Raw genomic sequence first — 63,204 nt, forward strand, 5'->3', positions numbered from 1 at the left:
ATCCCACTAACCTGGGCTGCAGAAACTTTCCATTTATTCCATATTGTATTTAAATTCTAGGTCCTTCCTTGTTATGTCGTCTGTTTTCCATCCCTGTTCCTAAGTTTGGTGTGTCAGAGTTGGTGCTATTCAAATATTATCGTCTCCAGTCCTCCACCAAAAACCATGACACGGGAAGACCAGCTCCTGGTTTTGTAGTGGTTGGTCACAATTAAAACTAACATTTTAACAGCTAATTTAAAATAATATACAGTTTGCCTAAAATTGCTGCTCAAAGCCCATTATTTACCTCTGTAAATGCTTCAAACAAAACACAGATTACAATAAGATAAAGTTCGTCATCATATTTATTTTTAATCTGACACATACATGGTGATAAAAATTTAAATTTTTCTGCATGAAACTAAGACTTGATTGCCACCAAGGACAGATTTTTTTTAAAATCACCTCTTAAATGTTTTCAGAAAAACCCATTAAGTTAAAAATAAATCTTTTTTCACAAGCTGCAAAAATGTTTAATTCTTCACAAGACACCAACTTCTTTTCTAATGTGTAGAGGAACCAAGAGGACAATCATGCAATACTTCAGGAATAAGACTGTGTCATACGTCAGATTTCATTCATACATAACTGATTTTGGCATCAACAATAAATCCCCGATTGCAGGTTTTATTCATCCAGAAAGCGACTCGCTTTTAATCTCATGGAATCATCGCCGTACTGGACGATGTGTTTCAGGGCACTCAGAATCAGAGAGTCGACACGTGGGATCAGGTCGATTTCCTCGTGATAGTTCCTGACAGGGAACATGCAGTTCAATGGGATGCCCACATCAGCAGACACCTTCTGCATCTATAAGAGAGAAAAAAAACATGTTTTTACAAACCACAGCTCAGGAATGTGGTTTCCATAAGTGTTCAACAGTCAGACACCGTCAAGACAGAGGCTTTAAATCACTGCCAAATGTCAAAAGTGATAAACATTAATGTGTCTCTGGGATGTGGCGGGGCCATGGTAACTTTAACAGAAATCTATAACAGATATTCTCTGGGTGTCAATGGAAAAATATGGGAAAGATTAGGGCCATTATTAATCAAGTAAGTAAATGTGCACAAAATATGTTGGAAAATGGATATCAGTCCCAATTGGAAGTTTTTGTTTTAAAGCACATGACAGATAAACAGCTATCAGGCCAAACAGCAAGTATTAAAAGTGAGAGACAATTTCTTTTTCTGATAATGAAACATTACCTCTGTCCTCCATGTATTATGTAAAAATACACATGAATATCTTTTAACAGCTGTTTTACAGAAAAATGTTAGTTAAAAAACGAGCAGCTGGATTATGGGCTGGCTGAAAGTGATTTAGGCCCGATTGGAAAACATCAACAGAGAGATTCCACTCCACGGATGATGTACCAAAAATGTACCAAATCATTAATAAAACAAACCTTTTCCTTTATATCAGGAATCCTGTAGACATTTCTTTCATCAGCTTGTATCTCAGGACAGAGCTGGTCAATTCTGGTGAGAACGCTCACCTGGGCAATATCTGTTGGCACAAAGGCAGGAAAATTTATGAAAACATTATATCTTGAGAAATGTAGCAAACCATGGTGGCTTTTCTGTATCTATTAGGAATTTAAATACATTTTTAAAAATGTTTGGCAGTGGTTGTGGAGGATGCAACATGTCCTGAGGAATAGGGATGTTATTCCTTTCAACCATTGCTACATAAAAAGGGACTAAAACTTCAGTCGTTGTGGATCAGAGCACGGTAACTTCTGGAGGTCCTTCGGCCTGCAAACATGAACCCACTGGCTAAATCACCTCAACAAATTGCAGCCTATTTCATTATTTGATTCCAGCTAATTGAAAGTTGTAAAACTTGCAGGACACTGTTCATAAAAGACTGGAATGAGTTGTTCTTGTCTTTTGTGTTAGAAAACAAGATTTATACACAATTGATTTTATTTATGTAACCCTCTGGGTTCCCAGAAATGTGTGTGTGTTATTGTTGTTTTAAAAAATGACAAGGTTAACACATTTAATGTATGTAAAGTAATATCTCAAAGTAAGATATAATAATTCCCAAGACTTATGGTGGGAGAAAAATAAATTAAAAAGTCAAAGTAAAAGACTGGTTAATATGTGTTGTTAAAATGTGGTGTTCTGTTTCTTTAAGAGAGAACGATATGGTATAGTTTATATGGAAAGTACATATCAACATGAGGTGTGACAGACAAGGGTGCTGTGTGTGCATTTGCTATTGGACGATTGCTATTCTCCTGAAATCTGATTGGCTGGGGGCAGGACAACAGGAGAGCGAAAAAAAAAACCCAGAGAGAGAAGAGAGGAGAATTTGGGAGAGAGAGGAGGAGAAGACATCGACGAGAAGACTCGGTGGAGTGTCGCTGGGACTTTGGGGAGAGTTGTGCAAGAAAAGCTTGCTCACCTGTGCCACCACCAAGTGATTTGGCAACCGTCTAAGGTCAAGGAGACGGTGGACCCGGAGGGACATGCTGCACCTGCGTTGGGTCGTGGTTTGGATTTTCCTCGCCTTTGTGGATGAAGTAGTGTGGGGTTCGACTGCTGCCAGGAGACAGGAGTCGTCGGGAACTTACCTTCGTCCGTCGCTGTAGGGTTGAGGACCATGAGTGAGTGGAGTCAATAACATGCCTGCAACGGGGGTTTTTGATGACTATTTTGCCAGCATTTATTTGTTTTCTTTTGTTTGGTGGGCCCACCAAATAAACAGTGCTAGTTCTGGAATGCACATTATTATAATTAAGAACTCTTATGTGTTCGGCATGTTATAAATAAGTTACCTCTGAATTATCGAGGTGTTTAATACAGAAGGAGAGTCACTATTTATCCACCCGTAGGTGGATAAAGTCTTTTGTACTTTTATTTGTTATTTTTGTTAATATTTGTAAGGGTAACAAACACACATTTTGGTCTAAATATGGTTCCCACAGTGATACCTGTGGTATAGTTTAATTTCCATTCTTGAGTTAGTAAATAAATTCTTTATCCTTATCAAGTGTCCTTATTTCTGGGTCAGACATACTCAGTTTCACTGGCCGGGCCATGGGGTGTTACAGTTAGCTTCACGAACCCGGAGTGTTAAATCTAGCATAGATGACAGAAAGTGCTACATAAATGGAGGCACCGCTAGGATTCAAACACAAAAAACAATAAAAATAAATAAGTAAACAATAAAATAAACTTGTATGTGAAAGCTAGACCCGAAGGTTTCTTTAGTTAAGCTGTTTTTTTGTTACTGGCTGACCCAGATTACTATCTTGGTTAAGTTGAACCTGTAGTTTCAAAAGGGAAAGTAAGAACTACATAAAACTTCCCAAAACAGAAATAAGTTAGTCAAACACTAACTACAAAATGTCTTTGTTGGAAAATTGGTGTACAGGGGAGGGCTTAGATGCATCCCATGCACTTGTAGTGAAACGTGTCCATGTTGAGACCACAGTTAAGCACATTGAAGAAACTTTGATGACTATCAAAGTCCTAGGACGAGTTAGGGTGAGAGGGCGTATGTTTAACCCTCAATTACAGTCCTTGATGGTTTTATGCGAGTGTAGTGAAAGAGTTAACACTAAAACTATACCTCTGGATGTGCCACCTATTGAAGGAGGGGAACTGTGGACATTGCATGGGCCTGCAGATGAAGAAAAGGTCAACCCTGAAAAAAGAGACAAACAGATCCTCTCTCACAAGATGGTTCTACATCTACTGAAGAAGCAGCTGCACCAGATAGGCTGTCATCAGAAGCTATGCCAGGAAACTCGGCAGAATCGATCATCAGAGCGGTTGGTGATCTGCTAGCAAAGACAATGAAGCCTGCCCAAGAAAGTAATGTCTTCAGGCGTCTCTGAACATATTCTGGCGCAAGTCCCACACCTCCAGGAGAGGAGAGTTTAGAGACATGGATGGAGCAAGCACAGCTAATGGTGGATGAGAGTGACTGTTCCATTCGAGAGAAAAGGAAAAGGATTGTAGAAAGCCTGAAAGGACCCACTTTGGAGATTGCTCAAGCCGTAAGAGTTAATGTTTCAGATGCATCCCCAGAGGAATATATTGAAGCTCTAGAATATATTGAAGCATTTGGCTCACCAGAGAGTCCTGAAGATCTCTACTTCTCCTTCAGAGCCTTACGCCAAAGCTCAGGTGAAAGACTTTCTGATTTCTTACGGAGAGTGGAACGAAAGCTAACAAAAGTTATTCAGCGAGGAGGAATTACTCCCAATATGAGAGACAGTGCACGTGTGGACCAGCTCCTTCGTGGAACCACAGAGTCCGAAATAATGCTACTACAGTTACGCCTAAGAGAAAGAAAGCGTGATCCTCCTCCCTTCCTGACATTGTTAAATGAAATCAGAGAAGAAGAATTTCAACAAGTGATACGGAAGAAAAATATTGCTACTTCTGCTAGACCATTTATCAGGCAAGTGAGGGTGGAAGATGAAAATAAGTCAGAATCTGAAATTCAGGAGCTGCAGGCTCAAGTCAAAATGCTGCAGTCCCAAGTGTCTGAACTCACAACTGGTCAGTTAAAAGCGACCTCGGATGCTCAAAAAGTATTCCACGCAGATGACATGAAATCCAGAAAAAATTATGAAGTTCAGGCTTTAAGAAAACAAGTTGAGGATGTGCAACATCATCTGAACATGATGACTGTGACACCCACAAATCCTCCTCAGACTAAAGGTGCAAGATGGAGACCAGAAAACCAAGAGAATAAATCTTCTCCACACCTTAGTAGCCAAAGCACAACTCACACCAAACATGACGAAGAGGATTTCTTCCGTTATAGGTGTGGGGAAGGAGGACATATGTCTACTCATTGTACAGCTCCCGAAGACCATGGCAAAGTCATTCAGAAACTGATCCGTTCTCTAAGACAAAAAGAAATGAGACAAACAAACAAGAGAAAGAGACCTCAAGAACCAACTGCTCTGTCAAAAGGAATGCAGTTGATGCCCAACATGCTACAGGCATCCCTAAGGGACTAGTAGGAGAGGCCTCCCTCAGTAAAGTAATCATTGAAGATCAACCAACCAACACCCTGATGGACAGTGGTTCTAGTGTTACCATAATATTTGAAAGCTGGTACACAGACCATTTGTCCCACTTACCTCTCCATCCTATTTCCAGCTTGGCAATAGACCCTGGATTGTTTGATTTTGGCGACTCTCCAATTCCTAGTGCCTGGAAGGAGAGGCTTACACATAAGCTATCAGAGAAAGCAGGAGTGTTCTCCCTTGAGGAATGACATGTTGGAATGGCCAGAGGAGTCGAACATACCATCCGCCTCAGTGACTCACGATCTTTTCGAGAAAGATCAAGACGTCTTGCCCCTGCAGATATTGAAGGCGTGCGAAACCATCTGCAGAAACTGCTGGCAGCAGGAATAATAAAGGAGTCACGTAGTCCTTATGCTTCGCCCATTGTGGGTGCAAGAAAAAAAGAATGGCTCGATCAGGATGTGTATTGATTACCACACCCTGAATGCACGATCAATCCCTGATCAATACACAGTTGCTAGGATTGATGAAGCCTTGGATTGTATGACAGGAAGCCACTGGTTTTCTGTATTGGACCTTCGAAATGGCTATTACCAGATTGGCATGGGTGAGCAAGACAAGGAGAAAACAGCCTTTATCTGCCCTCTAGGGTTCTTTCAGTTTGAGCAAATGCCCCAAAGCATAACAGGAGCCCTGGCTACCTTTCAACGGTTAATGGAAAAGGCTGTCAGAGACACGAACCTCCTGCAATGTTTAGTATACCTGGATGACCTAATAGTGTTCGGCCGGACACTAGAGGAACATGAGGAACGTCTCCTCAAGGTATTGGACTGACTACAAGAATATGGTCTGAAGGTGTCTATTAATAAGTGTCAGTTTTGTCAATCTCAGGTCAAGTATGTCGGCCACGTTGTGTCTGCCTCAGGAATTTCTACTGACCCAGAAAAATGAAAGCAGTCCTTAACTGGGAGCAGCCTACAGATCTTAAGAGCCTTCAGTCGTTTTTGGGTTTCTGTGGCTACTACAGACAATTCATTGCCAACTACTCATCCATTGTGAGACCCCTAACAGACTTAACCAAAGGCTACCCTCTGGTTAAAAAAGGACAGAAAGCAGTTAACTCCAACTCGGTCTACCTTAAAAAATCTGAACCCTTTGGGGACAGGTGGACTTTGGCCTGTACTACTGCTTTTAAGAAAATAATAGTGTCTTACAACTGCGCCGGTCCTGGCATTTGCAGATCCAACTAAGCCCTACATATTGCATGTAGACGCCAGCTTTGACGGGCTAGGTGCTGTGCTCAACCAGGAACATCCAGAAGGCTTGCATCCTGTAGCCTTTGCCAGTCGAAAGCTGAGAAACTCTGAGAGAAATTATCCGGTCCATCAACTTGAGTTCCTCGCACTCAAGTGGGCTGTGGTCGATAAGTTGCACGATTACTTGTACGGAGCCAAGTTCATTGTGAGAACCGACAACAACCCACTGACCTATGTCCTTAAGACGGCCAAACTTAGTGCCGCAGGTCATAGATGGTTGGCTGCCCTGTCCACCTATGATTTTGGCATACAGTACCGACCAGGCAGGGAGAATAGTGATGCCGACCTGCTGTCCAGAAATGCAAACTCTGAAGAGGAAGGGTGGATACCTCCATCTGGAGTGAAGGCTCTGTGCAAAACTGTAAGTGTTACTGGGTTCTCTGGAAACTTGCGGTGTGTGGATCAACTGGGTGTGTCCCCATCTGCCATTCCTGATGTTCCCATCTCTCTTGGTGAGAACCCAGTACAACAGTTCAGCGTGACAGACCTACAAAACGAACAAGACTCAGACGAAGCTATTGGAAAGAATAAAAATGAGATCAAATCTGGAAATTGGCCCTGTAGCTTTCAGACTGGGCATCAGGAGGCCATTCTGCTCCAGCGAGAGAAAGAAAAGTTGCAGATAAAGAATGGACTGATGTACAGGAGGATTATAAGGCCCACCGGAAAGGAAGTGTTCCAGTTGGTGCTTCCTCTGAAACATCGTATGCAAGTATTAAAGCAGTTGCATGATGATTTTGGGCACATCTGTATTGAAAAAACAACCGAGTTTGTGCGGGATCGGTTCTATTGGCCGAAAATGGCACATGACATTGAGCATTATGTCAAGACTTGTGGGGTTTGTGTGGCTCACAAGACCTTGCCTTGCAAAACGAGTCCCCTGCACCAGATCACAAGTCGAGGCCCATTAGACTTGGTCTGTATTGACTTCTTGTCTATCGAACCAGATTCTCGTGGGGTGGCCAATGTTCTCGTTATTACCGACCATTTTACTCGGTATACTCAGGCCATACCCACTAGCAACCAAAGAGCTACTACAGTTGCTAAAGGGCTGCTAGAAAAGCTCTTTGTGCACTATGGCTTACCACGCCAAATCCACTCTGACCAAGGGCGTGATTTTGAGAGTTCTCTGATAAAAGAGCTCCTTAATATGCTGGTGATAAAGAAATCAAGAACTACACCCTATCATCCCCAAGGGGATCCCCAGCCAGAGCGCTTTAATCGTACTCTCTTGTCTATGTTGGGAACTCTTGAACCAAAGGACAAACAAAAATGGAGTCAGCATGTGGCATCTATGGTTCATGCGTATAACTGTACTCGTAATGAGGCCACAGGATATTCACCATACTTCCTGATGTTTGGCCGGGAGGCTCGTCTGCCTGTTGATGTGTGTTTTGGTTTGCCTCAAGCTGGAGAAGAAGACGTTACACATCATCAATATGTGGACAAACTGAGAAAAAAGCTACGTCATGCTTGCCATCTTGCGATGGAGGCTTCCAACAAGAATCATTTGAAAAACAAGAGAAGCTATGATGGCAGGGTACGAGCTCAGAAACTGGAGGAAGGAGATTGGGTTCTTATTCAGCCTTGGGAATCTCTGGAAAACACAAGTTAAAGGGGAAGTGGAATCCGCAACCTTATGTGGTTGTTGGGAAGCTCCCTAACTTACCCGTTGTATCGGGTAAAACCGATAAGTGGACACGGGGTAGTAAAGACTCTGCACAGAGATCATCTGCTACCAATAGGGATTCTGGTGAGAATTCCTGACCTCACTGAAAGATGCTGCCTGCCTCGGAGACCTTCCACCAGGTCCACTGATGTATCTACAGCCAAGTATGAGGTGCAGCATTCAGCAGAGGAACGAGAAATGAGGATTCTGAAGATGATGAAGACGTCCCTCGGCAGTTCTGCAGAGGAGTTGTTCAAGATGCCTGGTCAACACGTCCTCCAGCTGTCCAGTTATTGTCTCTTGCTACTGACAGGTCTGATGTCATCGCTGAAGGAGATCTTGGTGGACCAACTCTGTCATGCAATGAGGAGGGATTGCTTGACCACGACGCAGTTGTAGAAGAGGACACGGGTGATATGCTTTCGTCAGAAGACCCTGTGGCAGACACAGGGCTGGAGGTGGGAGACGTCCCAATATCTAGTGTGTCTAATGATGAAGTTAACTCTACCAGTGTTCCTGCTACTAAACGACAGGTTAAGCCTGTCATCTGTCTGAGCTACGAACCCGGGACAACCCACGGACAAGCCAATGGTCATTGTGCACAGGGGGGTGAGGATATACATAACCGCAGATCCTGAGGAAGATCCTACTATTGTCTGTCTTCCGCCCTGCAATGCCCCAGTTCCTAGAGTAGCAAGGTGCAACTTCGAAAAGTTTGTCGCATGCAGAACTGTTGGATGGGCACATCTAGACATTTAACCCGGGGAGGGTGTAACCTGTTGGGTTTCCAGCTAGGAGAGTTTCTCAACTCTCTTAACACATAGAGAGTTGTCTGATGGGGACATCCAGACATTTAGCACGGGGAGGGTGTAAAAAGTTTTTTGTACTTTTATTTGTTATTTGTGTTAATATTTGTAAGGGTAACAAACACACATTTTGGTCTAAATATGGTTCCCACAGTGATACCTGTGGTATAGTTTAATTTCCATTCTTGAGTTAGTAAATAAATTCTTTATCCTTATCAAGTGTCCATATTTCTGGGTCAGACATACTCAGTTTCACTGGCTGGGCCATGGGGTGTTACAGTTAGCTTCACGAACCCAGAGCGTTAAATCTAGCATAGATGACAGAAAGTGCTACATTTATATGGATTCTAAAAGTATTGATTAAGTTGTCAGGAGATAAATAAATTTATTATACTCTAAAAATTTTTTAAAATTATTACCCATTTTAGGGTGGTCTAAGCCATAACTTCTTAGGACCTCAAAAAATTGGTCAAACAGGCTTTAAAGCACATGTGTCAAATGCACGGCCCAATCCAGCCCGTCAAGGCAGTTTATCCGGCCCTCATGAGCCCAAAAGAGGCATATGATGTCATAAAGTAGAGACATCTATCCTTTTAAAAAGCTAAAACTGAGCCTCTTGTAGCTAATGTTGAGGGTTTTTTTTACTGTGTAGTAACAGCCTCCGGCCACTAGGTCAGTTTTCCCACAACACATTAAAACAACCCTAGAAATGTCCAAGAAGAGAAAAAGTGATGCAGAAGATGAGTTTAAAGTGTAACTCATAGACAATTAATATACGTACACACCCCATTGGGCGCAGGTTTGCACGTCAGCGTCACCGCCATATTGTATGTGGTAGAAAGTAGTGAATGTCTATGTCATATTATGACAATTAAGGGGGAATATCTCCAGAATAGTCACAGTTTGCAGAACTATCTTAGTCCTGGAATAATAGGGCCAGCATACATTCTTATAATTATTTTTATTCTTTACGAGAATAAAGTCAGCAAAATGAAGCCAAAAGGATACGAAAATAAACTCGTAATATTACAAAAATAAAAATATTACGAATATAAAGTATATTCTGTGATTAAACTCCCTCTGATACTGCTTAAGTGACTGAGTCTAACTACAGATTTGTCACATTCAACATGGCGGACGCTCTGACGCATCACAGCATAGGCAGACCCCGCCCACCGAGGTGCCTACGTTTATAATGTCTATGGTGTAACTCACCCCAATCTCAAGAAATTTTGTAAATAAAATGTATAAACTGGGACTAAGGGTGAAAATCTTATGTTGCTGTGCATTTTTGTTTATATTTCTATGTGAAATGAAATAAAATTATGAAATCGTAAGTACCATCTATACAGGTGGAACAGGCCCTTTTAATGACTTTATGATGCCAAAGTGGCCTAATACTAGTTTGACACCCCCGCTTAAACTCTTAAAACAAGGCTGAAAAAGATCAGTCTCTCCTCAAACATATGAGTTTGGTCTGCTGTCAACCTCATCAACAAATCTGTCAGGAGAGGGAATTTATATTATTTTCAGGCATAAAAAAAACCTTAAAACTAGCAGATCTTAAGAGGTTAATTGGGGGTCACCACCTACCCTGTAATTCACCCCATGATGTCAGCTCTTTGAATTAATTACAAGTGGAAGCCAATCTACTTTCATTTTATCTATTGTTCCAACAACATATTAATTACACTTAATTGGACAGACAACTGTATTGTTTTTGTAATGTGGGCCTGTTCAGTGTTATGAAAGATTAACTGCAGAAAAAGCTAACAGCATATGACGGTTCTAATATTATGAATTACAAATATATAAATTAAAATATCTTATTTTAAGTATTAATAATGATAGGGGGCCTATTTCCTCCTGAAAACATCATTCTGAGTTAAGATCAGCAGACAAACAGTATAAAAAATGTTTGCACTTGCTCAGCTTAGTGGCTTCCAGTCTGATCCTCCTGATCTTCTCAAGAACTTCTTTGCCCATTATGCTTATTTTGTCAGTTGGAATGACACAAACCAGAACCTGGACTTTGTCGTTGGGCTTTGGCCTGGCATTGTAGAACTGACTGTCCTCAGATAAGGGAGACGCAGGATTAAACTGAAAAATATGTTTAATGGAAATTAGCTGTATGCGTAAAAAAAAACAAAGAAGAAAACCATCCTGATATCTTTGCAGCGTACCTTGTAACCTTCCTTGACATGACCCTTCATTGCCAGTACTATATCTTCTTCCAGGACACCTTTGGATTTTTCCAAGCCCATGATGTCATTAAAGACGAAAGGATACCACGATCCATCTGGCCTCTGGATTTTATGGGTTGTGTACTGAATCACACAGAAAATTAAATTTAAAAGTTAGTGAAATGATTTCTGGCTAAGTAACAGACGCAACTTTAAAACACTGGTACTTTGATGCTAGCTTAGCAAATTAGGATAAATCTCGCTGTTCAAATCTCAACCAAAAAAGAGTTTTCTTTGTTAACAAAGGACTCTGACATCAACCTTTTGTGTTTGACACGTTTTTAAATTTTTGACTTCTGTTCAGTAAAACACAATTATATGTTCATCTTACCCATTAAACTATAAATGTGGCATGTAGACCAAACTATAAACTAAAAGTTCTAATATTATTGACAGTTTTCTTTAGATTTAAATTCATGCAGATTTACTTAAAATGGCTGGGAATTCCTTTCAGAAAGACCACAATGAATGCTACCTTACCTCTTTGGTAAAAGAACCATGAGCAGTGTCATCAACCAAAGCATCAGTGCAAACTCTGCCCAACAGGACGGTCTTAACAGAGTTGACAAAACTGGACTTTCCAGCTCCAGCGGGCCCGACAAGGAGAATCCTGAGCATCTGATCTTCATTCTGAGGTGTGTATTTCTTCAGAAACCTCAGAACCGCCTGGTTGTTACTAATCAGGAAAGGAAACACAGACAGCATTAATATAATTTCCCAAAATCAGCAATCTCGTGTTAGAACACTGACTTTTAAAAAGGGTAAAACTTCAAGGAGAATTAAGGATGCCTCATTAATTCAACTTCAATGTTTCAGGGCAACCGGAGTAGGCTGGAGAGAAGAACCTACAAAGTTGATGCAGAAAGACGCTAACAGAAGCTCAAACAAGGGATATGCCCTGGGGTCCGTTCTTCGTACTTTGCTTAAAACATCCGAGATCAAATCACACATCCAAGATGATTTCATCCGGCTAATCCTGATCCGGCTAGTTGGGTTCTTCCAACACACCTGTTGTTTACGATTAGTATGGCTGGATTGAGTTATCTGAGACAACTGCGCATTCCTTAGACACGGGAAGTAAAGGACATGTGCAAACTGGGAATTTTAACAAAAAAAAAAAAATCTTTATCCATAAAAAAATAAAATTTTCCTTTTCCAAGTCATCCACAGTTTACACGGTAAAACTGTATTGCTCCGTGTCTAGATAATCCATCCATAGTTTTTTCTAATACAATATACGGCTCAACAGGAAGCAAGCCTTTAAAAGTAAACTAAACTTCACAATAAAATGGGCCGAACAAATCTTACTGAATAGGATAAAAATAAAAAGCAAACCATCATACAAATAACTTAAATATTTTCTATTTATGGCTCCAACACAACTTTTTCCTCTTTAAAAGCCACTGTTAAATGATGTGTTTGTCTGTTTATAACAGCCACCAAGAGAAATCTCTCTACATTTACACTGTCGCGCTGCGCTAAAGGGTCCTGTCTATTGCGCAATGCACGATTAATTCGAAAAACTCTGCAAATTATTCTTGCACCTTCTGCAACAGGTTGCTGTCGTAAAAATGGACATGGCTAGGGCAGACTTCCCATCTCCTCCGCTTATACAGCCGTCATCTAATCTTGTTTACATGAAATAAGCCTGCTCTGGAGCAGGTTTAAGCTGGCGCACATGTTGCTATGACAACAAGTGCAGGATGTCTTTCGAAGAACCAAACGATCCAAGATCATGCCAAATCGTCAACAATGAAATCCTGCTAAATGAGCTAGCGACGTACGAAGAACGGACCCATGGTGTGTGGCCATAAGTCTAGTTTTACTTGCTTCATATCCCCTAATTTTCTTGGTCTTACCTCCAGTGCCGTGTGAGCAGCTGTTCCAGCAGCTCCTCACTCAACACTGAGCTTTTCTTTCTATTATTAGATGGATTGTGTAGCTGTTTTTTCTGCCTTGCTTGTACAAAGCATGGCACTGAATATGTCGTGGACGGCTTTGTTGTTGTTCTCTTTCTTCACTGTGTTTTTTTTGGGAGACTGCCAATCAGTGCCTCCATTGTTCACACCAGAGATCAGACACAAAATGGAACTGAATTTCATTTTTGCTTTTGAACTCAATTCTTATGTTGACGACTTGTCTAAAGCTAGTCTATCTTTAGAATGAGATTTACCAGTATTTACCAAGATTTAAACGGCAGGAATAGTTTTACAATAATTAATAATTTCTATTCAAAATTAAATGTAATCAAAACACACTTACTCCCAGTCTATTTTCCTCCAGGGATCCTGAAGAACTGAAATTATTCACACAGATTAAGAAAATAAATTAACCAACTACATAAATATTTAAAATAAATAAAACAGATATTTTTCCAAAAAGTTTCACATAGTGAATGTTGTAAACACAAGATGAAACCTCTCTTTTTATTTGAATTGAATATTTTTGACCAAACATTTCCATTTTGAGTCATATAAATATAGTTTGAGAAATTTGGAGCCTGAAACCATTAATTATCTTTGCTTATAATGGCTCCAGAATCCCTGAATAGTTTAATAGTGCCTTGAGATGACATGTTTCATGAATTTATATAAATAAAATTGAATTGGATTAAATTTAATATTTTTAGTTGAAGCTTTGATTAGCGTTTGAAGCTGGACATGAGAGGAAAATTACAAATAAATATCTCTGCTTTGCCACTAGGTGGTAATATAGTGTATTTGATTTACATAATATTTTTTCATGTACATAAAGACAAAAATGTTAGGTTTAAAAAAAAAAACATTTAGAAAATATTTTTAACATCTTTTTATTTTTTTACCGAAATGGTCTGACATGTAAAGCTGCAGGTGAAAAAAGTTAATATGTTTTTGTCAGAGTGACCTTACAGGAACAGCTCTTCATATCAGACGCCAGTTCAGTTGACACATGATTATATCTGGCATGTCTGTCTTTCTTCTGAATGTAGTCAGGAATTTGCAGGGAAATTCTAGATGACTTGCTTGGTTAAAACTGGCTGGTCATTATGATGTCTGACTCACAAACCATGTTTTTTTAGGGCCAATAATACATATGTTTTAGTTAATTTACCAAACAAATCCCTCTATAAGTAACCTTACTCATATTAATTAATTTTGTATTAATTGATAAAACTGATTACTTGCAACCTGCAGGAAAATTTCCCACAAAGTTACACAAACATAACAAATGCATAAGAGAGAAGTTATTGTCATACCATCCACCAGTCAACAGGTTTGATTTTTTTTAAATCAAACCAATAAATATTAGTTTCATAAAAACGATTTATTAAATTATTGAAAACTAAACAGTAAACTTTACAAGACTTACCTTTAGAATTAGACGATCCCATGTCTAGAAAAAAAAACATCTCATTTGTAAATCAATTGCTTTTATTTTGTGCAAATAAAATTTTGTCTTGATATTTTTGTTTTTAATCTAAGTGCTTGTAAATGAACAATTATTTATAAAAGTTTAAAATCAATATCAAAATTTTGCACATTTCTTTTAATTAATTGAAATACCTGAACTGAAGGTTCAACAGAACAGAGACTTTGATCAATGGAGGAAATAACGCAGAAAAGCAAAATTTTCAGGGTTTGATATTCAGTTTTGAAGTCAGCAACAAGTTCCTTTTAATCTGGTAGTATATATATATACACACACATGTATAATTCCTACCTTTTGATACCTGAAAAGAAGTCTGAGAAGCAGATCAATGAGCGGCCAAATTGCCACTGAGAAGATTTTGGTACTGACTCTAATTCACTCTCTCAGCCTTGGTTGCACTTTCAATTTTAAACCGGTCTGTCTGCAGACCTTAGATCTCCATTGTTGTGCTATTACGCACTGTTCTAAGTTATTTAATGTTTATTAAATAACTCTCCGTCTGTTAGGTATCGTCCGGTGAATATCAGCCCAAACATCTGACATATGGACTTTGGTCATAGCTTAAAAAAACACAGTGAAAACACATTATTAAGTAATGTGTTTTCACTGTGTTTTTAACCATTCTAAACTTCCCCAGTTTATTTCTCTGCCAAACCTCTCCCGTTGTCTCTGGTTGTGGTGACATGCGTCCGGTTGCAGTGAATTACTCCAAGGTAAAGCTGGTTATCTGGTTATCGTCATAAACTGTCATTATAGGAAATTACAATCATACACCATTACACAGACACATCACACAAAGCCCTACATATTTAACCGTCTTAATATTTTTCACTGAAAATAGTCAAATCTGAATAAGAAAAAGATTTTACCTGAAAAACAGTTTCTTCGTTTGCAGAGCCAGTTCATTATTATTTAAAAGCCATGTGACTGTTTAGTTTTACTTATTGTTTGATTAACAATTTCTGAATTTTAAAATGAGTAAGGATCTCTTTCTTCAAAAAAAGTTCAAAAATAAATGTGTAGAGGTTGTTCTTCTGTCTTGTGATATTTTTAGCATCCTTCTGTCTTCTGTCTGGGTGATCTGATTAGTTTGAAGTGATAACATCCTGTCTAGACCAGGTTATCACCTGTTGTCTGACAACATATTTGATGCATTGAGCTGCAATCTTTGAAACTATAATTGGTAATCCTGTTCAGAAACACTTTTTGTTATACTGGGAAAAATTGTCCTTCCATCCTGAAACTAGTCAATACATTATGTATTTAGAAAAAGAAGGTTAAAAAATCAATCTCTGCGGGAGCTGCAGACCTGTAAAAACTATAACCAATCTGCTGTTTGGTCTGAAGGGCAGGGATTTGTCAGAGTTTTGGTTCTGCTCTCACCCCCCCTCTGTCCCTCAAGTACCGGGGGAATCACCTTATCTATAGGTTGTCCCACATTTCAATCATTCTGACACGCTCATGTAACGCCAGTGTGCGTGCTCGTTCCTTCATAGTTTCTGCTTGCTGGCTGCGAATGCTAGTGTTTATGCAGACCTCTCAACTTTTATCAAAAGTTAAGAGTGAGATTATGCTAATTTGGGGGCGGGGCTTGTTTGGGGGCGGGGCTAACCGGACCCTGGAAGAGCAGTTGGAGTCAACTCCATCTCATTTTTATCCCCCAGACAATGAAGTAGACATGTATTACTTTTGTTAAAAAGAGAAAGAGACATAATAATACTTTATTGTTCAGTTAATGGATTAAGACATAAAAAAATACACAATTGTTCAAATAATACTGAATAAAATTAAGTAGTTTTAAGTTATTGACCGAATTATTATTATGGTGCGTCTTTACGCACGATCCAGCTGCTGATGTCTCCCTCCTTTCAGCTCAATGCACTTTTAGACTGTTACAGTTTATAATATTCTCATCACCTTTCACAGCGACAGGTTTCTCAGTCAGTCGCCGCGCTGACAAGTCAAATCTCTATTGCTCTCGTCAGTGCGCTCTGGGCGGTGAGGTGGGCGGATTTTACCCCCGTGCGCTGCGTGCGAGGGATAAACAGCGGGGAAAATGCATAACTAAATACTGTAAAGGGCTTCTATAAAGGGAACAGGGGTACTGACAGGTCTGAGATGAAGCCCCTGATGTTACAAGTTCTTTAAAATGACCCATAAAAGTGCGCACCTGAATTAAAGCGCGAGGCAGCACGTCCACCGAAGCGCCACTGAATCTATGTTGTTAAAAAAATAGCATGAAACACAGCTAGTAACTCTCCTATTGACTTTAACTGGCACACGTTGCTACCGATGTGAGGACATTAAACATAGTGATTCACGTTTTGAATGGTGAACGGTGATAAAAGCACCAAGGGAAAGGAGGGGGAGAGGAGCAAGCGCTGAGGCACAGAAATACGGTGCATGTAGTTAAAAAATGCAGAATTAATAAAAACGAAACGTATAAACAGACCAAGTGGCGTTTTAAACTGCATCTGGTTAGCAGAACTGTTTTATGATCCTACGTGCAGCCATGACTGGTTCTGAATGGACCGGTCATCTGGCAGCAGCTCCGCCCCCTCCCCTCCTGTGTACGCGGTACAGGACCTTACCGGCTCACTTTCACCACTGTTAAGACTAAAATTATTCATAACTCTGATCACTCTTCCTGCTGCTCTGTTAACATGAACTGCAGCAGGAATTACTGATGGCCACAAGTTGTGAAAGAAGCCGAAACAGCTCAGCAGAAGGCGGAGTTTTGTCGTCTGCAGCCCAGACAGGCTTTATGATTTTTATGCGTGAGAAATTCCATGTTTGCGTGTGAAATGTCTTGTGTTGCGTGTGAGCGTGTGACGTTAGTGAAATGCGTGTGTCACACGGTCAATGCGTGAGAGTTGAGAGCTATGGTTTATGTATACCTCTCAACTTTTGACGACAGTTGAGAGTGAGATTGTGGTCCTGGGGGGGGGGGTGCTGTTGGTCGATTCAAGACGTTCTGACGGGGCGGGGGGGTGGGGGGAGGTGGGGTGCTGTTGGTCTATTCAAGACGGTTAGATGGGGGGGTGGTGGGGGTGGGGGGGGGGGGGCTGTTGGTCTATTCAAGACGGTTAGACGGGGGGGGGGGGGGTGCTGTTGGTCGATTCAAGACGGTCACTGTTTTTAACGGACTTTGCTTTCATGCTACAGTTTGTAATACAACATGCCGACTTACCATGCACGCACGCAACACGGACCGTTGAAGTGTTTCACTTTGGATTAGGGAAACTTTATTGCGCGGCGCAGGTCCTTGCAGCTGTGTTCCCTCTACTACTGGACGTGCGGAAACCATTATACCGCAAATTGGTTCCGCCATGACGCGAAGCGTTCGGACGCGTGCGTTTCAAGAGTGAGATTTTGATTGCAAGATTGAGATTTTCAAAGTAATGCGTGTGAGCGTGTGCAATTTATGAAATGCGTGTGTCACACGGTCTATGCGTGACAGTTGAGAGCTATGGGTTTATGTATCCGGTTAGCTTAGTGGCTAGGTTAGCAGTTAGCTTAGCGGTTAGCCATTCATTGTAACTCCATTGCTCTCACTATACACTTTGAACATGACTGAGAGCCGTAAGAAGCAAACCGTGTTCAAGTTTATGAAAAGAAGAAGAAGGCCTCAGTAGGAAGAAATAAGACCAGAGTGAATTTGGGAGATTATTTTGTATGCGTTCCCTCTGAAGAGCGGATGAGCAGGTAAGACGGCCCTACTTATGCAGTTATTCAAAAAGGGACTTGGGGAAACTTCTGGAAAAATCACCAACTGTACCATTAAGTTAGGAAAAAATCCTTTTATCTTAACCTTGGTCAGTTTCAGTGAGAAGATGGGTACAACCTGGATAGAGTTAACTGACGTGAGTAAATGTTCTGTTATGAGGCTCTTAAAGTTGCTGTAGATCGGTTTATTTAATTAATAACGGTTGGTCTTCGTTCACGCCGAGCGGCCGCTTTACTGTGAGGCATTGCAGAGGGTCAGGCTCGGTCTGACATTATTTACAATTGATTTATTAATTAAGTAAACCGAGATTCTGATAGTTCAGCAATACTGCCGGTAGATGGTGCCACGTCTGTTTTTATCTGCTAATTGTGCCTGAGAAAGTATTCTTTTTTGGCTCAAAAAGGACCATCAAAACATTATCAAGATAGAGGCTTGGTCTATATAACCTCATTTTATCATGATCAAATAGTTTTTGGTCTTTTTTTATAAGCCTATTACGTGGCTATGTACCTTTAGGCAGGTTGACCTTGTCAGACCTAGATCCCAGTCTGGTTGTGACGTCAAACATCTTTAGGTTATTACTCACCTTTTGTTTACAGCACACAAATAGCATTTGTACAATGGGCGCTACTGCAGGAATGTCAACACCTATTGTGTTCTTTATGACCTGATGCACACCATCTGTTAAACTACCTAAGGCCGAAACAGCAAAACAGAAAAAGACAAGCAAGTTAATATGAAAAACTAAACAGATTATTCCATTTACAGAAGGTACTGCGCAGGGTCAGGACTTATTCTCCTCCCCTCTTCACAATCTCTGGAACCAGGATCTACATATGCTATTAGCAAAAGTAGATGGACTTACTGCTGTGGTAGGACTGTACCAATCAACCTGCATTTGTACCTGTTGAGCTTGGAAACATAATTAGGGATTGGATCGCCATTATAAAAAAAAACAAGGGAACAACGCACTAGTGCAGTACTAAGACATTGGGGTTTTAAAGGCGCCATTTTATTCATTTTTTGTTTTGTTTTTATGTATGCCAAGAAGTGTTGTTACATTCCTATGGTGGCAAATTGTTCTACTAAAGCCAAGTTTGTATTTTCAACTCTTTTGTGTTGGCGTCTTCATTGTGGCTGACTAAAGGAAGCTCTGTTTGGACCTAGTCTAGTAGTACTTACCTGTCCAGGTGGGTTACAATTGCTTACCTTCTGTCCCCATGTGAGGAATATAATGTTCTGAACCAAACCCTTACTGATAATGGCTGATTTTTGCTGTATAGTTTCTTTATTATTATTTCTATTTCTTCCTACATTTCATGGCCGTGGTGTGCGCCATCATGCAGATCATCACCAAATTTTCTCTGGATATTTTGACTCCACTTTTCATTTATGGCAGAGCTTTCAGCAGATTTGTAATGAAGCCTGACAAACTGCTTCACATATGGATTGTATCAGAATGCTCCAGCGTTAGCATCACGAAGAACAAATGATTTTCCAGAAGCTGTCTTAAGACTCCCAAATACTTGGATACACTGTCCGCATGCTTTTAGCCATCTGAACTGACCGTGGTTGTTTGGGCTTTCATAGGCGAGCGTACCAATTTCCTACATTTCTTGTGACAAATTCGTACATTTTCCATACTTTCTGTAGAAGAGGGATGGATAATAGAAAATCTGATGGGCAAATTGAGCACCTAAAGCCATTTCTTCACCAGCAGGCACCACTGCACATCTGTCTGTGCGGCACACAGCGTTGTTATGGCGCTGTGCGTTCAGATAAAGCAGTTTGATGTGAAGATTTCTGGGCCTGAAGTTGAGCAGTGACAGCTATATTGGTTGCTTGGTCTGCTGATTTGCATATTCATGCAGGCACTTACCCAAATAAGTTTGTACTCAGTGTTCTGCTCATTTTAAACACGCAAATTGCTTTGCCCCAGCTTTGTGCACACTAATTAGTTTATACCTGTTTTAATACGTACAAACCTTTTGTAGATCAGGCCCTAAATCCGCTACAAGCTAACAATAACAAACAATATTTTGTGGCCTGTTATGATTTTGTCTGTTTTGCAATTTTTAAAGGCGAATGAAGATTTAACCAAAATGGATCTTTTTGCATGACTAGACTTTGTATGAGACTGTGAAATGTTGAAAAGGGCAGAACAGATGAAGAAAATGTAACTCTAAATATTACTCAGGATCTTGGTTAAATATATAAATCTAACAGTCAAACAGGATAATATATATCTATTGGAATAAGAATCAGAGCAATTATGGTTTAAAAGCAGATTTATTCTGATTAAATTCCTCAATGTGGATACATGTGGTATATCTGAGAAACATTGTACAGTTTAAAAGTTGACGGTTTAACCATTTGCAAAGTATTCAACCATTGTATCGGGACGTACGTTGAATTAAAACAAATGTGCTTCACAAAGTTTCGTTGTGACTGTGGCGGAGGGTGTTGCAGTCGTCTCCACAGTGGATGATGTGCCTCAGGGCGCTGAAGATCAGTGTGTTCATGTCCTTTTTCATGTCGATTTCTTCATGGTAGTTCTTCACAGGGAAGATGCAATTCATGGGAATACCCACAGCGGCACTGAATTTCTCCATCTAGAGAAGAAAAAAATAAAAACATCATGTTCACAGTTCTCCTACTGTTCTCCAGTTTGCATCGTTTGCTGTTATTTCAACTTTTTGTTCTCTTGTCATTTTTCTCTTCATAGTAGGTACACCTGGTCTGGGGTTAGCTCATAAACTATGTAAACCCATAGATTAATGATAATCAGAGGTGTTTTCATTGCCTAGGTGTGAATCAGATTATTCAGAACTTTATTGTCAACTGTAATACATTCTTATCCAAGTCAAAAAAACAAAAAGAAAAGATTGTGTTGACTTTAAGTTGAAACGTTGTTGTTTTTTGTAAAACTTCTGCTGGCAAACCAACGTCTTGTCCCCTTTTAACCAATAACTGTTTTGTATTAAATAAAAGAAAAAACAAAATTTGGTTTTCCATTCATAAATACAACAACTTGATGTGTCCTGGGTGTCTGGATGAGAATGTGACGGCCGTTCCTGTGGGACATTATGTTCAGAAATTGTAATGTTGACTTGAACAGGCAGCCACCGTTTAAGTGATCCAGAAGTTACTCCACCATGTTTGTAGCTCCATGTCAATTTACAGGTCCTGATTATTTTTTCTTTTGTCAATTGGAAGATGTTCCCTTGAACCAGAAGGTCCTTTCTCCCCTCGGAACTTACAAATAAACTTACTTTCCATTATACCATATTTTTCGGACTATAAATCACTCTGGAATATACGTCGCATCATTTAAAAATTGTGTCATAAAGAGGGAAAAAAACATATAAGTAATGGCCTGTTACGCTGAAAGTTGTCAAAATTAAGCCTAAATTAGACCGTGAGCGTAGCGGTGCTGTGTGCGAAGCTAACAGTACGACACAGATGTTTTAGAGCAACTTAAAGCTCACGTGCATCAGCAAAGTTGTAAACAGCTAGCGCTAGCTGTTATTAGCTTCCCGGACAGCCTGATAACAGGGTTCTGTCACGGTCTGGGCTCTCCTATCGAGCTGCTCCATGCAATGCTCCCCTGTGTGAATCCATCCTGAAACAGTGAAACGACATACCAACATGTGTTCAGTCTTTGTTGTCTACAAGTTAATGTTTCAATAAATTTTTAAGTGGTACAGGAGCAGGATAGTTTTCACAAGCCTAGAGCTCTTGTTTCTATAGACAGTAATGTTTACTACCTGGTTCATGCAGGTCAATATGAATTACCATTTAAATTTGATGTATAAGTTGCACCTGAATATAACCTGCAGGATCGGCCAAATTATGAAAAAAACGGCAATTGTTTGGCACACCCATTTTTTATTAGGCCCGGCTGAAAAGCAATTTCTGGCTACACCACTGAAGTCCAGTGTGAAGTCCAGTGTGTGGTAACAAGGAGACTCCTAAAGCATGTAGGACAGAGGCACTTGAGGACTAGGGTTTGGAAGTTCTGGTGTAGAGGGTCTAAAGCACTATCTGACAACCGGTAACTGTAAATGGTGACAGGAAATGTTGCAAAAACACAAAAATATTTCTAAATTGTTTTATTGATAGAAAATCATGTCCAAAAGTAAAGTGAATTGTGTGTTTTTCTGCCCAGTTGTGTTTTTGAATCATGTTTATGAGGACAAATACCATTTATACTGTTCAATCGTGATATATTATCAGTGTTTCTCCACATAATAATTTTTTATTAATGAAAATATGAATTAAACAAACCTTTTCTTTTAGTTGTTGAAGCACGTAGACATTCCTTAAGTCCTCTTTCATCTCAGGACAGAGTTGATCGATTTTGGTGAGAACAGCAATCTGAGCAATGTCTGTCAGTGAAAACAAATTTTTTTTTTAAATCAGGCACAAATACAAAAATGCAAAATATGTAACATGTCAGTCCCCCTCTGTTCTCACCAACAGGTGGGAGCCTGCTGAAAAAGAAACGGCTCCAAGTTCTCAGCTAGCTAATCACACGTTTTAAAATCAGTTCGCCCACTTCGTCCCACTGGCAGCAAAAGTGAGAATAATAGGAATTTGTCACAAGAAATTTAAGCAATCGGTACAGTCCCCTATGAAGGGTAACAACCAAGGAGAGTCAGGGTGGCTCAATGTATGTGCACATTACGCCAGAGTATTGGGAGCCTTTCCTTTAATAAGCATCTTAAAAACCATAACCTGTCTCCGTGTTTGTCGCTTCTGGGTCACCTTAGAAAACATAATCATGACACAGACTGGTTGTTGGTCACTCTCGAGTCCTTAAATTGTCTCTAAAGTAAAGGTAGAGTGGACAATTTCTGGAAATGTAGGTAAAAAAATGCCCTTTGTGAATAACTGCGCACATGCGCAGCACTACCTTACCTGCTCTTCCACTCTTCAGACAGATTGCGTGAAAGAAAGTCTCCCAAATCTACTCTCGTCTTATTTCTTTGTTCTTCTCATAAACTTGTAAGACAGTTTGCTTCTTGCAACTCTCAGCCATTTCGAAAGTATACGGTGCGAGCAGCGGAGCTACAATGAACGGCTAACAGCTAAGCTAACTGCTAAGCTAACTGCTAAGCTAACTGGATACATAAACACAGAGCTCTCAACTCTCAAGCATTGACCGGTTGACACACGCATTTCACTGACTTCACACTCTCACACTCAGGACATGGCATTTCTCACGCATAAAAATAACAAAGCCCATCTGGGCTGCAGATGATCTATCAACAGTTCTGTCCATCCAGAGCTCAGTCTAAACCCCGCCTTCTGTGGAGCTGTTTCAGCTTATTTCACAGCTTGTGGCCATCAGTAATGATTCCTGCTGCAGTTCATGTTAACAGAGTATCAGGAAGAGCGATCAGAGTTCTAAATAATTTTGGTCTTACTCTTAACCAACGGTGAAAGTAAGCCCTACGGTCCGGTACTGTACGCAGGAGGCAAGGGTGGAGAGCGGCTACCAGATGAAGCCTTCGTTCAGAACCACTCATGGCTGCACGCTGGATCAGAAAACAGTTCTGCTAACCAGATACAGCCTAAAAGCCACTTAGTCTGTTTATCAGTTTAGTTTTTATTAATTCTGCAGTTTTTAAACTACAAGCGTTGTGTTTCTGTGCCTTACGCTCTCACTGCGCCTCTCCTCCCTTCCCTCGGAGCCAGCGTGCTTAACGGTGGGCGTGCTGCCTTGTGCTTAAAATCAGATGCGCATAATTAAGTTACCGTACATGTAATTTAGGTGCGCACTTCTAAGCGTCATTTTAAGGAACTTGTAACATCGGGGGCTTCAGGTCCGACCCGTAATTCCTCCTCTTCCCTCTAAAGGAGTGCTTTACAGTTTTTACTTCCGCTTTTTCTCACTGTTTATTCCCAAAGTGTAGCGCACCAATGGGGGGAAACACACCTCACCTCCTTAAACCCGTACCATTCCGTATAAATTATGCTGATACAAGACCTTACCAAAAAAAGTGTTTTTTTCTACCGTTACTAAGGAACCAATGATTGCAGAGCTTGAAAAGCTGCACCTATACTCATCAACTCTGGGGTTGCAATGCATACAAAGTGCTATATTTCCCATAAGATTCTCCCATTTAAGACTATTAGTGGGCTAAAAGTGAAGCAGAAAGTAATTATTCCGTCCACTGAAGTTGAAGTCGCTGCTCAACTTCAAAGTCAGCCTTCGGATTGCGTAATTATGCACCAGAGCGCCCTACGCCATAGAGGAGATTTGTCTGGTCACCGTGGAGACTCAGATGAGAAATCTGTCGCTGTAAAAGGTGATGATGATGGTTATAAACTGTAACAGGCTAGAAGTGCATGGAGCTGAAAAGCAGCAGCAGCAGCTGGATGGTGCGTAAAGACGCAGCGTGAACCCCTGTGTGCTTCACATGTTGCAGCTGAGGGGAAAATGTTGGACCATATAGGCTTGATGAACCTCAGCCTCATTCATCAATGAGACCAACATGGATAAACAAACCCATAGATTAATGATAATCTGTAGTGTTTTCATTGCCTGGGTGTGAATCTGATAATTCATATTGTGCCTTTTGTGATAAACTATAATATTTTCTTATCAAAGTCAGGAAAAAAAGATTTCTCTTCTAGGGTCCAGTCAGCCCCGCCACCCAGCCCTGCTCCACCCTCGAAAATTAACATAATCTCACTCTTAACCTTTGATAAAAGTTGAGAGGTCTGCATAAACACTAGAAGTGCGCAGTCAGCAAGATGAAACAAACAAGGAACGAGCATGCACACTGGCGTTGCGCGGTCACATTGTAATGATTAGCATGTGGTACAACCAATAGCTAAGGTAATACCCCAGGCACTTGAAGCTGAAATAAGATTGTCCACTGTACCTTTAAGAGCTGTGTGGAATGAGCTGATACTAATGTCACCCAAATACCTTTTTGCACATTATTGGTCAGAAGAGTGATGTGTGTGTAATTTATACATATTCATGTTCAAGGACAGTTTTCTGTGCATCTTTTTACACTACAGTGCATAAAATTACTTATTTCTGGTCTTACTCAGGCTGCTGGCGTCCATTCTGATGCTCCTAATCTTCTGTACAACTTCTTCACTTATGTTTAATTTGTCTGCAGCAAATACGTAGACAACAACATGAACCTTGTCGCTGGGATTTGGATTGCGCTTATAGAATTCATTATCCTCATCCAGCGGTGCCGCAGGATCAAACTGAAAAACAAATTTAAATTAAGGGATTAATATCTTGCTATGAAAGTGTGAACATATGTTTAAGGAAACTTAATGAAAAATGTGACTGCTGTATACACTGTTAGCACTGTTGCTTTGCAGCAACAAGGTCCGGTGAGTTTAAATCACGGCCAGTTTGCATGTTGCACCTATGCAGGCCTCAGTTCCCCTCAGGTTCTCCGGCTTCCTCGATCAGGCCAAAAACATGTATGTTAGGGTGTATTCACACCACCCACATTTGGTCCACTTTAAACGGACCAGAGGTTGTTTTTCTGCTTTATTCGGACCTTTTGTGCACGTGTGAATACACTCATGCAAGTCCTGGTCTGTACCAAACAACAGGACTGAGTGGTTTCAACTGGAGTGGTCTCGGTCCACTTCCAAACAGACTTTGGTGTGGTTTGCTTCTGGTGAAAATACAAAACGGCCTCAATCCGAACCAACCACAGAAAACATACGTCTCTTTGGAATTAACAACCACCACAGCCGTAGTACTTAAATTATAGCTGAACCGGCATCTGTTGCTGCTGCCAGTGTGCTGTGGGACCGCTTCAGCTTGCAGAACGCATTCTCTGACATCGTTCCAAAGTTAGAAATAAAACATCTTGACACTTGCGTTGAATGAGCAACTCTTGCCACTCACAATGATTTACCCGCTATAATAAAAGCACAAATAAAAATAAAACGAAGGTGCTGCACACAGGAGTTCTAGGGTACCAGCAAACACGGTTAAATCGTAGGCAACCAAACTTACACTCAGTTCTTTCTGAAAACATTTTAACACCAATCGAGGAGTCTCTGTCAATTCTAGTGGCTCGCACTTGAGCCATTGACAAAGACTCCTGGATAGGTGTTGAAATTAATGAAAGTCCTGTTGCCTCCGATTTAAGCCGGTTTTGCTGTTGTGCCGACCCGACTGATTTCTAGGGTAGTTTTCCTCCATTTCAAAGTCTCTGCTACAACCCGCCATAGTAAATTCTATCCAAATAGGAGCAGCAATCGCCACATGGGTGGCTTTGTTTACAAGTTATGGTTCACTTGCAAAAAGCAAAACGTGAAAGCAAACCACACTAAACGAAAAAAAATAAAGTCTGCTTTTGGTCCAGACCAAATAATCTTACAGGTGTGAATACATCCTTATACTAATTGGTCTCTCTAGATTGCTGTTAGTGTGTGTGAATAATTGTTTGTCCTGTGATGGACTGGAGAACTATGCATTCACCTCTTGCCCTATTAGCATTGGAAAAACAGATAATAGAGCGATGAAACATTAACAATTAACAGCAAACACACTTAAATTGGAGGCAACCGGAATTACCTTCAGTTCTTTCTAGGAGCCTTTTGACACCTATCCAGAAGACTTTGTCAATTTTTTGTGTGTGTCCTGTCTGGCAGTAGAGCAATAAGAATTGCCAATACCAGATTTTACTTTCACAAGTGGAGCCTTACTGGTTTCACCATAGCGCTCCGCTTGATTTATACATGCACAGAGCTTTATTACATTTTACGCTGGGACTATTTCATGTTCAGTGGACACAGAAACAGGAAGGTGGAAGAGGAAAAAAAAGAAGAGAAACAGGTGAGCCAAAATGCTAAAAGGGAGAAAAGGTGAAGGAGAAAGAGGAGAGGAAAAGGAGAGAACAATATAACATCCTCTGAGTCTGCTTCTACACCTGCAAAGACAGATATATAAAAAGAACAGCAAAACCAGCAGATAAAGTATTACAGGTACAAACAACCAACGCCTTGATACCATCACTTAAGAATTTACAGGATTATTTAATACATTTATAAAGTGTCAGTTGAAGATACTAATAGGGGTTTTCTGTATAGAAGTGAATCTGTAAGTACCTGGATCCAAGCACCTGTAGATGTTTGTCAGAGTGAGCTTGTGTCTGTGAGGTTTATCCATGAGAAAAATGCTCAGTAGGTGTGGTGAGGACTCATGGATAGGTGTTGAAACGTTTTCAGAAATAACTGAGCGACGGTCCGGATGCCATCGATTTAAGCCTGTTTGCTGTTGAGAAAGCTGAGAATTTGCGCAGGACTGAGCAGCTTACCTTGTAACCTTCCTTTACATGTCCCCTTAAGACCATTTTGACATCCTCCTCTAAGACTCCTCCTCCATCACCCAGACCCATGATGTCACAAAAGACAAACGGGTAGAATGAACTGTACTCGTTGCGCACTTTGTAGGTTTTGTACTGCAAGACACAAGTGGAGAAAAGCACATTTATCAAAGAAAAACAAGATTTTGGAAAAACAGCGAACTGCTCTGTCCCAATTTCTGAGTAAAAGTGATTTCTTCATGCAGGATCAAATGATCCAACAGGAATCTATAATCCTACAGAAGCATTTTAAATATCTAAAGCTAACATTGATTACAACAGTTGGTTATGAATTTAACGATTTTAGCCTTCTGCTCTATTTATTATATATATGTATAATACTTATATAATATCTTCTGCCTAATAATGGTGGTCCTTCACATTTTCATACCATTTTCAAAACATAAGCATTGTTATATTCTGCCAACATTATTTATATGAACGTTATTATACGACTAATGAGTGTTGAAAAAACAAACAATATGATATTTAAAAATAGAGAGATTCATGAAAATATATTAATTGATGACTGATGATTTTGGGTGTTAGTACTGATGAAAATACAATCTGGAAACCACACAGTGGTAATTTCAACATGAACATATATTTTTCTTACCTCTTTTGTAAACATCTTGTCAGAGGAGCAATCTGCTGAAGCTAGTGCGTAAATGCGGCCTGTTAGGACAGTCTGGACTGAGTTGATGAAACTGGACTTTCCAGCGCTTTCATGTCCTAATAGAAGAATCCGGAGCTCCCGACCTTTAAACTGCATTTCGTAGTTTTTCACATACTTAAGATCAGCCTCGTTGTCTCTGATTAGAAAAGAAATATCATGAAAAAGACCAAACTACAAAAATCCTACTAATGTTTTTTTTTTTTTTTTCCTGAAAGCTTTCATTATTGTGGTTGGTAAAAAAATTAGCAAATGACATGTAATCCTCCCTTGACAGTATTGGCTTAATATATTATGTCATGACTACTTAAAAGATGCCTGTACTATTAAAATATATATATTTTCAAAGGTATTCCAGTAATAATCATGACGTAAATCTTAGTTAAAACTAAATCTCAACAAAAAAGGCGCTTATAAAAACCCTTCTCAATTTGTTTTTGACCAGATTTTGTCATCTAAGTGATCGTTAAGATTATCTTCATAACTATTATTTATATAAGGGATACCTATTTTCTTTGCCATTTTTATTATTTCTTACCCCCATTTTATTGTCCTCCATGGTTTACTAAAAACTGAAAAAGAGAAAGGTCAAGAAAAAAAACAAGATTATTTAAAAAATTACAAAAACTATTTATAGCTTTTCCTCTGGTTTTACGAATAAATATTTACAATAAAAAAAATGCAAATAGAAAAATATAAAACAGCCAAAATAACTATCTCAGGTCTATTTTCAACCCCTCTTTTTGGCTGAAGCTGAAAAATATTATATTATGCCAAATAATGAAATGAAAGTCATACGGGAGATATTATCTTAAAAGGTTTGATGATACCAGCTTCTCCAAAAACATTTTGATGTGAGTGCCCTTGAACAAGACACTTAACCCCAAGTTGGAGTAAACTAAACTTCATATTGGTGTATAATTTTGGGAGTGCTTGTAAAAGCAAATGAGTTTATAGAATTTAAAAATTTAAGTTCACAAACATAATCAGCTTCAGTTCCCAAGTTGTTTTGTACAACAATGAATTTGGCTTTGGTTCCACTTTGCTTTCAGTGAAGACATTTTAGTATACAAATGTACAAAAAAGGTGAATATACAATTTTTGTAAATATGAATCTAAATATTTTAACCAAAATGGATTGGACTGGTGCAATTAGAATGGTATCTGTGTCCCCTGACTGTAAATGTTTTATCTTATTAGAAGAACAGGGGAAAAGGTCTAGTCTGATCTATCCTCCTCCATTCTGCTCTAACCAGATAACTAGACAAATATAATCAGTCCCTCTTATACAAGAGTTATCTGATGTGTCACACAACAGTTTCTCATCCTTTAGTGTCTGCTGGAAATATCCCAGGTCCCAGCAAGAGAAAATTATAATCAATTCTTTTGCTGCAGTTGAGAAGTATTTTTTTAATTTAACAGGCTCCAAATATGCACTTGCTTTTTTATTAATCTTAAAACAGGAAATTCTGACAACATTAATGCAGTACATCATAGAATGAGCATTATTGCAACCTGGCTTCAGTGACAAGTATATCTGTAGTTCATCTGCATAGCAGAGGGAAAAGAACCAGTGTAGCGTTATGACTCCAAATGGCAGCACATAAAGTGAAGAGGGCCACAAATGGTGCCTTTTTGGATCCCAAATGAAAAAGTACAGAATAAAAATTTTAACCATGACAGAGAAACTTCTGCCAGATAAGAGGAGAACCATGTTTGTGTTCTGCCACGGATACCAACCTATTGGTTCAATCATGGTAAGAAAATGGAAGGATTCACTGTGTCAAACAAAGGCTGCTGTGAGGTCCAACAAAACCAGAACCATGAGCGACTTTTGTTTAACAGGCACATGGAACCCAGCCCGCGCTTTAGGCCATACTTCCCACCTTATACATTTTCCATGTTACATGTTAAATATTGGGATATTTGTCAAAAGGTTTTGTGCCTTTATCAAATTTGAAAACGCCATACTTTGAGCTTTGTGGGATTAAAACGTGAACTGGTCAGCATGCTAACGCTAGCACTAGCATACTAGAGTAAATCCAAAGCTAATTTTTATGGAGTTTGGGACTGTGTTAGCATGGTGCGGGCGCTAGCTGCACAATTTGACTTTATAAAGTGCCTTCAATAAAATTTAATTGAACTTTGATTGTATTTTTGAGACCACTGCTAACAGCTACATTAGCTTGGATAGGGTTTGCATTAAATATTTACTAAACGTTGCACTTATTAAATTTTTTGGCAAAGCAAACATTGTTTACGAAAAGTTGTTGGTTTTAAAGCCAAATATTGTTGTCGCTTCACCAGTTAGTGCACTCAGTTCCCAAATGCTCTGCTGTTGTCTTTGTGGTGTTAATAAATTAACACTACAACTATATTTATTAACACTAAATATAGTTGAATATCATTTGCAAATCTTTGTATTATGTTTTTCATTTTGTTTTAATTACATTTTACACAATGTCCCAACTTAATTTAAATTGTGTTGAAGAAAAGAAAAGATGCAAAGAAAAGTGGCTACCTGCTGGCCTGACTTGTTCACATGACTCACAAGGCATGTCTGTTAGGGCAAATAATATTGATTCTTAAAAAAAAGATTTTGGACTCTTTCTCTGTACAATTATTTGCATAACAAAATTAGCTTTTCGCTTGCAACTACAGGAAAACATCAGGCAAAGTTACAGAAACATAACGAATGCTTGGGAGAAAATACCCACCAAAATAAATGATCAATATTAAAAATAAGATTTCTTAAATCAAGAAGATATATATACCAGTTTCTTAAAACTTATTCAATTACTGAAAACTAAACAGTAAACATTGAAATAGACTTACCTGCTGATTTAGAGAAAGACTTTCCCATAGCTAGAAAAAGAAATCTCATTTGTAAATTGATTGTTTTTATTTTGTTCAACTAAAATATTCTTTCTTGATATCTCTTTAAATGTAAGTGACTTGTTAATTACAATGATTTCTAAAAGTTAGAAATGTATATCTTAACTTTAACTGAAAATAGTTGAACTGAAGGTGCAACAGAACAGAGCTGTTCTAAAACAGAACAGAACCTTTGATCAAAAAAGGTAGGAACACTATTTTTTAAAACGGCTACACATTCAGGGTATGATTTTCAGTTTTGCAGTCAGTAACAGATTGCTTTTAATATGAAAGTAAATATGTAAAATTATTCTTACCTTTCGTTACCTGAACAGCAGTTTGAAAACAGATCAATCAGCAGCCAAATTAGCTCTGAGAAGGTTTTTCAAAGACTGTCCTAATTTATCGTTTCAGTCTTAGTTGCACTTTCAGGTTTAAACCGGTCTGTCTGCTGACCTTTGATCTCCCTGATCTACTGTTTTAGCATATTTATTACAGCATTTAGCAGCATTATACTGTGGCATCTTTAGGAAACTTGACATTTTGAGGAAAGAAAGTCACCATTACAAAGCTGTATCACACAAAGCCCTACTCACAGATTTAACCATCTTTATTTTTTCATTGAAAAAATACAATCTGAAGAAAAAAAAAAAAAACATTTGTCGAGATTTTACCATAAATGCTGTTTATTTCTTTACAGAGCCAGCTCATTATTATTTAAAAGCCATGTAACTGATTAGCTTAACTTATCGTTCGTGTTTAATGAACAATTTTTGGATTGATTTCAAGTGGACTGGCAAGATCTCATTATCAAGAGAGACCTGAAATGAGAAACCAATAAGCACCATTTTATCTACAAAAAAGTATCAAAATACTTAAGCATGCGTAATTTCTTTTTGTAACTGGAGACATTTTCATCGTTCTGTTAGTTCTCTGTCATCTGATTTCTTTGAACAGATAACATCCAGATGTGGTGATTGCCTGTTGTCTGGTTTCACAAAGCAGGTAAAAATGTAATGAATTATGAGGAGATGAACCCGGTATTCAGCCAGACACTAAAATAATACTTTAAAAAGGATTTATTGTGGAGATGATGGATGAGCCAGGCAGATAGAAAACAATCCAAAACAAAGTACAGAGCAGACATCAGGTGACAACAAAAACTGGGGCAGACTCAAAAAACAGAGGCCAGGTAAGGTAATACAAAAATGTGGATGGCTCTTACCAATGAGACAAGTGTGAAGTTCCGGCAACAAACAGAAAACTGAGGAGGGTTTAAATAGACAGGTGGACAGGTGAAACCAAGTGACTCTAATTAACTAGGACAGGTGGAGGTAATAAGGGGAAGTAAAGCGACTGAAGGACTGACAGGACAAGTGGCAGGACTGAACTAGACAAAATACTTAACTAAAGTAACAATACAAACTAGTCCAAGAAAGAAAACAAAAGCTAAGACAGAACACAAGCACATAATAAAAACCAGAAACTAATGCAAATGACAAAATAAAACTATAACCGTGCAGAAGCTATGAAAGAATCCAAAACAAGACCTAGACCAGAAATAAAACCTGAGGCAGAGAGTGAACTAACTGCTCAAATAATAAACAATAAACCAAGACAGAAACCAGAATATTACAGAAAACATACTTAAAATATCGAGGTTGGCTGTAGAGAGCTTTTTTAAAAATGTCAGGAAACAAATTCCATTTTTTTTTGTGCTTTTATTTTAACCATGATACGACTCATGGGGATGTTGGTGCCCATCTGCAGACAGGTTGTCCTGGATGGGACAAGTCTTCCAAAGCACCAACATGGAGGCACACGACAAACGTAACTTACAGCTCTTAGAGCTTAATAAATATAAATGAGGACAAACCGTAGAAGAGTCATTTCCATGTGCCAACAGGAGCTAAATTAGGATTCTGGTTTACCTCTGCTGGTGTTTTTAACAGGTTAGATGTGCCTCATAATTTAGGGTTGTCTGTATGTGCTCATATTTCCCACATTATGCACAAAAAACACCTGAAATGACATCCAACAAAACACCTAAAGCTTTTCATAATAAGGGAAATAAAGAGTGTACATTTAGCTACATACTTCACATGTTTCATATGCGATGTTCTTCATGGCAGCCAATGTTTTTCTGTAGACCTGAAGATTAAATATCAGAAATAGTTTCCATTAAGGAGGTTGATCTTGTTAGATCTGTATCCCGGTCTGGTTGTGAAGTCAGACATCCTTAGGTTGTTACTCACACCGTTTACTGCACACAAATTGCGTTTGTGAAACGTGAGCGTCTGCAGGAATGTCAACACCTATTGTGCTCTTTATGACCTGATGCACACAATCTGTTAAGCTATGTAAGGCCGATAAAGCCTGGTTGAAACAGAAAAAGACAAGCAAGTTAAAATGAAAAACTATGGGCTCTAGAGCAGACTATGGTTACAATCACCTTAATCTTACTTTCTACTGCACACTATCATCTCAGAAGATCTTAATGCACATTTTTGTAAATGAAGCCTCAAATCATCCTTGCACAAAAGGAACCTTATTAAATCATTATTTGTCATTTCTGACTCATAAAGGACAACCAGTTCAGACAAAGTTTTGAATTACTATCTTTTTTATTTTTTTATTTTCTCTTGAACGCTATAATGGAACAAAAAACAAAAACAAAACTGTAACCCTTGTTCCTCGCCTGTTTGTTTCTCTTTCTTATGTGTAATCTTAGCCAGAGTGACCAAAAAGAAATTTTCTTTGAATCTTTGAATGGTGGTGCAGCTGTCGGAGACTTTTTTTTTATACTTTTAAGCTTCCCTATGTGGCCTGTTTACAGAGTTAGTGCGTAAATAAAATAAAAAAAGTGACGTTGAGCGGAGCAGAGTGACCTGCAGACCTCCAAGGGTTCACTTCTCGGGCTAGCCGTGTGTGAACTACCGCTAGTTCTGATGCTATTTTTTGTTTTAATTCCGCAAAACCTTCATTTGGTTTGTCTGACTGACTTGTGTTGCTTTTTTAACTCAATACTTGCTGGAATAAATTGTAAATCTATTTATTCCCAAGGACAATATCAACATCCATACCATGATGGCTGATGTTATGGACAAAACGCATAACTGTAAGAAGAAGCAGTTATCAGCTAAAATATAGGTCACAAAATATGTTCAGTCTGTGTAAAGTAATACATAATTGACATTTATATGTTAAACAGGGACAACAGAAGAAACACAGGCCCTCATAAACTGACGTATTGCCAATGAGGGATTATTTACCGGCAAGAGGAACTCCTCTAAAACCGGATGGGAATGAGTAGTTTTGATTTATGTCTGCCTAAATGTCCATCTTCAGCTCTTGTGACGCTAAACCTGTTTTTTAATTCAACTAGTGATTTTGTGAGAGCCCTTTGGCCTGGAGGTTACAGCAAAGCAGGCCAAGAAGAAGTGGCACAATTTAGTGCAGAAATATAAGGTAAAATAACAAAACTCCTTGCATAATATTAGCTCACATTATGCATTATTCACACCACATTTCTGGTATTACCACAGAAAACAGTGTTGAAGGATATTGTGCACATTAACTAAAATGATAAACCATTTTTCAGGAGCAACGAGACCCACCTACTGGGCTGGTGGTGTGACTGCTGCCACCTGGCCGTGGTATGAGCTGCTTGATGCTGCACTCCAGGGGCAGCACAATATCAGTCCTCCTCTGGTTGTGGCCAGCAGCTCGTCTGCCACAGACGGTGTGGTGGTCACGACCTCAGCCTCTACCCCTTCCCCAACAGTAGAAAGGACAGGGAGGCAGGTGAGGAAGAGAAGCAGTGAGGTCCTGCTTGACTTCTTAAAGGAGCAGGCTGAGAAGGATGAGGAGAGAGAGAGGGAGGCTACTCAAGGCAGCTTCTCACATTTCCCTGTCTTCAGCCGCTGGATGACCATCCTACTCTGGGTCAACCTCCTCCTCCACGTCAACCTGGTCACCTGCCTCGATACAAATGTTGTGGAGGGTGCAGCAGGCGCCGATGACTTTGGGGGCAAGAAGAGAAAAGAACAAAAAGTTAAAAGTTGAAATAACAACAAACAATGCAGATTGGAGAGCAGTAGGAGAACTCAGCAGAGAGAGAGAAATAGACCCTGATGTCCTCCAGCAGCCTAAGCCTATAGCAGCATAACTATAGAGGTAACTCAGGGTAACATGAGCCACTCTGACTAGAAGCTTTGTCAAAAAGGAAAGTTTTAAGATTAGTCTTAAAAGTAGACGGGGTGTCTGCCTCACGGACCAAAACTGGGAGTTGGTTCCACAGGAGAGGAGCCTGATAGCTAAAGGATCTGCCTCCCATTCTACTTTTAGAGACTCTAGGAACCACCAGCAGACCTGCAGTCTGAGAGCGAAGTGCTCTGTTAGGAACATACGGGGTAATCAGAGCTCTGATATATGATGGAGCTTGATTATTAAGGGCTTTATACGTTAGAAGGAGAATTTTAAATTATATTCTTGATTTAACAGGAAGCCAATGAAGGGAAGCTAAAATTGGAGAAGTATGATCCCTCTGGTTGATTTTCATCAGAACTCTTGCCGCAGCATTTTGAATCAGCTGAAGACTTTCAATTCAATTCAATTCAATTCAATTTTATTTATATAGCGCCAAATCATGAAACATGTCATCTCAAGGCACTTTACAAAGTCAAGTTCAATCATATTATACAGATTGGGTCAGATTATACAGATTGGTCAAAAATTTTCTATATAAGGAAACCAGTTGATTGCATCAAAGTCCCGACAAGCAGCATTCACTCCTGGGGAACCGTAGAGCCACAGGAAGAGTCATCTGCATTGTACATGGCTTTGCTGCAATCCCTCATACTGAGCAAGCATGAAGCGACAGTGGGAAGAAAAACCACCCATTAACGGGAAAAAAAAACCTCCGGCAGAACCGGGCTCAGTATGAACGGTCATCTGCCTCGACCGACTGGGGTTACAGAAGACAGAACAGAGACACAACAAGAGAAACAAAAAAGCACAGAAGCACACATTGATCTAGTAATCTGTTCTACATTAGATGGTAGTAGCGGGTGAGCAGTCTTCTCTGGATGATGTCACAGTTAACAGAACGCCAGACCAGGTGTACCTACTATGAAGAGAAAAGAGAGAGAACAGAAAGTTAAAGCAGAAATGACAACACATAATGCATAATTGAAGAACAGTAGAACTCAATATAGTGAGAAAATTAGATCCTGATATACTCCAGTAACCTAAGCCTATAGCAGTAAAACTATAAAGGTAGCTGAGAGTAACATGAGTCACTAGTTATAATTTTTGTCAAAAAGAAAAGTTTTAAGCCTAGTCTTAAAAGTAGACAGGGTGTCTGCCTCACGGACCAAAACTGGGAGTTGGTTCCACAGGAGAGGAGCCTGATAGCTAAAGGATCTGCCTCCCATTCTACTTTTAGAGACTCTAGGAACCACCAGCAGACCTGCAGTCTGAGAGCCAAGTGCTCTGTTAGGAACATACGGGGTAATCAGAGCTCTGATATATGATGGAGCTTGATTATTAAGGGCTTTATACGTTAGAAGAAGAATTTTAAATTCTATTCTTGATTTAACAGGAAGCCAATGAAGGGAAGCTAAAATTGGAGAAATATGATCCCTCTTGTTGATTTTCATCAGAACTCTTGCTGCAGCATTTTGGATCAGCTGAAGGCTTTGAACTGCATTTTGTGGACTTCCTGATAGTAAAGAATTACAATAGTCCAGCCTTGAAGTAACAAATGCATGGACCAGTTTTTCAGCATCACTCCTGGACAGAATGTTTCTAATTTTGGCGATATTCCGGAGGTGAAAAAAGGAAACTCTGGAAACCTGTTTAATATGGGATTTAAATGACATGTCTTGGTCAAAAATAACACCAAGATTTTTTACTTTATTACCAGAGGCCAGGTTAATGCCACCCAGATTAAGTGATTGGTTAAGAAGTTTATTTTTTGAGGACTCTGGCCCAAAGATTAAAACTTCGGTCTTGTCAGAATTTAGATGCAGGAAATTTAAAGTCATCCAGCTTTTGATGTCATCAAGACATGACTGCAGTCGAAGTAATTGATTGGATTCATCAGGATTTATGGATAAATATAGCTGAGTATCATCAGCATAACAGTGGAAATTAATCCCATGCTGTCTGATAATTTTGCCTATCGGAAGCATATATATAGTAAAGAGAATTGGTCCAAGGACTGAACCCTGTGGTACTCCACAGGTGACCCTAGAGTTTGAGGAAGATTTATTATTAACATGAACAAATTGGAATCTGTCTGACAGATAAGATTTAAACCAGCCTAATGCTTTCCCCTTAATCCCTACAGTATGCTCAAGTCTTTGTAGGAGAATATTGTGATCAACTGTATCAAACGCAGCACTGAGATCTAACAGGACAAGTATAGACACAAGTCCATTATCTGAGGCCATGAGAATATCATTAGTGACCTTCACCAGAGCTGTTTCAGTGCTATGATGAGCTCTGAAGCCTGACTGAAACTCCTCAAGTAGGTCATTACTTTGTAAATGTTCACAAAGTTGATTAGCAACTACTTTCTCAAGAATTTTAGATAAGAAAAGAAGATTAGATATAGGTCTGTAATTTACTAACTCATCTTGATCAAGAGAAGGTTTCTTAAGTAAAGGTTTAATAACAGCTACTTTCAAAACCTGTGGTACATATCCATTTACTAAGGATAGATTAATCATGTCTAAAATAGTGCCACTGATCAAAGGGAATATGTCCTTAAACAACTTGGTTGGGATTGGGTCTAACATACAGGTAGAAGGTTTAGATGAAGCTAAAATTTTAGATAGCTCAGAAAGCTCTACTGCTTCTAAACAGTTCAAACACTGCGCAGATTCTAAAGATTCCTCCAATGCTGCCTCACTTACTGAGGACGAGGTAATCATGTTTGGGAGGATGCCAATTATTTTATTTTTAATGGCATCAATTTTATTTATGAAGAATCCCATAAAATCATTACTACTAAGAGCTAAGGGAATGGATGGATCAACAGAGCTGTTGCTCTGGGTAAGTTTGGCAACTGTACTAAAGAGAAATCTAGGATTATTTTTATTCTCTTCAATTAATGATGAAAAATATGCTACTCTAACTCTGCGGAGGGTCTTGTTATACAACAATAGTCTGTCCCTCCAGATTAAGTAGGATTCCTCTTGGTGTGTAGAGCGCCATTTTCTCTCCAATTTCCTAACATTGTGCTTCAAGGAACGCAGCTCTGAATTAAACCAAGGAGCCAGCTTCCTGTGAATAATCACCTTCTTTTTCAAGGGAGCTACATTGTCTAATGCAGAACGCAATGAGGAAGTCACATTGTTAGCAAAGGTATCGATTTGTGAATGGGAAGAAACAGCAATGCTGCCATCTACAGGGCATTTCTGCAATACTGAGGATATTAAGAAGGGGACAGACTCTTTAAGTTTTGATACAGCATTATCCGATAAAAATCTACTATAATGGAACTTTGAACTGCATTTTGTGGACTTCCTGATAGTAAAGAATTACAATAGTCCAGCCTTGAAGTAACAAATTGTTGTGCAATTACGCACTGTTTTAAAGTTATTTAATTTTTAATAAATAACCCTTTGTCTGTTAGGTATTGTCCGGTAAATATGTTCGTCCTGTCATCTACTCTTGACCTTTTCTGTTGATTTTTCGGGCCGAAATATGACAAAATACTTTGTTGACGTTCATGCTGCCACACGTTCTCATGCATTACTTAGTTAGCTAGCAGCTGCTCTTTCAGGTAAATAGCTAGATCCAGTAGGTTAGACTATTGTTTTTAAACTTGCGCCATCTACTGTCTCGGGAGTGGGTATTAGTTTACTTTAACCACTTCGAGCAGAAAACGTATAAATACTCTCTAAAAACAGACAACAAAAAATTCAATTAACAAATGTGAAGGACACAAGACATGTATTTATATTGGGGCTGTCAAACGATTAAAAATTCTAATTTGAATCGATTAATCACATAATGTCGATAGTTAACTCGAGATTAATTGCAAATTAATTTCATGTTTTATCCTTTTATTCCTGAAAGTGTAATAGCCTGTTTGGGCATTTTAATATGCAATTTTGCAATAAATGACACTAATAAAATACATGCTTATATAAAAAATATTTTTATTTTGTTATTTTTCAAGCACTTTTGAGAATTGGAATGAAAACATCCTGGTGCCAAATGTTAAACTCTGGACTATAATGGCTAAATGACTAATCATGACGCCCCTATGTTTACACAATGTGTAAATAAATTTGTAAATAAATACCATGCTGATATATTTTTTTGCCTCTTAAACAAAGATAGACATGATATTAGGCATATACATATAAATTAGTAAAAATTTTACATTTCAATAGTCATAAGTTTTATTGTTCGTTTTTTCACTCTCTCACACATCTAATTCTGAGCTTTCACACCAGCAATAATAATTTCTTTGAATATTTTTGCTTGCTGTTTATATCCATATTCATATAGTTTAAGCCTGGAAAAAGGTTTTAAATTTCCAGGTCATTCCAGTCTTACACTTTGCTTGCAACTGGGCAGGAGCTTAGTACCCTGAATGAGACTGTTTAGCAACTGCTTAGTAACTCCAGGTCCTTCGTTTGGCAACGTAATTCAGCCTTAGTTTGTCAAATACAGAGAAAACAAATTAATAAGCATTAAAGTACGGTTTATGGGTTGGGTTTCTGCAGTGAACCAATGTCTGCTCAAAATGGTGATCTGCACCAACTAATCTATTTTCAGCAGTTATCACCGGTTGTTGCACTGTAAACTGCAGAAAAAACGCAACCCGTGACTTATGAAATTTACAAGCGCCTTTAGAAAAAAACAAGCCCAACATCGCATTAAATAAACAGTCTGTACAACAGTGAGCGTGTGTGTTTTGACGCGCAATAACGGCGACAAAAAAATGTCGGCGTTGTGGTCTAATGCCTTAATAACGCGTTAAAACTGACAGCCCTAATTTATATACATTTTTAAAAAAGCATAATATTACTTATTCAGACAATCCACCCTCCCCCCCCCCCCCCACCCCGCCCAACAAATCGCACCCAGCTCATTACACAGTCCCACCTAAACATCCCAAATACAGCAATTAATATTTAGATCTCATTCATTCACATTCATTGTAGATGGTCAGTTTTCATTTCTTGAGTGAGTCTTCTCGGCTGCTCCCCTTTTCAGGGGTCAGTATAGTTTTTCCATAGGATGCCCTTTCTGACCCAACTGGGATTCAAACCATGGTCCCTGGGTGTCCAAGATGCTGACTTAGCTTTCTACAAGTTAGAATCATATCAAACAATATTTTGTAGTTAGATGCCTGCCATAGCATTTGCAATGAGGAGGCAATCATGTGGAAACCAGAAATTTCCTAAACGATCCGTTGCTGCAGAGAACCCCACAGAATTTTTACTTCAACAGGGCAGGTATATGATGTTATATTCTCTTCTATTTCTGATCTGCTTCGTTCACTGGCTTCCATGTTTGCAGGGTGCTGTTTTTTTTGCCAAAATAAAATACCAAATGCTGCGCTCTGTGTTGAGAACCCTGGAAACTATCATATGATTGGCTCAGGAACCAGGAAGTAAACACGGCCTGCACCGAAGTAGTTCCAGACCATACCTCTGGGTTTGAAAGGAGAAAAATGTGACAAAGACATTGTTGATGGAGAGGGCTGGTTGTTTATAGGGAATGTTACTTCCATCCTGGGTGACAAGTAAGAATGATCCAGGTTGATTTTGCAGTAATTTTCCTACTTATTACTCCTTTATATGTAAATCTAACATTCAAAGAGGACATCTGCATCTGAATAAGAATCACACAGAACTGAAGGTTTAAAATCAGATTTATTGGGATAAAATGTCTCAATGTGGATACACGTACAATATATACCGCAAGATTTCACGATATGATAATTTGTAAAGCATTAAACTACTTCTCTGAAATACAACAGAAGCTGATTTGTGGAGCTTAAATTAATTCAAAGTGTTTAATGAATAATCTCCATAGCTTATAAAATAGCGTGTTATAAATGCTAGGGTTACAGCTTTATAACCTTATTTTATTAGTTGCGTAAATACAGGAAAACTGAAAAGCATTGAATCGGTTTGTACGATGTATTAATCTAAATGTGTTTTATGAAGGTTCGTATCGACTGTGGAGGAATGTGAAGTAGTCGTCTCCACGTTGGATGATGTGCTTTAGGGCGCTGAGGATCAGGGAGTTGATGTCCTCGTTCATGTTGATTTCTTCATGGTAGTTCTTCACAGGGAAGATGCAGTTCATGGGAATACCCAGTTCATTACTGAATTTCTCCATCTAGAAAAATAAATAAATAAATGCAAAAATAAAAACATCATGTTCACAAAGTAAAATCCTATTTCCTTAATAATGGTGGCTTAAATGTCACTGTTGACAATTGTTTTTCACTTGTAGAGGAAAATTCCATAAATAAACTGATCAGCGTTCCTTCAGTGTGGTGATAAAACTTGTTGTACCTTTAGGTTTTTGGAGTGATTATGTTTCGTTTTTCAAAATATTAACCACGCAAGTTGTTAGTGGAGTGACCAAACCCAGAGTGACACAGTGCTTTTCTGTATACAATTTTAATTTAAAAATTTGCAACCTAAATTGATATTTCTTTCTTGTTCCTTCTCTGTCAGTCAGTTCTTGTTTCAGGTAAACCTTGGTGTTATTTTTTGACCAACAGATTTCCAGGTTTTCCTTTTTCACTTCTGGAATATTGCCAAAATTAGATATATTCTGTACAGGAGTGATGCTGGAAAAACTAGTCCAGTTCAAGGCTGGCATACTGTAAATGTTCACTAAGTCCTCCAACCCTAAGGTCACTTGTGGAGTACCACAGGGTTCAGTCCTTGGACTAATTCTCTTTACTATATATATTCTTCCGATTCGCAAAATTATCAGACAACATGGGATTAATTTCCACTGTTATGCTGATGACACTCAGCTATATTTATCCATAAATCCTGATGAATCCAATCAATCCCTTCAACTACAGGCATGTCTTGAAATTAAAACATGGATGACTTTAAATTTCCTGTTTTTAAATTCTGACAAGACAGAAGTTGTAATATTTGGAACCGAGTCCTAAAAAAATAAACTTCTTAATCAATCACTTAATCTGGATGGCATTAACGTGGCCTCTGGTAATAAAGTAGAAAATCTTGGTGTTAATTTTGACCAAGACATGTCATTTAAATCCCATATTAAACAGGTTTCCAGGGTTTCCTTTCTCCACCTGTGGAATATCGCCAAAATTAGAAATATTCTGTCCAGGGGTGACGATGAAAAACTGGTTCATGTATTTTGTTGTGCCACCGGGCCATGATGAAAATAAAAATCAACATTAGTAACATGTAGGAAGCTGATTTCAGACAACGTGGAGCGGCCAAAAGCCGACACAGGATGTAGTATTCCAAGCTGAGAGCTCAGAGACTGCATGCAGGACCTTGGACCAGCCTACCCCGACCACGTTTCAGCTAGCTCAGAGCCGCATGTCTGCTGTTAAGCAGCAGACATGCGGCTCTGACAGGTTTGGCAGAGAAACAAACAGGGAAAGTTATATGGTTTATTTAAAAGGTTTACATAATGCGTTACTGTTGGATTTATTATAGTTATTCTACTTTTAATCGTTATTCTAGTTTTATTATGTTTCACTTATAATATCTCATTGCCTATACAACATTATATTATACTTATTACTGAAGTGTTATTTCTCCTTGTATACTGATGATTCAGATCACAGGCATGCAAACAGTTGCAATTACACCTAATTGTATCTTGCAGCTGCCTGTGGAAGATAAAGAAGAAAGTTCCCATGACCATGACTGATGTTGTTGTGTATTGGGTTCCTGCCTAACGGATTTCAACTGGTTTGTTCCCTTCCCTCAGCAGTTGAAATCCTGTGTAACTAGGGCGTTCCAATTTTCAATTAAAAGCCTGGCGAGCGGAGACTGCTTCAGAGTGGTTTGGAGGATTGTAACTGAGCAGTCTCCGAGCCCTCTCCTTGCAAGTAAAACTTAACTGATTCTCTGTGTCTTCTTTGTGCAGGTTGCTGAATAAGATGTTTGGTGTTTAAACCTAACAGTTACATGGTGTTTTTAAACACATGGAGCTGACCGACATAGCTCCCGTTAGCATTTGGATACCACGTCATTGCCGATGTAATTCAAGTGTGTTTTACCATTATAACAAACGTTATCTCAGCAAGGGTTTTATACATTGATGGGATATTGATATTTGTGCCTATCTGGTCCGCTCATTATGACTAGAATAAAGCCAAAGCTTTTTAAAGGTAGCGTCGAATGTCTGCTAGTCTAAATGCTATTAGCTTCCGGTAACTTCCGGCTTCCTGGATGCACGACTATGATTCTTTTGAAACATAAGGTTATTTCGTTGCGCTCCACTATTGTTCAATAATGCTACACCGTATTAATATGGAACATTAATGTGATTTAAAGGTGTTTTGTGTAACTTTAGGATTAGCCGATTTCAGCGACCGATCGCTACAGAGACCCATAGCCTCCCGGAGGTATAATGGCATTAGTAAAATCAAGCCATGCTTTGCATTGTGAATGGGTTGAAACATATACCAAATGTTGTTCTGAATTATTTAAGGTAATTTAACCTCAATTCACATTCTTTAAGATGAACTTTGGTTCTTTAACTCAGATCTGCAGTGAACCAGGATTCACTGAATTATTCTGATAATGCTGCTGATAATCAACCACTTTGTTTTGTGTTTGGTTTCTTTTTGTGTGTAAATAGTTCCTTAGCTTCTTTTTATCTTCATTTTGCTTAGTAGTGTAGTTAAGTTTAACTAGCCTGGTAGAGAGGATTTGTTGTTAGAAATATAGTGTTAATTCAGATAAACAGCATTATACAGTGATGTGTCTTTGGATGTTAATTTTATGCCTGGAAATAAATTCTTGAACTTGAATAGAAGTTGTCACTCCTTTATTTTATATGTGTGCAGAATTGTGCTGGTAAAATAACACCAGTTCTCGAATCTTTCCTTTCAACTATTGTCTCGATATCAGCTGTTTGGGCTGATATTTACCGGACAATACCTAACAGACAAAGAGTTATTTATTAAACATTAAATAACTTTAAAACAGTGCGTAACTGCGCAACAATTTGTTACTTCAAGGCTGGACTATTGTAATTCTTTACTATTAGGAAGTCCACAAAATGCAGTTCAAAGTCTTCAGCTGATCCAAAATGCTGCAGCAAGAGTTCTGATGAAAATCAACCAGAGGGATCATATTTCTCCTATTTTAGCTTCCCTTCATTGGCTTCCTGTTAAATCAAGAATAGAATTTAAAATTCTCCTTCTAACGTATAAAGCCCTTAATAATCAAGCTCCATCATATATCAGAGCTCTGATTACCCCGTATATTCCTAACAGAGCACTTTGCTCTCAGACTGCAGGTCTGCTGGTGGTTCCTAGAGTCTCTAAAAGTAGAATGGGAGGCAGATCCTTTAGCTATCAGGCTCCTCTCCTGTGGAACCAACTCCCAGTTTTGGTCCGTGAGGCAGACACCCTGTCTGAGTTCTCCTACTGTTCTCCGGTTCAGCCTTATTTATTGTTATTTAAATGTTTAACTTTATGTTCTCTCTTTTTTTCCTCTTCATACTAGGTACACCTGCCCTAGCTGTACCATACATATACGTTCTCCAATCACTTCAGAAATCACAATGTGTTTAATTTTTCCCCAGCTGTGTTTTTGAAGGATAAATAACAAAGACACTATACAATATGAATGCATTATTAATGTTTATCCCATAAAAAAATTCTCAATTAAAAAAATATAGTAAACAAACCGTTTCTTTCATTTTGCGAAGTATGTAGACGTTCTTTATGTCTTCTTTCATCTCAGGACAGAGTTTATCGATTTTTGTGAGAATAGCAATCTGAGCAATGTCTGTTAGAGCAAAATAGAAAAAAGTTCATTAGGGAGAAACAGGAAAAAGGAAAATAGGTAACATATCTGTTTTAATACCATACAAACAACAGAGTAACTCCAATTCATATTGTTTTACATGAAACCCACAAACTATGGAATCCCACAATACATGGTAAAAAGAAAGTTGACCCAGTACAGTAATGAAACTCTATGCAAGAGAGAGAAGTTGTTTTTGTTTGTGGACTATTCTGGACTGATTATTTCTCTGTGCTCCACCATTCCCAGTCATTATTCCAGCCATCACTCTGCACTTAATCAGCTCCACCTGCTGCAGCCACTAATTACCTTCAGCTCATTCCACCTGTTCCTCTGCCTACTTATACCTGCCTCATTCACTGCTAAAACTGATCTAAAAATAAGTAAAATGTTCTTAAAATTTGTGTTTTTGTCCTAGATTCGAGCAGGTAAATAACATTATCTGCCAATGGAATGAGTATTTTGACCCCTAAAATAAGATAACTAGACATCCTGCAATTAAAATAACATGATGGAAATGAGTTGTTCCTATTGTAAGTGCAAAAATCCTATTCCATTGGCAGATTATCTTATTTACCTGCTCAAATCAAGGACAGATACATTAATTTTAAGAAAATATTACTTATTTTTAGTTCCGTTTTTGCAGTGTTCAACCACTCCCTGCCGGATCCTCTCGTCTTGATTCCCTGCCTGCATGTGTTATTTTCTCCAGCAACTTCTATTCCTTTGCTGTGTTTTCCCTTGGGAACTCGCCCTGCCCTCATTAGCCTGCTTGCTTGTGTTTGTGTGCACCGGCTGGAAAAAGGGTTCCTGTTGGGAACTGTGATTTGTTCTGCTAAAGTTGGGAACCCGTCGGCGGCTTCATGTCAGCTTCTGGTCAAGTCCGATTCTGCTCGTTACTCCTGGTTACCCTTGTTCTGTCAGCATTTTTAAAGTGTAATCCATGTTGGCTGGACTATTTGGTCCTCCATGTACACCAGTAATAAAAATAAAATAAAAATACCTCACAAGCACAGCTGACAGACAGTAACTATTATGCTGCAGTTGATATACTAAAAAGCAGATTCGGAAGAAAGGATTTAATAGTAACCACCCACATTACAAATCTGCTGAGTCTGACTCCTGCTAAGAAATCCTCTGTCAGTGCAATGAGGCAGTTATATGACGAATGTGAGAAGTCTAGTCCAGCACGTAAAGAGAAACTTGAAAAGGTTTGGTAGGTTCTTTGTGTCCTTAAGAAATAAATACATGGTGAGGTTTTGCAGATCAAAGGGCTGCAGTTGTGGGACTTCTCTGAAAAGGGGCATCACTTGGAGGTTTATTGCCGAACGAGCTTCCTGGTGGGGAGGATTCTGGGAGAGGTTTGCGAGTTCAGTTAACGGTGTTAGTGATATTCTGATCTCGCCAATGAACTCTATGTGGAGCTTTCAATTCAAGGTTTACTACATTACACTAAGAAGAGACACAGCTGAGATGAAAGAGTAAATCAGACATGGTTTCAAATAAATAAAAACTTCATCATAACAGTTGCCCACTAATTGTATCTGGGTAATCTTCAGAACACATTATGTGGAATAAAAGACTCCTGTCAGCTAAATCCAATGTCGCCTGAATATTGTTTGCACATTATTGGGCAGAAGAGTAATTTGTGTGTATTTAAACGTATTAATGCCAAGGTCTGTCAGTGCAATGAGGCAGTTATATGACGAATGTGAGAAGTCTAGTCCAGCACATAAAGAGAAACTTGAAAAGGTTTGGTAGGTTCTTTGTGTCCTTAAGAAATAAATACATGGTGAGGTTTTGCAGATCAAAGGGCATGTCATGTAACACATGTGGCAGAAGACATCATATAGCAATCAGTGAGAACATTGCAGTATTGAGATCCAGTCTCTAATCGACTCTCAGGCATGGTCGTATTGCCAAGGGAAAATTAATGCAGCTGGTCCTCCCACCAGAGGGTTGTCGGTGCCAGAACTGATGCAGAACACCTTGTGGTGGAATGGACCTTGTAACCTGACACTAACGGCTCAGTTAGAGAACGATCAGGAAGGTGAGGTAGAGGCGGAGCTAAGATCCAAATATTAGGTTGCAGTGCACCTTGTTAATAAAGCCCCAGAGTTGTTTTAACCATTACTGGATCTGGAGAAGTACAGAAAATTAGAAACAGTGCTCAGAGCGACAGCTTGGATAAGGCGATTTGTTACCAACGGCCGCCAAAGTGCAAAAAAATAAATAAAAAATCGAGTGGTGAGCTAACAACCGAAGAGCTGGAAGACCCAGAGAAATACTGAATGAGGGTGACTCAGATTCAAAACTTCAAGTCAGGAATGTATATGCTGAAGCACGCGAACAACCTCCATGATGGCTCTAGAATTTGGGAGCTGGAACCATTTTTGGATGAAGACAAGCTGCTTAGTGTTGGAGGAAGGCTTCAGCAATCTGAACTTTCATACAGAGAAAAGCATCCATGGACCACAGGTACATTAATACAGAAGAGGATTAGGGTCACTCAAAAAAAAAAAAAAAAAAAAAAAAAAGTCTACTCAATTCTATGGAAGAGGACTTTTTTCTCAGAATTCTGACTTTTTTCCCCTCAAAATTCTGAGAAAAAAATCAGAATTCTGACTTTTTTCTCAGAATTCTGACTTTTTTCCCTCAGAATTCTAAGATTAAAGTCAGAATTCTGACTTTTTTTCCCTCAGAATTCTGAGTTTTATCTCAGAATTCTGAGATTAAAGTCAGAATTCTGAGAAAAACGTCAGAATTGAGTAGACTTTTTTTTTTTTGAGTGGCCCTAATCCTCTTCCGTACATGGAAGTGTGGGTGGTATGCAGGTGTACGTGAAACTAGAGAGAGATATTGGATGAGCAGAGCACGACAACTGGTCTAGCCTTCTGTCAAAATGTATACTTTATAAAAATAAATCAGGGTCAAAGCCGGAAAATAGATCACGGCACCACTGGCGAAGCATTGAATACCAGAGTCACTATCATGATTTAGAGGAGCTCTGGAAGGGCATTAAAGATCCTCAGTTGTGGGGTTTCTTCTCTGAAAAGGGGGCATCACTTGGAGGTTTATTGCCGAACGAGCTTCCTGGTGGGGAGGATTCTGGGAGAGGTTTGTGAGTTCAGTTAACGGTGTTAGTGATATTCTGATCTCGCCAATGAACTCTATGTGGAGCTTTCTATTCAAGGTTTACTACATTACACTAAGAAGAGACACAGCTGAGATGAAAGAGTAAATCAGACATGGTTTCAAATAAATAAAAACTTCATCATAACAGTTGCCCACTAATTGTATCTGGGTAATCTTCAGAACACATTATGTGGAATAAAAGACTCCTGTCAGCTAAATCCAATGTCGCCTGAATATTGTTTGCACATTATTGGGCAGAAGAGTAATTTGTGTGTATTTAAACGTATTAAGTGCCAAGGTCAGTTTTCTGTGTGCATTTTAACAGTTCAGAAAATGACTCGTAAAGAAGAGAAAAATATTTCTTGACTCACTCTGACTGCTGGCATCCAGTCTGATCCTCCTTGTCTTTTTTATAAATTCCTCCACTGTACATTCCACTGTGTCTGCAGAAAATACGTAGACCAGAATGTGCGCCTTGTGCTTGGGTTTTGGAACTTGCTCATAGGATTCATCCCCCTCAGGCAAATGTGATTCAGGTTTGAACTGAAAAAAAAAAAAAACAGATGTAAAGGGGGGGGTTTAATGTCTCGCTCTGAAAGCGTGAATATATGTTTACACTAAGGCTGCACACATAACTGGAAGCTGGAGTTTGCATGTTGTTCCTGTGTGTGCGTGTTCCTCCCGATACTCTGGGTTCCTCCCAGTCCAAAAAGATGGATACAAGTCTAATTGGTGTCTCTAAATTGCATTTAGTGGAGAGTTTGTATGTGCATAATTGTCTGTGTTTTTTGACTCTGTGTTGCGCTATGATTTTACTGGAGGAATAGCCACTATGTGTCATACCTTGCCAAATGGAGATAGGTAGACCCAGCACTAACAAGAAAGATAATGGATAGATAAAACAATAGAAGCATACCTTGTATCCTTCCTTCACATGTCCCCTTAAAGCCAGTTTGACATCATCCTCCAAGATCCCCTGTTCATAACTCAGACCCATGATGTCACAGAAGACAAATGGGTAGAACGACTTGCCCTCCTTGTGCACTTTGTAGGTTATGTACTGCAACACAGAAGTGGGGAAAAGTGCATTAATCAAAGAAAAAAAATTATTTTCAAAACACATAAGGAAGATTATTCTGGAGAACCTTCCAGATGTGAAGCATGCTGCACACACAAATAAGTATTTACTTCCGCTACCTTCTTCGAAACCATGCTATGCTGATTTAGTATGAGTGTGTTTTTACAGTTTTAGTGATGTCAGCATGCGGCAACAAAAACACAGAAGCAGAGCAGAAGCTGTGAACATTACAGACTGGGCTTGGGGAACAGATATTTCACTGTATTTAGCAGCTGAAGGATACCACAAATAAAATAAAATCCAGTCAGTCTATAGATCATTTACTGCATTGTATATTAAGGCACAATCTTATTTTTTCACTACTTTGTCTGACATTAATTAGACCAGATGTTTCCATGTAACCCAGTTAGGCTTATCAAAATAATTTTGTTAAATGCCAGAATAATATGAAAGAGATTTTTTTTATCAATTTTAGAATTTTTGAGCTTTCCATGCATCTCTTCAGTTTTTGGTAGATTTATCCTTAAAACTACATGACTTCAGTGAACCATTTTGGGTTGGCTTGCTTGGTTTTGGTCCTATCCTTCAGACAGAACTGGAGTTACTGAAGTTTAAAGACCACTTTGCTCACACACATTTTCATGGACTGATATCAGGGCATTTTAATGGTATCTGCAGAACATTGACTTTGTTGTTAAACCACTTGGAACGAATCTGGTCCCATGCTGAGGGACATCGTCCACCAGGAAGAAGTATTTTTGCCCAGTCTTTAATTTCATGGCTGGTGTCTTTTAATATTGATTAAAATTTTCCACATAACATTTATGATGCCATCTATGAATTGAAGTTTGCCAGTCCCAACTGCAGAAAAACATCCAAACAACATGAAGCTGTCCTATATGGGATGGTGTTTTAGGCTTGTAAGCTTCCATATTTTTCCTCCAAATGTAATGATGGTCTTTATATCAACACACCTTAGACTTGTTTTTATCAGACCACAGTTATTTCTCCCTGAATGCATGTGAAAACTGCAATCTGTCCCTTTTTGTTGCTTTTGTAGTAACAGCTTCATCTTCTCTGAGCGGCTTTTCAGACCATGCAGGTACAGGACTGGTTTCACCGTGGATAATGACCCTCTCGTACCAGCTTCAGTAGCATTGAGGTGTTTGAATTTTGTTCCAAAGCCAATTCGCACATTTCACACCAAAACCTTTTCATGTCTTATGGTTTCAAATTACACGGGGATCACAAATTTACAATAAATAGATATTTGTGTACCTCTCTAGTGAAACTCGTAGCAGCTGAGTAGCTATCTGCTAAAGCCTGTGAGTAAATCCGGTCCTTTAGGACACTCTGGACAGAGTTGATGAAACTGGACTTCCCAGCACCTTCTGGTCCAAGCAGAAGAATCCGGAGAGTCTGATCATCAAACTCTGGTTTGTAGTTCTTCACAAATTCCAGATCAGCCTGGTTGTCTCTGATCAGAGAAAGAAATATCACAAAAAAAGATGTAACCATACATTTTGAAGTTTGAAAAATTTCTTTTAATCACAGAATTCAAAACATGTTTGTATAAAAATAGAAAAATCACACTTTAAGATTTTCTTAATTTCTCCAAAGCTATAGTTACTGTGCTCCATTAATCATAATCATCTATATTTGACATTGAGAATTTGGGTGGCAGCCCACGGACCTCCGCAAAGAGAAGTACACCCAAGTATGTGGTGGGTGGGCCTTTACATGAATTTGACATTACAGTCTGGCAGTCTTGTAGACAGCTCAGGGGTCCAATTTGGAAGTGACACAGTGTAGCGAATATCCATTGAGGGGAGCAGTTTCGTTGCTTCACAAAGTCATACTTACACATTTTAACAGATTTTTGAGCGCATTGTACCACAAAAAATCAGTCAGTAAGCACAACGGTGATCATAGATAAAGGTGCACCATCAATTTTTGAGAAGATTTAAGTATTTTAAATGTGCCTTATAGTCCGAAAAATACGGTACTACAACCTTTAATGCTCCTTTGACCAGTCTTTGACAATATGAGCAGAGGAAATGATGTATGTAAAGAGATGGTGAAACACACCTCTGCTATTTAAAGAAAATCAAGATTTTCTGTATCCAGTAAATGTCAACATGAAAGGGCTCTTCTATCATAATCCTTCCTTTAGTTGTTTTCGACCACATACTTTTCTCAAAAAAGATATCTCAGATCATCTTTAAAAACAATATTTATGTGTGGTATACCTATTGTTCGCATTTTTATTTTTTATTTTGTACAAAAGTAAATTGTCCTACGACCCTGCTTGGATAAGCAGTTGTAGAAAACGAATGGATGGGTTAGGTAAATTAGTATATTGTCAAAATGCACTTACCCCCATTTTATTTCCCTCCATAATTTAATAAAAACTGAAAGAGACAAATGTTAAAAAAAACTATTATTCTAAATATTCACAATTACTATCTACAGCTATTGATGACATTTTCCTCTTATTTATATTATGAATAAATATTTATATCTCAATTCAATTAAATGTATATAGCACTAATTCACAACACACGTCATCTCAAGGCTCTTTCCAAAGTCAGATTCCATCAGATCCTCCAGGTTGGTGAGAAAGTTTCCTCTCTAAGGAAACCCAGCAGGTTGCATCAAGTCTCTCCAAGCAGCATTCACTCCTCCTGAAAGAGCGTAGAGCCACAGTGGACAGTCGTCTGCATTGCTGATGGCTTTGCAGCAATCCCTCATACTGAGCATGCATGAAGCGACAGTGGAGAGGAAAACTCCCCTTTAACAGGGAGGAGAACCTCCAGCAGAACCAGAACCAGGCTCAGTGTGAACGCTCATCTGCCTCCACCCACTGGGGCTTAGAGAAGACAGAGCAGAGACACAGAAAGCTCAGAAGCTCACATTGACCCAGGAGTACTTTCTATGTCAGAGAAGACAGAGCAGAGACACAGAAAGCACAGAAGCTCACATTGACCCAGGAGTACTTTCTATGTTAGAGAAGACAGAGCAGAGACACAGAAAGCACAGAAGCTCACATTGACCCAGGAGTACTTTCTATGTTAGATGGTAATAGAGGATGATCTGCCTCCCCTGATGATGTCACAGCTAACAGAACGCCAGACCAGGTGTACCTTCTATGAAGAGAAAAATGACAGAGAACAAAAAGTTAAAAGATGAAATAACAACAAAGAATGCAGATTGGAGAGCAGTAGGAGAACTCAGCAGAGTGAGAGAAATAGACCCTGATGTCCTCCAGCAGCCTAAGCCTATAGCAGCATAACTATAGAGGTAGTTCAGGGTAACATGAGCCACTCTGACTAGAAGCTTTGTCACAAAGGAAAGTTTTAAGATTAGTCTTAAAAGTAGACGGGGTGTCTGCCTCACGGACCAAAACTGGGAGTTGGTTCCACAGGAGAGGAGCCTGATAGCTAAAGGATCTGCCTCCCATTCTACTTTTAGAGACTCTAGGAACCACCAGCAGACCTGCAGTCTGAGAGCGAAGTGCTCTGTTAGGAACATACGGGGTAATCAGAGCTCTGATATATGATGGAGCTTGATTATTAAGGGCTTTATATGTTAAAAGAAGAATTTTAGGGTGCGCTCGTGGCGCAGCGGGTAGCGCGACCCATATACAGAGGCCTTAGTCCTCGACGCGGTCGACCCGGGTTCGAATCTGACCCGCGGTCCTTTGCCGCATGTCTCTCCCCCTCTTCCACCCCCCTTCCTGTCAGCCTACTTTCAGAAAAAGCAAGCCACTAGAGCCACGAAAATTTTTTTTTTAAATGTTTTTACAGTTCAAAGAGTTTACAAACTTTTAAAAGTAAAATATATATAAATAAGGTGAAAATTACAAGAAATATTAATAAAGGATTAAAAACATTTCTTTTTAGCAGGACATATGACTTTTAACATTTTACAATTATGCTATTGATTTTATTCATAAGTGTTTTAAAGCGATGCTTATTTTAAAATTTTGATTTTACCCTTCTATGATGATTTTACCTGTAGCACTTTGAGATTTTTCTTAAATGTAAAGTGCATTACAAATAAAATGTATTATTATTATTAAATATCCAATAAAAACATGCACATGCTAAGTAATAACGGATCTGATGTAAAAACCCAGCAAACACATATCATCACATGTATGGAAAAACAATGTAAAAACTCTCTAATCAGAGTTTTAATCAAGGTAATCAATACTTGTTGAAATAGATGTCAAGATGGAAGTATAAATTACAGAGTAACTGACAATAAATTAAGAAACTTACTTGGGTTTGGAGGTTCAGGCTTAGGCTGAGATTGACCCATATCTGGAAAAATAAAATAAATATGCAAACAGACATGAGAAAAATTAGTTTTCCCCATCCCCCATGTTTAACTTTGGGATGGTTTAAATGTCCTGTATGTTTCAAGTTCCCCCGCAGCTTCTCAATGACATCTGGATTTTGAGGTCAACCAGAAGTGTCGATTTCTGAATCATTAGCAGTTCTATGTAGATTTACTGATATGTTCTCGTCATTATCTTGTTATAGTGATCAATTTCTCTCTCTCACTTTTTTTTGCAGAAAGTTTTCCTCAAGCACCCTCTGATGCACAGATTAACTCAAGGTGGATTCTATAGATCATGCGCTGGCCTGCTGTTGCTGCAGCAAAACATCCTCAAACCATGACATTCCCACCCCATGCTTCCCAGCAGGTAAGGTAATTTATTTATGATTCAAACAGGTGCAGTTAATTTTAAAGATGCGGTTTTAGTGCGTATTCCTACCAAAGTTCTCTCTCTCTCTCTCTCGCTCGCTCGTCATCGGACACAAATCAAATCAAACTTCTTGGTCTTTGTATTTTGCGGCATAAATTGTGAGTCAGACTCAGATTTAGAAGCCGGTATATGAAATAAACAAAGTGAGAACACACACAGGTAGATCAGAGTTTAGTCATCTGCTTTAGAGATGTTTCAGGTTGTGGAGGTGTGACCGATCTGAGCCTATCTTTCGTTCTCTGGCTCCACACAATTTAATTAGGCCCGAGCAGTGAAGCGCTGTGAAGGGCCTTTTGTATCTGTCTGGTTTCTTCTTATTATTATTTGACCACTTGAGCGGCCTTTTTGGGGGCCTAAAAATATACGAAAACTCACGAAACTTGGCAGAAAGTTGTCCCCCAATGAAAATTTTCGGATATTAATGGAGTTGAAAATAAGTGTGGCGAAACTGCTCTACAGCGCCACCTAAAGTGAGTTGGGGCTACAGGTAAGTCCTAAAAATAAAAAAAAAATTCATGTAGATAGATCTTCCCAAATCATGAAAAAAAAGTCTCTTGGGGGTATGCCGTAAAACCAACAGGGAGTTGGCCATTTTGGGTCAAAGATAATTTCTGGGCCCTTTTTTGACTTTTACTCACCTCGAACTTTAACAAACTCCTCCTAGGGCTTTCGAGCTAGTGACTTCAAATCCGGTCTGTTTGCCATTGAGGCATGTGACACTAAAAGGGTTTAGGGGGCGTGGCCAAGGCACGAACTTGACCTTCATAAAAAAATTCAAACCCTTATAACCTTCCAACTGAAAGACCAAAAAATATGAAACCTGCCATGATGGATGCCTGTCAGGTCCCCTACGAAATTCTTTGGTCAAATGATGACGTCATTGAAGCCACGCCCCCTGAGGTCAGAAAGTGTTGTTTTTAGCTTGGAAAGGTCCCATACAGACACGACTGACCTAGTCCACATGAAAGTGGGTTAGAAGACAGATAACCTGATGGTCTCACTTGCCTTCAAGGACAAAGACATTTGGATGAAGTGTCTGGCCATGGTGGCGTGCCGAAGTCAGGCACCTCGCCATGACCATACGTTTGGCTCCAGATTCCACATTTTTCATCTCATCTGTACCAAATTCAACAAATTTGATCTTGGTCCAGTCCCAAAATGATTTCCAGTGAAATTTCCTGTGGGCGTGGCCTACTTGCTCTACAGCGCCCTCTGGAATACTTCAAAACATCAGCCCCAAGCCATGCTTTGTCCGAGTCTGTGAAATTGGATATACATATGTAACTGATGAGGACCTACAAAAAAGTCTCTTGAACCCATGTTCCAAACCCCTCACATTTTGGATGAAAACCTATTATTCGGTAAATGAAAAAAATTCACCAAAAATCAGCCGTTTGTTTTTATGAGCTCAGAATCTCAGAATTTATTCCTTGGACAGATTAAAGAATATGGTACACTCTAATCCAAGCTTTTTTTTATGTCTGTCACTAAAAAATTTTAAAAGTTTGTCAAATTAACAAATCACTATATCTACAACATGCATGTCTAAATCTTTTTGTAAATGGGAACACACCTTGAGTTATCAGAGCCTAAAATACGTTGTCAGGTTGGTGCAAATCCATACCTGTTTGACTAAATTAGGTCACATTAAAGTTTTTGCCTATTTCACTATAAGCTCTAAAAACTGTTTCTCTACAATTTCTGTGTCAAACTACATGGAAAAGATTTAGCTGTTAGAACACGCATTCCAGATTACCTTTAAATATTTTCAGGAATTTAGGGCCAACGGTTGAATTTTTATAAATATTTGAATTTCACAGAAACTGCCCTATTCATTCTCTATGGAAAAATAAATACTACTTTCGGCCACTATTAGCGCTGTTTCACCCTTTTTCATTGCAGTACGTTTGAATGGCAGATAAATGAAGAGATTCTGTTTTATTTAAAAACTACATATGTACCACAGTAAATAGAAAATTATTTGAGTAAGTTTACTAATAAAATGACATATTAGTATGTAATCTTTAAACAAGGCAATTGTCGAGGGTTACACAAGACTGATCTGGATTTTCTCACAAAGTAAATCATACACAGTCACTGACAAAAGTCTTCTCCCTTATCCATTTTCTAGAAGCAACAGCTAAATTATATTATTCTGATACTAGGTCATCAAATATGTCAGTTGAGTCTGTCAACAAGGTTGCCTAGTGTCACTGACACAGTATTCACTCAGTATCAATACAGTTTGGCAATGTGTTGAAACGCTTCATGACGCCTCATCTACCCATCTCTAGTTGTGACTATTGCAATGGTGGTGATAGGTGGAATTGAGCGCCAATCCCGCGGTTGCCATCGTCAAGCGACGCTTCCGCAGTGCCGACATAGGCCGAGCGGCGGTGAGCTGCGAGGACCGCCAGTGCTGCTAGCAGCTTTAATTCAAATTATGTTCTAATTTTATTTTCATAACCTTTGTCATGATGGTTGTGTTATTGTAAGTGCAACTGCAAATGTTTTTCTTTTTTTTTTTTGTTATGTGTGTTCTGGTCATTTGAGCATGATTAAATATGCTGCCTTTAATATGGCTATAAAAAGGCTTATTGCTTTTTTTTTTTTTTTTTTTTTGAAGACTGGAGGTGCGTCAACCCGGTTGGAACACAAAAGTTGGTGCGTGGCTAAAAAAGTTTGGGAACCCCTGCGCTAAGGGGAGACTTGATAGTCACGTAACCTGGTTAGAAGCCATTGTAAATGAATTGGCCAAATAAAATGTAGGACTGAAACATATTGAGGAGCCAAATTGTGACAAAATTTTTACCCTGTGGACCAACATGAACATTATTGTCTTGCATTTCTTGATATTATAATACAGACAATTGCACTGAACTATGTCAAACGGCTTCACAACATCAAGGGAAACTAAAGCCTATTGGATAGCAGTTGTTAAAGAAGCAACTTGTCACGGTATGTTTGTTAGTCACGCTTGGGTTTATGGGTCATGGGTTGTAATCCTTCTTGTTTCACCACTTCTCACTCTCTGCACTTTCTTAATTTTCTGTCTTTCTTTATCTTATTCATCTGCTTCTTTCCTGTGGATCAGCACTTTGTCACTTGGGTCTATCTATATCTATCTCTATAGGGACATGCACTTTCCAGCTTCAGCTTCTCACTCACATCTATGGTGAATCTAAGGTTTGTGACATGTAACGTGCATGGAGCTGGCACCAGAGCGAAAAAGTTGAAGATTTCTAACCAGCTTAAAAGATTAAAGGCAGATGTCTTATTGCAAGAAATTCATAAATCAGCTACAACTGTAAATGATCTTAACTCACTTGAGTTCCCTAACGTGTTTGCTGCCTGCTATAACTCTAGACCAGGGATTACCAACCTTTGAGAAGTTGAGAGCTACCTCACTGGTACTGTGTCATAGGAAGGGCTACCAGTATTGACCTTTGAAGAGCCAGAGTGTATCACGAAGAAAACTATCCTCATGAATCTTCCTGAGTCTTAGGGCTCTGGGGGGTGCCCAGAGTGGTGTGTCAGGTGGGTCCGACGCCAAGTTTCTGTGGCCTGCTGCCCTAGCGATTTGTTCACGGTCTTGAAATCTTTCAAATCTAGCAAAAGCCAAAAAACACAGATTGTTCCTGTGCTCTCTATTTTCCATGTCGACAATTTTCTGCCTGAGTATTTCAACTTCAGCATTGGAAGCCAGGTGGTTTGCATCTTGCTTCTCGTGGGCGTCCTCCAAGAAACACAGGCGGTCCTCCATTTCAGCAATCCGGCTAACAATGTCGGCAATCTTCGTCTCTCATTCGTTGTATTAATATTTCTTCATGTTTCTTGTCATGGCTATCAGACTTCTTCACAATAAGTGGTCAAAGTTTGGCCAATTCCTTCGCCGACTCGCCAGGTATACCTGAAGCCATCACGATTATAGTTTCGGAGGGTAAGCCCCAATTAGCTAGCTCCTGAGTTTCATTAGCTAGATTAGCAATAGCAACCTCATCGTCTTTGCTGCCTCCCCCAGTTTGACTGAATTTCTGGTCGTCTTTGACATATTACCAACCTCGCAGAGCTATTACCCAATGTATGACGAACACAAGTCGGCTCCTTATGCAGTCTAAAAATAAGGTGAGACGGGATATTCATCTGATAACTTACTTGTTGATCTGTTTGTTCTAAAACAATGCTAACTTTCTTATAATATAATATGCTTAGTTGTTTTTGAATTATTTGTCTAATCTGAAAATTATATATTTTTTAATTTTCTTTGAGAACTAAGAGGTAAGAGAAGCATGACTGTAATTTGTTAATTGGTGTGTATCTTAAAATTCGTACAATGGCACGTCAATCCCACATCTGGGATATCATTAAACACATCCAACACTGAAAAGAAATTGTTAAATTCTAAAGCGGATCAATATAAGTTACCAGTTAATGCCAGGACCAGATTCTGGGTGTAAAACGTAACTGTAAACGGCATCCTGCGGGTGTAGTGTTGCAAGCTAATTTTACATATAATGGTTAAACAGAATCTTCAAAGCAGAGTTTACTGATTAATATTTTCTAACCAAACAAAAAAATTTTACACATACATTTTTGTTCTGTCTATAATCGTAATTTGACATCGCCAAACCATTATTCTATTTTCTCATTTATATACTGAAGCTCACATCTGCTCTATTGTACAATTGTCTCAGTGTTTAACCAATTGCTCAACCAATTGCTGATATGTATTGTATAATATTATTAAAAAGCATAACTTAACAAGTTTATCCTTTATTGATATTACATATCAATAGTGATCAATAGTATATTTAGATATAAATAGTTCCAGTAATTATTAGTAACTACTTCTATCATTATTATATACTGTACATTTTTTCATGGCTAATACCAATTCCTATCTGTTCCAGAAAGGCAGAACAACAATATAAGTTTAACTTAAATTAAATTGTTTAAGTTAAAAAAACAACAACTTAAACTCACCTTTTTACTTTGGTGCTGCTGGGATTGTAGCAGTTTGCAATGTCTAATTTTCAAGAATGGGCAAAATACCAATGACCATACAAGTTATCCAAATTGGTATGGTCCTCTTCAGGGGGAGCTTGAAATCTTTATAAAAAATATTTGATGTATATACAATAAATGTATTGTACATTTATGTTTACAGATAATGAGTGAATAAATATTTTATCCCTCCCTGGTTTGTTATTTTTATTTGTTTAAAGGTGGGGGAAGACTTAAAAGCCTGTGCTCAACCGACCCCCCCACTCTACCCAAGTTATTGAGTGTCTGAAGTTTTCCAGACAGTTTCTAACATGTTAAAGCAGGAGGAGATATAACTGAGGAGGCAGGCTGTGACAGGTGGGATACCTGTCAGTGCCAGGGATACCAAAGAAAAACAAACAGTAATCTGAATTCTGATGGGCAAAAACATAATTATGGGACTTACCAACTTAGCAAGCATTTTAGCCTGGAGGTTAATGAACTGAAAAAAAAAAACCCCACCTGGCACAGAGTAAAATCGAAACCAAGCAGATATCCAGAGACAAACCATGGGAAAGTAACGTCTCAGGAAGGAACATGTCCCAGTATGAAACATTTTGTTTTTGTATAATTTTATTAAATGGTTTGGATGCATTTTGATTATATGTCATAATTTTGCTTTATGTTTCAGTGTTTGTCTCAATTTCACACTGTACAATTCAATCTACAGTTTAGAAAATACCTGAAGCCTTTAAAAAAACAACAAGGAGCCAGAAGATTTGTACCCCCCCCCCCCCCCCAAAAAAAAAAAAAAGAAAGAACAGTAAGTGGGTTTTGGGGAGAAAGGCAAAAGTAGAGTGGATTGGGGCACACCCTTCTATGGTTCTGGTTATTTCTGCTTATTTTTCATTCATACAGGTGAAATAAAGGTGACTCTGTACCTGATCATTAGTGTTCTTCAGAAGCTATTGATATGCTATGTATGAAACTATTACAATCCTTTATTTGTTTATAATCCAACATGTATTATATAATAGACTAGCTGCTTAAGAAATATAAATATACAAAGAGAAATACAAAATTTTTTAAGGATAAAACCACTGATCACAAGAACTTATCTTAGTTCTAGACTGACCAACTGTGGAAGGGATAGCAAATACAGAGGCTGATAAAGTTTTTAAATGATCACAAGAACAGTGGATCTGGACGGGTGTCAGGACTACCGGGAACTGAGGAGAAAAGGCAAATTAAGTTAGCTGCACTGAACTGGTTTGGCTGAGAAACTGATAATGTATAGAGGGATAGGGTTAGAAGAGGATGAAATCAGGGGAAAGGTGAGTCCACAGAGAGAGAGTTGAGGTTGGCAGATAGTGAGAATGGTTGCACTGAATCTCTGTCTTTGGTTTTGTTCTTGCAGATGGAAAAACTAGGAAGAAAGAAGACTGTTAGTGGGTGGAGAGGCAGGTAGGTCGAAAGCAATCTAAGAAAGATAAGTGCTTGGTTTGACTCAACATGTTAAACAGCCAACACACAAACAGGGACATATTTTAGACTTAATCATCACTAAGGGTCAAAAGATTTCCAATGTCAATGTAACAGAGATCCAGAGTTAGCTCACAGCTTCAGCTGCTTCAGCTAGGAACCACTGATCAGGCCTGAAACCTGGAAGTAGTGATGGACTCAGACCTGAACCTCCATCTAAAGACAATTACAAAGTGGACCTTCTAGAACCTGGAGAACATTTCCAGGATTAAAGGACTGATGTCTCAGCAGGATCTGGAGAAACTAATCCATGTTTATCTTTAGTAGAACTGATCACTGCAATGGTGTTTTCACAGGTCTTCCTAAAAAGTGGATCAGAACGCTGCAGCTGATCCAGAACCTGCTGCCCGCGTCCTCACTAAGACTAAGAACATAGAGAACATGGACCCGGTTCTGAAGTCCTCACTAAGATTAAGAACGTAGAGAACATGGACCCAGTTCTGAAGTCCTCACTAAGACTAAGAACGTAGAGAACATGGACCCAGTTCTGAAGTCCTCACTAAGACTAAGAATGTAGAGAACATGGACCCGGTTCTGAAGTCCTCACTAAGACTAAGAACGTTGAGAACATGGACCCGGTTCTGAAGTCCTCACTAAGACTAAGAACGTAGAGAACATGGACCCGGTTCTGAAGTCCTCACTAAGACTAAGAACGTAGAGAACATGGACCCGGTTCTGAAGTCCTCACTAAGACTAAGAACGTAGAGAACATGGACCCGGTTCTGAAGTCCTCACTAAGACTAAGAACGTAGAGAACATGGACCTGGTTCTGAAGTCCTTCCATGGCTCAGAGAATAGACTTTAAAATTCTTCTGTTAGTCTATAAATCCCCAAATGGCTTAGCACCTAAATCCATCACAGACTTGTTATCAGGGCATCAACCCTCCAGACCACTCAGGTCTTCTGGCTCCAGCCTGCTCTGCAGATTGATTGGTTTGAAAATGCTAACGGGAGCTATGCCTGTTAGCTCAGTCAAGCTTTAAATTAAGTAAACCATTCTAAACTTTCACAGTTTATTTCTGCCAAACCTCTGCTGTTGTCTCTGGTTGTGGAGATGAGCATCTGGTTGCCAGTGAATTACATCAAGGGAAAGCTGGTTTTCTTAGCAGCGACAGCGGCTAGCTCAAAACTTGGCCGTCAGGAGGTGCCTCCGGCGTCCTTCATGCGGGTCTCAGGCCTGTGAATGGGGTCTCTGCACCCCTGCTGGATACTGGCTCAACTCCCAGGTCGGCTTTCTCCTGCACTACTTAGACAGACAACTACTGATTTGGTTATGATGATAGTTTCACAGAAAGCAGACTCTACTCTGCTTTGTTGAGCCTGGAGATCCTTGTGAGTCTTTGAGCCCCATGCAGCACGCGTTGGTGGCTGGTCTCTCCAGGGCAGACTTCTCTCTCCTTGAGGGTCCACTGGGAAAGAGAAAGATAAGTCTGGTGTAGCCTGGCTTCATAGCAAAGGCACCCTGCTGAGGGGGGTGGGGGGGGGGGGGGGGGTTCCTTGGTGCCTGTAAATGTCTCAAATTTCTTTGCTTACAATTCAGTCTGATTTTTCCCCATGATTTGACTGCCTGCAGGGTTCAAGTCAGCAGACACCTGGTTCTGGCTCCAGCCTGGCTCCAGCCTTGGCATCTAGATCTCTTTCATCGCCGGGCTCTTAGGTTTCTGTGCAGCTAGCCTCCAGACGTCGTTCTCCAGCAGTAAAGGCCTCCAAGTTTCCCCCTGTGTCGTTGATTTCCAGGACTCTGTGCCTTGTTGGGACAACTTCTGCGTCACTTGCCCAAGCTCAGTGCTTTGTAGGAATGACCTACGGGATGTCCACCCATGCTCTTTTTTTGTCAGGACGATCTCCAGCCGCACTGAGTTTTTGATTGTTAATTGTCCTCGTTCCAAGGCTCCCTTTGCCTGCCCTGGATTGGTTGTTGTTGGGTCGCCTCATTGAGGGTGCTGGAATCCACATTGGGGAGTAGTGCTGGGCAACACTCCGGCGGAAGGGTTGCACTCTCTTAAAGATCGAACGAATAGCTAGGCCATCTGCAAGGAGCTTGGAGTAGAGCTGCTGCTCCTCCATTTTGAGAGGAGTCAGCTGATTTGGCTCAGGCATTTGTCCTGAATGCCCCCAGGATGCACGCCTCCTGTGGAAGATGTTCCAGGCATGTCCCCCCGGGAAGAGGCCCAGGGGCAGTCCAGAACAAGCTGGAGAGACTGTGTCTTGGCTGGCCTGGGAACATCTGAGGCTTCCCCTACAGGTGCTGGAGGAGGTATCTGTGGAGAAGGAAGTCTGGGTGGCCTCTCCTGAATTTGTTAATCCCAGATAAGCAGAAGATGATAAGTAGGATAACTATTAGCCTTATTAATATTTAAAAATAGACCTGTTGATTTATGAACGAAATATGGACTACTAACCATTTAGCAGAACAGGATGTCAGGTAAACAACAAAGAAGAAACTGAAAAGAAACGCACCAGAAACTGTTAAATCAGGAAAAAATATATATCAGAGCAGATTGTAATGGCTCCAAAAGAGGGCAAATGTAATTACAAATGTCCACCCTATCAAAGAT

At 39.3% G+C, this 63,204-nt stretch overlaps 2 protein-coding genes across 3 annotated transcripts; both read right to left on the reverse strand.

The window, feature by feature from the left end:
• Positions 1-20,518: 20,518 nt before the first annotated feature.
• LOC110366883 (interferon-induced protein 44) lies at positions 20,519-31,455 on the reverse strand. Its single transcript, XM_021310466.2, has 9 exons — positions 31,434-31,455; positions 31,078-31,107; positions 30,764-30,802; positions 28,781-28,814; positions 28,186-28,381; positions 27,522-27,665; positions 25,275-25,443; positions 22,498-22,598; positions 20,519-20,822 (listed from the first exon to the last, which is right to left on the reverse strand). Exons 2-9 carry the CDS (start codon positions 31,103-31,105, stop codon positions 20,640-20,642), a joined length of 894 nt encoding a protein of 297 aa, XP_021166141.2. The 5' UTR covers positions 31,106-31,107; positions 31,434-31,455; the 3' UTR covers positions 20,519-20,639.
• Positions 31,456-41,027: 9,572 nt separating this feature from the next.
• Positions 41,028-59,360, reverse strand: LOC110366884 (interferon-induced protein 44). 2 transcript variants are annotated; one of them, XM_021310467.2, is made up of 8 exons: positions 59,105-59,360; positions 53,631-53,672; positions 51,725-51,758; positions 50,626-50,824; positions 49,186-49,329; positions 48,641-48,812; positions 45,016-45,116; positions 41,028-41,487 (listed from the first exon to the last, which is right to left on the reverse strand). In XM_021310467.2, exons 2-8 carry the CDS (start codon positions 53,668-53,670, stop codon positions 41,305-41,307), a joined length of 873 nt encoding a protein of 290 aa, XP_021166142.2. In that variant the 5' UTR covers positions 53,671-53,672; positions 59,105-59,360; the 3' UTR covers positions 41,028-41,304. The 2 variants fall into 2 exon arrangements, with proteins under 2 accessions (XP_021166142.2, XP_035986286.1); XM_036130393.1 differs by lacking the exon at positions 59,105-59,360 and having other exon boundaries at positions 53,631-53,843.
• Positions 59,361-63,204: the final 3,844 nt, after the last annotated feature.

Source organism: Fundulus heteroclitus, unplaced genomic scaffold (assembly GCF_011125445.2).
Source record: "Fundulus heteroclitus isolate FHET01 unplaced genomic scaffold, MU-UCD_Fhet_4.1 scaffold_36, whole genome shotgun sequence".
Lineage (NCBI taxonomy): Eukaryota > Metazoa > Chordata > Actinopteri > Cyprinodontiformes > Fundulidae > Fundulus > Fundulus heteroclitus.

Excerpts from the sequence above, each read along its gene's own strand:
- LOC110366884 (XM_036130393.1), bottom strand. The coding sequence starts at position 53,727 with ATGGGGAAAACTAATTTTTCTCATGTCTGTTTGCATATTTATTTTATT. Across the intron at positions 51,759-53,630 it reads GCCTGAACCTCCAAACCCAA|TTTTTATTAAATTATGGAGG; the intron begins GTAAGTTTCTTA and ends TGTCTCTTTCAG. Across the intron at positions 45,117-48,640 it reads ACTGGATGCCAGCAGTCAGA|ACATTGCTCAGATTGCTATT; the intron begins GTGAGTCAAGAA and ends TTGCTCTAACAG.
- LOC110366883 (XM_021310466.2), bottom strand. The coding sequence starts at position 31,105 with ATGGGAAAGTCTTTCTCTAAATCAGCAG. Across the intron at positions 28,382-28,780 it reads TGGAGGACAATAAAATGGGG|AGACAACGAGGCTGATCTTA; the intron begins GTAAGAAATAAT and ends TTTTCTAATCAG. Across the intron at positions 27,666-28,185 it reads ACAAGATGTTTACAAAAGAG|TACAAAACCTACAAAGTGCG; the intron begins GTAAGAAAAATA and ends TGTGTCTTGCAG.